The following is a 70,836-nucleotide window of genomic DNA, read 5'->3' as shown; positions in this document are numbered from 1 at the left end:
CCTCAGTCTTCGACTGGTTGATCTTGAAACCTGAGATCTGGTTGAACCGCCCCAAGAGCGCAAACAGGTTGGGGAGGGAGGTGAGCGGTTTAGTAATTGTCAGGATAATGTCGTCTGCATATAACGCTAACTTGTTCTCCTGTGAATGAATTTGGACCCCCGTTATGTCTCTATTACTACAGTACGTATGTGTGCTGCTAATGGTTCGATGCATAAGGCAAAGAGCAAGGGCGAAAGCGGGCACCCCTGCCTCGTCCCACTTTTGATTGGAAACAACTAGGAGGGGAAGCCCTGGTGGAGGACCCTCGCTGCTGGAGCTGTGTATAATGCTTTTATCACCCTTAGGATCTTTTCCCCGAATCCAAATGCCCCAAGCGTGGTCTCCAAGTATGGCCAGTCTATCCTGTCAAAGGCTTTCTCCGCGTCCAGGCTTAACACCAAGCTCCCAACCTTGCTGGCATTGACAAAGTCAATTATATCTATTACCCTTCTGGTATTATCGGCCGCTTGTCTATCTCTAATAAAGCCAACCTGGTCCGGATGGATCAGCCTAGGCAGGACAACACTTAATCGATTGGCCAGTAATTTAGAATAAATTTTAACATCCGAATTTATTAACGATATCGGCCTATAACTTTGGCAATTTGTGGGATCTTTGTCCTTCTTGTGAATCAAGGAGATTGACGCCTAGAGCATCTGATCTGAGAAGGGCTCTCCCGCCAGGACCCCGTTAAATAACCGGAGCATGTGTGGGGCTAGTATACCTATACATTTTTTATAGTACAGATTAGAGAACCCGTCTGGGCCCGGGGCCTTGGAAGACTTTACATTTTTGACTACCGCTGTCAATTCCTCCCGTGTGAAATCCCCCTGTATCGCCTCCCGCTCCAACCTGCCTAACTGTGGCAGTGCAGCATCTGCTAGAAACTCCTGCAGTCTGCCCCTTGTATTTACATTATGAACCACCTGTTCCTGTTGTACAACTGAGCATAATATTGTTTAAACTCCTCCACTATAACTTTGAGGTTATAGGATATCTCCCCTGACTTAGTTCTAATTGCTTGTATATTGTAATTTGGTTGCCTATTGCGGAGTCGGTTGGCTAACATTGTGTCCGGCTTGTTGGCTTTCTCATAAAATTTTCTATGTGTCCAACTCAAGTTCCTCTCGGCCCTGGAAGTGAGGAGGAGGTTAAGCTCAGTCCTTACATCCTTCAACTCCTTTAGGGTATCCCCTGTACCTGATCGGCTATGTAGTGCAGAGAGCTCATGTAACCTCCGGTATAATTGTACCAATTTGGCATCCCTCTGTTTTTTCCTTTTCGCTGCTATGCTTATCAGCACCCCCCTCATCGTGGCTTTGTGAGCCTCCCACAGAATTGTGTGGGACTCCACACTGCCTAGGTTAGTCTGGAAAAATTGCCTAATCTCCTCCTTGACCACTTTCTCTAGTTCTGGTATCTTAATCAGTGATTCATTAAGTTTCCAGTTTGCTCCCGGGCTAGTAGGCCTAACTTGTGTGCGTCTCAGCTCTATTGATGCATGGTCCGACCACGTAATGTCGTGTATTTTGGAATTGGATATCTGTGGGACCATTCTACTGGACACAAAAAAGTGGTCGATCCTGCTGTAGCTGTCATGGGGGTGTGAGTAAAAAGTATAGCTCCGCTCGCCGGGGTGCTGTTCCCTCCAGATGTCAAGCAGGCTCCCTCGCCTGAGGCCCTCCAGCAATGGCCCATTTCCTGCCTGTCTGGATTTTTGCTGCTGTGGAGATCTATCTAGCCGGGGGTCTATCGCTTTGTTAAAATCCCCTGCCAGGATTATATTCCCCTCTGCCCATCTTTGCAATGTCTGGAAAAACTCGTCAAAAAAAACTGCGGCTCGTTCTCGCAGGGCGCGTATACGCAGGCTAACGTTACTCTACACTGCTGTAGGAGTCCTACCAAGATGAGATATCTCCCCTTGCTGTCCCGTTTTACTCTCTCCATCTGGAAAGGGAATTTGTTGTTGAATACGATAGCTACTCCTTTCTTTTTTTCTTTGGCGGTTGCCAGAAAAAACTGCCTATAACTTTTGTCTAAGAATCTGGGGCTGCTGTGCGTGCTAAAGTGCGTCTCCTGGAGGAAAACCACGTCGGCGTCCCTCCGTCTGAATTCGGAGAAGGCAACCTTACGCTTCTTTGGGCTGTTAAACCCTTTAACATTTTGGGAAATAAGTGTTACTACCATACTTGTGTGTTATGTGGGTAGCTGTACAAGAAGTGGAGCAGGTTCTTACCTGAGGGGTGTAGCTCTCGCTGGTGATGATGTCCTTGTTGGTGACGCACACTAGGATTCACTCCTTCTCTGAGGGGGTCTGATACATGGAGGAAAGGAAACACGAGGGAAAAGCAAGGGAAACAACAAACATATATACACACAAACAGAACCTCGGTGGTCACTAGGGACCCCAGGGTTAATGCCCGGAAGTAACTCCTCGCCTCTGGACCCTCCTCCATCCCAGTCCAGATCCATGGTCTCTCCTGCTGACCATGAGTTTCCGGGACTTTTACAGGGGTGCGGGCTGTGCCTACATCCCTGTCACAGAAGCGCATGCCTGCGGGCAGGATCGGTGGTAGTCTCCTGGCCACCCGCCGGCTTTTAGTGTCCATCCTCGGGCAACCTCCCCCCCACCCAGCGGATTCTAACTTCAGATAAACCTTAGTGTGCCCAACCTACACGTCCCAGGGAGTGCAACGATTTCCTGAACTAACTACCGTATTCTCACTCCTGTTTTGGTAACTAATTTGGGACCTGTGGTGCTGCTCTCCCCCCGTGCCGTCGGACCTCCTCCCCCCCATTAATGACCCCCCTGTGACCTCTGTTAGCCCGTCCTCCCCCTTCCTTTACCTTGTTTATATGGCCGCCGGCCCCTCTCCCCCTCTAGTGAGCCCCAGGCCCCCTCTCTTTAATCCCTCTCTGCACTCGCTTTCGGACCAAAACCTTCCCTGTGCCGCTCCCCTCCCTCATCTCTCGGGTGCTGTCATGGATTGCAATCTCCTCCCGTCCCCTTCCTTCCTAAACCGCCGCTCACTGGTGCTTGCTGGTCTTCATCTTTCCTCCCCGGCAGCGCAGTTCGCGTACCCCTGCCGGGGGGTGCCGGGACACTTCCGGTGCCGCACTTCCGGTGGGCCGTCATCTCCGTGGGACATCCGGGTCTCTGCTGCTCCTCGAGATCTCGTCTGCTGACGCGGCTGCAGCTCATCAGTCGGGGGCTGGACGGGGGTGGAGACGGATGCAACTGGGGGTGGGCTCGTTCTGCTTACCAGTCGGTCCCGCCGAAACTGCTGCCGCCATGAATTCTGCCGCGCTTTCCCTTCTTCTCAAGGTAAGTCCTGCGTCGCCATTTTGGGGGATTTTCGACTCGACTTTGGGCACTTGATGCAGGGGGACTAATCCACCACCGCGGACCCCGCTGATCCCCATTTGAAGTTCGGGTGGGCCTGCGATCAACTCTCCACAAGGCGGCCACTGACACCAACTTAAAAGGCAACTTTTAGAACCATAACTTTAATTTTAGACGGCTTTTAAACGCAGCTGTCGCTTGAAGGGTTACTGTGTGGCTGCATCAGCCCTGTCCTTTCGCCTCTCCGCCGACGTGGGCACTGTTTCCCATTCATCTGGGCGTGGGGGACGTGCCTCTGGGCTCCCCGGGCCGGTGACTGTAGCGGTAATTCCCAATTTTTTAGGAGAGCTGTCCCCTCTGCAAGATGTTTTAGGGCGTGGGAGCGGCCGTTCCTCACTATCACGTGGGCAAAAGGAAAAGCCCATCTACATCGGACGTCTTTGTCCCGCAAAACCCTCGTAATAGGCTGCAAAGCCCTCCGTCTCGCCAGCGTTATAGGGGATAAGTCCTGGAATACCGCCATGGTTATTCCTTCATAGGTCACTGTAGGGGTTGCACGCGTGATTTTGCAGATCTCCTCTTTGGTTTTGTAGTGGTGCAGCCGGAGGATCACATCCCTGGGTGGATTATTGGGCATTGGGCGCGACCGCAGGGCGCGATGGCAGCGGTCCATTAGCAGTTCGGCCTCTGTCTTGCCTGGCATAATGGTGCTCATCCACCTATTTATCAGGACCTCTGGATCTAGGATCTCTTCGGGGATCCCCCTTATGCGTAAGTTATTGCGCCTGTCCCTATTTTCGCCGTCCTCCTGCCGGTCTTCTAGCTCCGCCACTCTAGCTTCCAGTTCCCCCATCCGTTTGTTGGTTTCCAGATGGCATCTTGAGCTTTCCTCCATTTTCTCCTCCAACTCATTGGTACGCGTGCCTATCTGGAGGATGTCTTTCCGGAGGCTCTCCACTTCTCCTCTGAAGAAAGTCTTGAGATCGGTTAGTAAAAGGGCCATCTCTTTTTTGATTATCTCTGACTGCTCCGCCTCCATCTCCGGGGCCGAGTCTGAGTCTGAGTCAGAGACCGCCAGGTTCTCTTCTGGCCTTGCCTTGCCTCCCCCCGTAAAGTAGGAGCGCACGTCGGTTTTGCATTTATTTTTCTGTCTAGTTGTGGCCATGGCCCCTTGTGTGCGGTATGTTGCTGATCAGCGGAGGTTCACAACCTCAGTGCTGTGCTTGGGTCTACGGTAGCCACATCAAAAATGCCTATAATTAGCTAATTATTGCCGGTGGGTATCGGAGCTTCTGAACTACACCTCCATCACCATACCCGCTGCGCATGCGCCTCCCCCCCTATCGTTGTTCTTAACGGCATGGCAATATTTCTGCACCTATGCAGAATTTAGATTCGGGGTGTTACTCATTCACCCCAGGCAGCTACAGCTTGTGACAATCTACTCATACCCTTATCTGTTACAAAAGGCTATAACAGAAGTGCATACAGTATATCCCCTATAACATTGGCAATAGTCATTATCAAACATGGTGAAAACATAGATCAGTGCATCATTATCAATACAATATATTTATTGCATACCCCTTCGGCCCGGCCTCCATGCGAGTCAGACCAACTTCCGGCACCATCCGGCAGACAATCCCTCCTTACTCCTGGGCACCCTTGGCGATGCCTCAACAGGACCTAGAGTTTCCAGACGGCTGTTACAACCCGGCTGCATGGCAGCCACTGGGCGTTTCCCTGATCAAAGGAAAGGAGAGACTCCACTCACAAACCCTTCTGGAGATGCACAATCTCCAGATAAGACTGGACAATCTGTACTGGACGGCCTTCAGGCTACGCGAGATGTGGAACCTCTGGTGTATTCTCAGTCACCTCCTGGCCGGCGTTGTCCTTCCGGTGATACCGCCGGGAGAGTCTCCAGTGGCATCTAGCAACCGTAGGGGTGGGTACAGCATCACCGCTTTCCACTGCAGGGGCAATCAAGGCTTCACTTTCTTCTGCCAATCGTGGTCAACTGGTGTATGGGGGAGGTGCTTCCAGCTCCAAGGGGAGTCTGGTAATGGAGCCATTTGTCTCAATCGTGTCTCCGCTTCCCTGTGCAGAGTTTGCCAGCACCACCATGGTTTGGTGAATGTGGGGTTGCATATAGAGTAGACCGTATTCCAGGCAGCTTGCAGTGCTGGATAGAGCCCCACCAGGATGTTTACACCCAAAGCATGCAGCGTGCACAAATCTTACTTCCCCCCATGGTAATGACAAAAACCCAGCCGGGGATGTCAAAATGTACAATCTTCAGGACACTGGCAGCAGAAGACATTTTAGCAACGCTAAAGTACAGTAACATAGTTTAGTACACGCTGTCACTAGAGTGAGTGTTATGGTCACCCTCAGCTGCATGTACTTCCTTCTTTTAGCAACAATAATTCCCTCCCCTAACAAGTCCGCAGGAGCAGGACCGTGGTTTCCCGTTTCTCCAGACTGTCGCTGGAGAGTCTGAGGAGGGCGTGGCTTTACTTTGAATTAGCAATTGTAATATTCTGAGCGGGAGACTTGCTGCACTTCAGCACTTATGCTGGCATCTGTAGCTCATCCAGTGTACATCACTACTAAATAGCCTCATGTATTTGCAGTAGGTGGCACGATCTCAGTAGCGGGAACCACATTCGCTCTTTGGCCCATGTAGACCTTCTTCAGTGGGATTTTGGAGCCCACAATAGTCTAACACTGTTCCACTGTTAGGTGCAGCACAGTTGACTCACAGTCATTGATATACGTATGTGGCGTGCATCTAACATTTCCTTTCAAGGGATGACATTTTGTTTATCCGGTGAGGCCGGCATTTGGCCGTTGACCTCCACTAGAATTTCAACCTACCTCTGGGATTTAGGCAATGATAGTTTTCGGGTATCGAGAAAACTTTGCACATCACGCTTCAATCTTTACCAGCAGCTCCGTTATCACGGCAAGTTACACACACATTTGGCAAAGTTCACAAAAACAGACTCTTCCCTCTAAAAGATCCTAAATGAGCAAACACCCAAAAATTATTACTCCTTTTTATTTTTCTTGCCTAGCCCCGTGTTGGGAGCCAAATGTAACCCTCCCTGCCCTGCTCGTAGGGAGTTTACAGCATTGGCTGCTCAGGAGGCATTACATTATTCAGGGTGCTGGATTCGTGTGGCTAGGCGATGAGGTAGCAAAGATGGGAATAATGGGCACCAGGAACTTTTGTAGTACAAACAGCATTCTGCATAATGTCCCTTATGCTCTGTCACTATGGGCCTGTTTTGGGCCCTGGACGACACAATAAATTTAACAGATCTACACCCCATTCCTGTCTCTGAACTGCCATTTCTAGGTAGACTAGGACTTGAGGCATGTGTGGATCTGCCTGTAGGGCTGATCCTATGGCACCCGTGGCCCTCCTCATAGAGACCTGTGGGGTGACGACCTCATCTTCTGTGAACCATTGGGTTCATCTTGGCCATATCTCGGGAGCCTATCTGAAGGGGCACTGTCCCTAACTAGAACATAATAAACGGTGACTGGTCTATCCTATACACTCAGACATACTAAATCATTATTTACACTGACGCTCCTCTCCTCCTACAGGAACCTCCCCTCTAGAACTAACAAATCTACGTAAGTACCAGCACTCACTGTCTAATAGCTAAATGATGAAAACAGTTGTAATGCAGAATAAACATTTAATAATAAAATGAACCAGAAATAAATCAAATGTGTTTGCAGAAACCAGTATCACAAATGGGCATGTCACAAAGTGAGGGGCGGGGGGTGGGGGGGAAAAGGGGAAAAACATGAAACACAAGGAATATACACAAAAAAACGGAGAACTGAAAGTATGCCAGGGGGGCGACGTTTCGAGGGACTACCTCTTCATCTGGCCCATTCCCCCTGGTCCAAAAGGGCCGAGAGGTACTTCCCTAAGCCTCCCTTCCCCTATACCTGGTCAAATCAGACAACCCTGAAAATAGCTAGTAAACATATAGTGTAAGCTAAATACAGCTAAACAGCTAATAGCAGGGCAGCAAGAATCCACTAATGGTACAGTTAAAGCTGAACACAGCTTGCAAGAAAGCAGCTTGCAAATGAGCACCAAGAGTCCACAGTCAGTGAAAGGTTAATGAGAAAAATAAATGAAGTGATCAAACCCTCAGTGGCTCTGCTCCTTCAGCTGCTCGTGTGGAGTGCTCCTCGAAACGTCGCCCCCCTAGCATACTTTCCGTTCTCCGTTTTTTTGTGTATATTCCTTGTGTTTCATGTTTTTTCCCCTTTTCCTTCCCCCCCCCCCCCCTCACTTTGTGACATGCCCATTTGTGATACTGGTTTCTGCAAACACATTTGATTTATTTCTGGTTCATTTTATTATTAAATGTTTATTCTGCATTACAACTGTTTTCATCATTTAGCTATTAGACAGTGAGTGCTGGTACTTACGTAGATTTGTTAGTACTATACAGGGGAATAAGGGTGCCCTTTTGTTCCGTGCACCCTGCAATTGCATATATTTAACACCATCAGAGTGCTGTCTATCGTCCCCTTCTCCCCTCTAGAACCTTCTCACTAACATATATACCCCCTGTGACGTCCTTGTCTCCTGGCAACACAGGGCGAGGCTTAACATCTCTCGACTCACCACCAATCCTGTGCAATGTGGAAAGTATCACTTTCTCGGTGGGTCTGCACCATTAACCAAGGCCATGGTAACACGGTCACCCCATAGGGAATTACACTCTCCCGTAACAAAACCCAATGTCCTCCCCAACATTTTGAGAACATAATCATTAAACATTAGAATATTCAATTATATACACATCCTAATACATACAGCCTAGGAGAGGATGAAAAAAAATCAAAGTGAATCACTTATAGCTCCAAGTATAACCTGGGAATTGTAGACTTGAAAGTCCTGTGTCTCGTTGTAGTAGATCATATAAGTAGTACTGTGGTCTGGGTATATTCAGTGGTTCTATGAGCAGGTGTGGTAAGCAAATAAACCGGTGTTTAGTCAGGCTTAATGGAGATAGGGAAATACGGGATCAGCCACGGGGTATTGTTGGACCACTGGTAGGAGAGGATTATACATTTCCCACGATACAGTACATATATACTGGTATTCCCATAGGGGCGGAGGGGTTACATATGTGTGTGTGTGTATAGCTGTACCTGCTGTGAGTATATATGTGACAAAGTTGAGACATTAGGGGGTCTGGCTTTAACATATGTGTGCATATCTGTACCTGCTGTGTATACGTGTGTATATCTGTACCTGCCGTGTGTACATCTGTACCTTCTGTATATGCTGATGCAGCCACGAGTATCCGAACACTTGCCTTTGGAAATCTGGGGCAATCTCCCAGTAATGCTGCAACATTTCTGTGACATTTCTGCAGACAGACTAATGGCCCATCGGATTAACACAGCGGGGGTCCCTGGCAGTCCCATTCATGTGTGTAAATCTGTACTTGATGTGCGTATGTGTGTGTATATCTGTACCTGCTGTGTGTTTACAGTATGTGTGAGTATGTGTGAGTATGTGTATGTGTGAGTGTGTGAATGTTTTATATATGTATATGTATATATATATACATATATACAGTGAGTGGTGGGGGGGGAGAATAACCGTTACACATATATATATATATATATCTGTACTTACTGTGTATACAGTATGTGTGAGTATGTGTTTGTATATCTATATCTGCTATGTGTATATGGGTGTGTATATCTGTACCCGCTGTGTGTTTGCAGTATGTGTGAGTATATGTGTGTGTATATCTGTACCTGCTGTGTGTATACAGTATGTGTAAGTATGTGTGTGTATACAGTATGTGTGAGTATGTGTGTGTATAGCGTTACGGGAGGAGTGTCTCAGTGAGCAAAGACACTGACTGGCACTGAATTTGAAGCAGGGAACCTGGTTCAATTCCCGGTGTCGGCTCGTGACCTTGGGCAAGTCACTTTATCTCCCTCGGCACCAAAAACATAGATTGTAAGCTCTGCGGGGAAGGGACCTGTGTCTGCAAAATGTCTCTGTAAAGCGTAACGTAAAACTAGCAGTGCTATACAAGAACATGCTATTATTTTTACCTGCTGGGGGTATACAGTGAGTGGGTGTGAGTGTGTATCTGCAGCGTCCACACACACACACACACACAACTCAGAGCCTTAAGCGACCGAGTGGCATAACCACAATGCCTACGATCCACTGTGGTAAAAGCACGTGCTGGGGGCAGTAAATCGTTCCGCACCCCTCACCTCACTCGAGGATGTCGAGGGCCCTGACCATTAGGCCTTCTGCTGCCCCCTTTAAGTCGCTCCCAGGCAATTAAGGGAGGGTGTGAGCTAGCCTCTTAGGTGGGGAGGAGCTATCCTTTGTAGGGTTAGCGCATTGGGGGGGGGGGGGGCTATTGGCCATTTTCCATAGGTTATGGTTCATGCGGGCCGTGTAGTTGTGGGATTACCTTCTGTAGCCGGGGGCAGGAGGGGGATGGAGCCACTTGGGAGTAGGCCCTGCTCAGAGCGTACTGGCAGCACTGGAGAGTCAGGTGGGCACAGAGGTCCAGGGGGTTTGTCATTGCTTGTAACTACTCCTGGGGTTTCGTCTTGCGGCATGACAGCCGCATTGGGGGGGGGACAACGCAGAAGCCGGCTTCCTATCTCGGGGCATCTGACAGTGAGTTGTCGTCCGGCCTGGCGGCCAGCAGTAGGATGGGTCATTGCTGGGCATTTCATGAAGACCAATGCAATTGTAGCAGATGAAGATTCCGGCATAAATGGTTACCATGTGATGGCACTCGCACCGCAAGCGAATATTTCCGCGACGGCAGGAGGCCAGGGGGCAGGTCATTTCAGCAATCTGTTACGGAAAGCAGTTACGCCAGTGAGCGTAGAAAGGATAGCGTCCTGGATGGATCTTTACCTCAATATATAGCCCTGTTGGTGACGGCTGGTTCGAGGGTAGGCAGTGGTACAGTAATGCTTGGTGGTGGCATTCATTGACGAGTGGGCGGAGATGGTTGTGCGTTGGGTATCTGGGGTCCATCTCGCAGCTGACGATGAGTGATCTGAGCGAGTGTGCCTGTACGGTGCCTGACCAGAGGGGTTTGTGGGTGGGGGGAGCGCTTTGGCAGGGTGGGCACTTTTTCTGTATTTAATAAAAGCTGTGGCCACTGAACCTCCAGACCGTGGCGTGTGTGTGTGTACTTATACGCGGGCAAGGGGGGACAGCATTGGAGGTTCTAAGGTTATGTATATCCCCCTCCCCCCCAAAAAAACTCTCACCCACCTCATTTTACCTGCTCGCAAGTGTTACTGGTGGCGTGGTGCGTCGTCTCCCGGCATTCTCCTGATTCTTCCCCAGCAACGTCCGTGTCTCCGCTGCAGCTCCCGTAAAGATGGCTGCGCTGCGTCAAATGATGCTGCATTGCCATGACAACGAGACGCTAAGTGACGTGACACAGTGTCAAGTTGCCATGAGAACACACTCGCGAGCAGGTAAAATGCTCTCGCCCCAGACGAGGGCATTTGTCGAGCCCTGTATCTATACTATACTATATATATATATAAAACTGAAAATCTTGGTTGTGGTCTGTAGACAATTTCATTGGTCCGGCCTCCCACGGCTCTCATTGGCCGGTGTGTCTCGCCCCCTCCCCCTGCCCCGCCCTCTCAGCTCTCATTGGCCGGTGCGCTCTAGCGGGTAAGCGGGGGAGCGGGCGACCGGGGGGGCAGCCATGATTCAATAAAATAATGTCCCCCCTCCCGTCAGCCCTTACACCACCAATTTCAGCCCCGCCGCCTCCCGCCTCACCTGCCGCCTCCCGCACCAGGCCAGGAGCACACATGGCGCTTCCTGCCGCCGCATACATGCGCCTCCGTCTGGGGGGGGGGAAAGCGGGTTGGCGGCCGAGCCATCGGGGGACCAAGCGGGGGAAAATTATGTCACAATACATATGCCCCCCAACCCCTCCTGCCCACCCGCCCCTGCCCGCCCCCTCTGCCTTTCACCCACCCGCTGCCCACCCTCCTGCCTCTGCCTTTCACCCACCTGCCCTCCCGTCTCTTCCTTTCCCCCACCCGCCGCACTCCCGCCGCCGCCGTTCACCTGCCCATCGCCTCACACCCCTGCGCCCCACAGCCGCCGCCCGCATTCAACAGACACCCGCCGCCTCTCACCCACTCGACACACACCTGCCGCCTCCCACCCCTACGCACCGACATCACTGACCAGCCGCCGCACCCACTCACTCGGCGCCTCCCGCCTCACACACACCCGCCGCACTCACACACCGACATCACTGACCAGCTGCTGCCCGCACTCACCAGACACCCGCCGCCTCACACCCTAGTGGGACCCCCACCCACAGCCAGCACTCACTACCCACCCGCCACCCGTACAGAACACCCACCCGCCGCCTCACACCCGCTCACACCCTAGCGGGACACCCCACCCACGGCCAGCACTCACTACCCACTCGCCACCCGCCGCCTCACACCCACCTCACATTTTTACATCACTTATGTCACCAAAATATACATTGTACTGTGGTGTATTTACAATAAACCATTTTTAAACAACATCGTATTACATTTTCTTCCATCTTTCTTTTCAACATTATTATCCAACCTTTCCAACAAATAGTCAACCTATTGTTCCACGATTTATAAATAATACTACCTATTACGGATTTACATCCCGGGCAACGCCGGGTATATCAGCTAGTATATATATATAAATATATATATGTGTGTGTGTCTGTACCTGCTCTGTGTATATATTTGTACCCATGTGTATATCTGTTCCTGATGTGTGTATATCTGTACCTGTTGTCTGTATACTGTATGTGTGTGTATATCTGTACCCCTGTGTTTATCTGTTCCTGCTGTGTGTATATCTGTACCTGTTTTGTGTATATGTACATATGCATACACAAGTAGTATATATATTGTTTCACCCTCTCCTCTCTCTGTCTCTCTCCCCTTTCTCCCTCTCTTTTTTTCCTCCCTTTCCCACACGTTCTCTCTCTTCTACCTCTCCCCCTTTCTCTCCCTCTCATTCTCTCACCTCCTCTCTCAGCTTCCCCCAAGGGAATATCTCAGTAGTTAAGAAGACGGTGGACAAGTTGTTGAAGGGATATGACATCCGTCTGAGGCCTGACTTCGGAGGTGAGTTATAGGGAGCGGTTATATGGGGTAATAGGAGGAGTCATAGGGAGCAGCTATATGAGATAATAGGAGGAGTTATAGTGAGTGATTATATGGGGTAATAGGAGGAGTTATAGTGAGTGATTATATGGGGTAATAGGAGGAGTTATAGTGAGTGATTATATGGGGTAATAGAAGGAGTTATAGGGAGCGGTTATATGGGGCAAATGGAGGAGTTATAGGGAGCGGTTATATGGGGCAAATGGAGGAGTTATAGGGAGCGGTTATACAGTATGGGGGAATAGAAGAAGTTAAAGGGAGGAGTTATATGGAGCTAAATATGTAGTAATAGGGAGTGGTTATATGGGGCAATAGGAGTTTTTGTGACCGGTTACATAGGATAATAGCAGCAGTAATAGGAAGAGATTACAGTTATATGGAGCAATAGGAGGAGTTATAAGGAGCGGTTATATGGGGTAATAGGAGGAGTTATAAGGAGCGGCTATATGGGGTAATAGGAGGAGTTATAGGGAGCGGTTATATGGGGTAATAGGAGGAGTTATAGGGAGCGGTTATATGGGGTAATAGGAGGAGTTATAAGGAGCGGTTATATGGGGTAATAGGAGGAGTTATAGGGAGCGGTTATATGGGGTAATAGGAGGAGTTATAGGGAGCGGTTATATGGGGTAATAGGAGTAGTTATCCAGAGATGTTGAATCGGGAAATAGGAGGATTTATAGAAAGCAGTTATAGGGAAGAGAGAACAGTGAAACGGAGTTATTTTGGGAGGTTGTTAGCTCTCTCGCACACACGTGAAATTTATGAACTAACAAACCAATGGAAACTCCTATTTAATGACCCAAAGGAAAGCAGACATTACAATGTGAGCCAAGCTGCCCCTGTGAACTGTAAGTGAATGGAACATTCCAAGAGCTATGGGCGCGGGGACAGGATCACTGTGTGCGTGAAAACAGCCCGAGCCAATCGGAGCGCTCCGTCCCTTAAAGTCCCATGCAAACACCTATCATGTGGAACAGGAAAGGTTCCGGGCGACCTGATTGGTTGAGTTATGCCCTACCCACTGGCAACCACTGGGCTGTTCTCTTTCAGGTCCTCCAGTCACAGTGGGCATGAGTATACATATCTCCAGCATCGATCAGATATCCGAGGTCAACATGGTGAGTTACTGAGTGGGGCGAGAGTCAGCTCTTGGGCTGAGGCTGGGGGCGGGGTGTAATAATGTGTGCAAATCTGTATCTAATGGGAGGGTTCCAGTAATGTTTACGGGGTCTGCATTCTCTAATAGAAGGGAGAGCTGGAGTAATACTCTAACTGCTATGTAATGCCAGCACATAGGAATAAATTGCAGTTACATAAAGGTTTGAAAGTGTGACAGTCTGAGATTAGATTATAAACTCTGTATATTACTGTATATCTCTGTGCGGGCTGTTAGATCACATCTCTGCATTTTATGATATCACTCTACAGTATGTGTTATTATATCTCTGAGTGTTATATTACATCTCTGCCTGTTATTATATCTGATTGTTATATTACATCTCTGCCTGTTATTATATCGCTCTGCGTGTTCTTATATCGCTCTGCGTGTTATTATATTGCTCTGTGTGTTCTTATAGAACTCGGTATCTCTGCCTGTTCTTATATCATTCTGCCTGTTCTTATATCGCTCTGCGTGTTCTTATATCGCTCTGCGTGTTCTTATATCGCTCTGCGTGTTATTATATCATTCTGCCTGTTCTTATATCGCTCTGCGTGTTCTTATATCGCTCTGCGTGTTCTTATATCGCTCTGCGTGTTCTTATATCGCTCTGCGTGTTCTTATATGGCTCTGCATGTTATTATTTCAGTCTCACCCCTGAGTCCTGACTTTTCTCTCTCACCTCCTCTGTCTTATCCTCTTTCCCCCCTGTCTATCACTTTCCTGACACTCATCTCCTCCTCTCTCGTTCACTTTCTCTCCCTCCTGTCATTCTCTCCCCCCACCCCTCTTTCGGCTCTTTGACCCCCTCCTCTCTCTCTATCCCCCATTTTTCTTTTGTCTTGACCTCCCCTCTCGCTCTCCCTTTCTCTGCTTCCCCTGCACCTCCCTGACCCCTCCCCTCTTCATCCCCTCATCATCTCCTCTTCACTCTCTCGTCCTCTCCCCCTCTATCCTCACCCCTCTCTCCTCCTCCTCCCCTTCTCTCTTCTGACACCTCACTCCTTCTCCCCTCCTCTCTCCCTCTCCCTTGACCCCACTTCTCTTTCCTGATCCCCTTTTTTGCTCCTCTCTTTCTTGTAGGATTACACCATCACCATGTATTTCCAGCAGAGTTGGCGTGATAAACGCCTCGCATACACCGCCCTCCAGCTCAACCTTACCCTGGATAACCGCGTCGCTGACCAGCTCTGGCTGCCGGACACGTACTTCCTAAACGATAAGAAATCCTTCCTACATGGAGTGACTGTCAAGAACCGCATGATACGTCTGCACCCAGATGGGACCGTCCTATACGGACTTAGGTCAGACACAAGGAACCCCAGGGGTCTCTACAGGGAAACTTACTAACACGAGTGTGTTATAACTCCTCCTAGTGCCTCATATAACTGTTCCCTAGAACTCCTCCTATTACGCCATATAACTGCTCCCTAAAACTCCTCCTATTACCCCATATAACTGCTCCCTAAAACTTTTCCTCCACCCCCCCAACTCCTTCTCTCCCCCACCCCTCCTCTCACCCCTCTCCCCCTCCACCATCTCCACCCTCCCCCCACCCCTCCCTTCTCCCTTCCACCTCCCCCTCTCCCCACCACCAACACTCACCACTCCCCCAACAACCACTCACCACTCCCCCCATCACTAATCCCCCGCCCTCCCCCCACCCCTCCCCTGACCCCCCACCCCTCCCCTGACCCCCCACAACCACTCCCCCCCCCCACGTCTCCCCCATCCACCCTTCCTCCCCTCCCCTTCCCTCTCCCACTCCTTCCACCCCCTTCTCTCCCCCCACCCCTCCTCTCCCTCCATCTCCTTCCTCCTCTCCCCCTCTCACTCCCTTCACTCCACTCCTTCCCCCCTTCTTCTTACCTCCTTCCCCCTCATCTCCCCCCTCCTCTCCCCTACCCCCTCTCCCTTCCCCCCTCCCCACCAATGAGTGACACTGTCTTCTCACTGTGATACCGCTCCCCTCATTCACTCTGTTTCTCCCCCAGAATTACCACCACAGCCGCCTGCATGATGGATCTGCGCAGATACCCCCTGGACCAGCAGAACTGTACCCTGGAGATCGAGAGTTGTGAGTATCAGAGAGCTGGGTTAATGTCAAAAGATGTTACAGGGGCAATAAGGCACCCAGGAGCTAGGTTACTGCAATAACATGTTACTGTGGCAATAATGGACTCAGTAGCTGGGTTACTGCACTATAATGTTACAGGGGAAATAAGGTACTCAGGAGCTTGGTTACTGCAATGAGACGTTACGGGGCAATAAGGCACTCGGAAGCTGGGTTACTGTATTAAGATGTAACAGGGGCAATAAGACACTCAGGAGCTGGGTTACTGCAATGAGATGGTACAGGGGCAATAAGGCACTCAGGAGCTGGGTTACTGCAATCGGATGTTACAGGGGCAATAATTCGCTCAAGGACTGGGTTACTGTAAGAAGATGTTACAGGGGCAATAAGGCACTCAGGAGCTGGGTTACTGCAATGAGTTGTTACAGGGGCAATAAGGCACTCAGGAGCTTGGTTACTGCAATGAGGTGGTACAGGGGCAATAAGGCACTCAGGAGCTGGGTTACTGCAATCGGATGTTACAGGGATAATAAGGCACTCAGGAGCTGGGTTACTGCAATGAGGTGGTACAGGGGCAATAAGGCACTCAGGACAGGGATACTGCAATGAGGTGGCACAGGGGCAATAAGGCACTAAGGAGCTGCGTTACTGCAAAGAGGTGGTACAGGGGCAATAAGGCACTCAGGAGTTGGGTTACCACAATGAAGTGGTCAGTGGGCAATAAGGTACAGTGGGCAATAAGGCACTCAGGAGCTGTATGGAGGGGAGATGAGGTGTTACACCCCAGAGAGGTCACCTGTGGATACTCTCTTTTGCAGATGGATACACCACAGACGACATTGAGTTTTTCTGGCAGGGTGGTGAGGAAGTGGCCGTGACGGGGGTATCTGCACTGGAGCTGCCCCAGTTTACAATCATCGAGACCAGACTGGTGTCCAAGAAAGTGGTGTTCACCACTGGTGAGAAGCAGTGACAGGGTGACACAGTGACAAAGAGATGGGGACATAGTGACAGGGAGAGAGGGACACAGTGACGAAGAGAGGGGGACAGTGAGACAGAGAGAGGGGGACACAGTGACAGAGAGAGGGGGACACAATGACAGAGAGAGGGGGACACAGTGACAGAGAAAGGGAGACAGTGAGACAGAGAGAGGGGACACAGTGACACAGAAAGAGGGGGACACAGTGACACAGAGAAAGGGGGACAGTGACAGCCAGAGGTGGGCACAATGACACAGAGAGGAGAATTCAAGGACACAAATGGAGATGGGATACAGTGACAGTGAGGGGGACACCGTGCACAGAGTAAGGGGACATAGTGAGAAAGAGGGAAAGAGGAGGGCCTCACCCTCCCTGTCCCCCGCAGGATGACAGTGTCACACCGGGGTCTCTGTCCCCTCACCCTCCCTGTCCCCCGCAGGATGACACACTGACACACCGGGGTCTCTGTCCCCTCACCCTCCCTGTCCCCCACAGGATGACAGTGTCACACCGGGGTCTCTGTTCCCTCACCCTCCCTGTCCCCCGCAGGATGACACACTGACACACCGGGGTCTCTGTCCCCTCACCCTCCCTGTCCCCCACAGGATGACACAGTGACACACCGGGGTCTCTGTCCCCTCACCCTCCCTGTCCCCCACAGGATGACACAGTGTCACACCGGGGTCTCTGTCCCTCACCCTCCCTGTCCCCCGCAGAATGACACAGTGACACACCGGGGTCTCTGACCCCTCACCCTCCCTGTCCCCAGCAGAATGACACACTGACACACCAGGGTCTCTGTCCCTCACCCTCCCTGTCCCCCGCAGGATGACACAGTGACACCCCGGGGTCTCTGTCCCCTCACCCTCCCTGTCCCCCACAGGATGACACAGTGACACACCGGGGTCTCTGTCCCTTCACCCTCCCTGTCCCCCACAGGATGACACAGTGACACACCGGGGTCTCTGTCCCCTCACCCTCCCTGTCCTCCACAGGATGACACAGTGACACACCGGGGTCTCTGTCCCCTCACCCTCCCTGTCCCCCACAGGATGACACAGTGACACACCGGGGTCTCTGTCCCCTCGCCCTCCCTGTCCCCCACAGGATGACACAGTGAAACACCGGGGTCTCTGTCCCCTCACCCTCCCTGTCCCCCACAGGATGACACAGTGACACACCGGGGTCTCTGTCCCCTCACCCTCCCTGTCCCCCACAGGATGACACAGTGACACACCGGGGTCTCTGTCCCCTCACCCTCCCTGTCCCCCACAGGATGACACAGTGACACACCGGGGTCTCTGTCCCCTCACCCTCCCTGTCCTCCACAGGTTCTTACCCTCGACTGTCGCTGAGTTTCCGGATCAAGAGGAACATCGGATACTTCATACTGCAGACGTACATGCCGTCCATCCTCATCACCATCCTGTCCTGGGTTTCATTCTGGATCAACTACGACGCGTCCGCAGCTAGAGTTGCACTGGGTATGTACTAGCCTGTGGGAACACCCTGTTATAAAGGTATATGGAGCAGTCATATGGGGTAATAAGAGAAGTTATAGGGAGTAGCTATACGGGGCAATTGGAGGAGTTATAGGGAGCGGTTACAGGGAGAAGAAGTGGCTCAGTGAGTAAAGACACTGACTGGCACGGAGTTGGAAGCAGTGGAACCTGGTTCAATTCCCGGTGTCAGCGCATTGTGACCTTGGGCAAGTCACCCTATCTCCCTGTGCCTCAGGTGCCAAAATTATAGATTGTAAGCTCTACGGGGCAGGGACCTGTGCCTGCAAAATGTTTCTGTAAAGCTCTACGTAAAACTACCAGCGCTATACTAGAACATGCTATTATTATATGGAGCAATAGGAGCAGTTATAGGGTGAGGTTATATGGGGTAATAGGGAGAGGTTATATGATGCAATAGAATGAGTTAATTGAAGTGGTTATATGTACTGTACTAATAAGAGGAGTAATTGGGAGTGGTTATATGTACTAATAAGAGGAGTAATTGGGAGTGGTTATATGTACTGTACTAATAAGAGGAGTAATTGGGAGTGGTTATATGTACTAATAAGAGGAGTAGTTGGGAGTGGTTATATGTACTAATAAGAGGAGTAATTGAGGTGGTTATATGTACTGTACTAATAAGAGGAGTAATTGGGAGTGGTTATATGTACTAATAAGAGGAGTAGTTGGGAGTGGTTATATGTACTAATAAGAGAAGTAGTTGTGAGTGGTTATATGTACTAATAAGAGGAAGTAGTTGGGAGTGGTTATATGTACTAATAAGAGGAGTAGTTGGGAGTGGTTATGTCACGCCCTCTTATTTGACGCAGACTAACACATATTGCTGAGTTCTCCTTCTCTATGTGATGTTCCACACGTGGCTTTCGGTCAGATAAAAGGAAGCAGGCTATAGTATAACAGTATTAAAAAAGTACATAGCAATAGACTCTCTGGTACCTTATGATACTTAACAGAAGGATTATCACAGGCATCCACGTAACATAACTCTCCCCACTAAACGCTGCGGCGCGGGTGGATGTCAGTGTCTGTAGCCGAGGCCACAATCCTGGGTACTAAGGCCTGTGTGATGGTGCCTGCACACCGTTGGAGCTCTTAACTATGTATTTGTGTAGCAGGCCTGTACTTGCAAAATTCTTTAGTACCACTTTATATTGAGGGTCCTCTCTGCCGGTGTGCGTTCCTCCTGCTGCTCTCACTTGGATGCTCTGCTGGGCTTCCTCGCGAGGTGACCTGCTCTCCCTCCAGCCAGCATCGGCTAACACGGGCAGAACGTTACCAAGTTACCGACAGTCAGTCCTGAGATCTCTCAGGCTCTCGCAGATCTGACCCTGCGTGCTCTGCCAGGGACTCTTCCAGGTCTCCTCACTTAGTTGCGCCTCTCCAAAGTCCAGTCTCATTGGCTGAGGCCCTGTCCCTTACAAGTTACATCCTCCTGTACCGGAAGTGGCGCCTTGATGCAGCACAGCATGCTGGGAGTTGTTGTTTCCTATTGCAGGCAGGAGGCAGTGTATGTGAGTCAGCTGCATACATCTTACATGGGGTTACTGTGATTTTGGGTAATAGGAGTTATATGTTCATTCTCCTGTATTTTAGGGGTCACTACGGTGCTCACCATGACAACCATTAACACACACCTACGGGAGACGCTGCCCAAGATCCCGTATGTAAAAGCCATTGACGTATACTTGATGGGTTGCTTCGTCTTTGTGTTCCTGGCGCTGCTGGAATACGCTTTTGTTAACTATGTCTTCTTCGGGCGAGGGCCCCAACAGCAGAAGAAGCTTAATGAGCGGATGAACAAAGCCAATAACGAGCGTCATCGTTATGAAGAGAGGAGGGTGAGGGAACAGGTCAGTGGGAGACCCCCTGATCACCCCCACAGGGTGACACAGTGACACAAAATAAAGGGAGCTATGGGATATGGAGTCTGTCCCTCTCCCCGGAGAGTGACACAGTGACACAGACAGAAGGGAGCTTTGGTACATGGAGTCTGTCTCCCCCCCCCGCAGGGTGACACAGTGATAGACAGAGGGGAGCTTTGGGACATGGAGTCTGTCTCCCCCCCCCCCCCGCAGGGTGACACAGTGATAGACAGAGGGGAGCTTGGGACATGGAGTCTGTCTCTCCCCCCGCAGGGTGACATAGTGACAGACAGAGGGGAGCTTTGGGACATGGAGTCTGTCCCTCCCTCTGCAGGGTGACACAGACAGAGGGGAGCTTTGGGTCATGTAGTCTGTCCCTGTCCCTGCAGGGTGACACAGCAACACCGACAGAAGGGAGTTATGCAACATGGGGTCCTGTCCCTCCCCCTGCAGGGTGATGCAGAGACACAAACAAAAGACATCCATGGGCCTTGAAGTTTTCACTCCGACCGCATGGCGACATAGAAAAAGGGGACATGGAATCTGTCCTCCCTCCTAGTGATATCTCTATCTTTCCCAGGTTGACCCTTATGGGAACATCCTCCTCAGCACTCTGGACATGAGCAGTGAGCTGATGTCGGCCGAGATGGGCAGCAGCAGTGTCGGTGACTCCCGCAACTCCGTCCTGTCTTACGACAACTCAGGGATCCAGTTCCGCAAGCCACCGACGTCCAGGGGAGATGGCTTTGGCCACACACCACTGGACCGCCACATGCCCCTGACGACCGCCCGCGGACGTGCCAATTGCCGCCTCCGCCGCCGGTCCTCTAAGTTAAAGCTGAAGATCCCGGATTTGACAGACGTCAGCACTATTGACAAATGGTCCCGGATCATTTTCCCCATCACCTTTGGATTTTTTAACCTGGTTTACTGGATGTATTACATCAACTGAGATCCCACGCCTCCCCCCCACCACGCACATCCTGCTCCTGCCGCAGGCGCAATCTTCACTGGAGATCCTGCTTGGCGTTTTTATTTTCGCTCCGTGGGTGGGAGAAGGATTCACAGTATTCTACAAGGAGGGGTAAAGGAACTTGCTCTTTTTCATGTTTTTCCACCAAATTCCCACTTTTTTGTGTTCTGGAAATGGAGAGAAGGTTTTCTAAGATGTTCTGGATCCCGGAGGCCCGAGATGAGGCTACTGCTTCCTTTTGAGACTTTATCATTGTGATGGGGTCAAAGGGGGCGAACACATGCAGGAAATTACAGGTGGGAATATCCCCAGGAATTTCATTGTAGAAGTCTCTAGAGCACTGTTTTTTTTAGCCTTTTTTTGGTTAAGGAACCCTATAAATATAATGTGAAATTCCGAGTTACCCCAACCCTCTCTAATAGCGTGTATGAGATCTGACACATTGTAAGGAACCCCCAACCCTTTCTAATAGTGCGTCTGAGATCAGATGCATTGTAAGGAACCCCAACCCTCTCTAATAGTGCGTCGATCAGATGCAATGTAAGGAACCCCAACCCTCTCTACTAGCGAGTCTGAGATCAAATGCATTGTAAATTCTTCTGTATTTGGTACAATTTTCAAATGACCCGAAAATTGCAAGGAACCACTTACGGATGCCCAGGGAACCCAAGGATGCCTAGGAACCCCTGTCGAAAAAACACTGCTCTAGAGGAAGGGAAGGAGGGAGTTTTGTATTGTTAGATTAGTGGACACTTGCTGTAACGTCACACTTTCACTTCTAGATGGGAGAGAGCTGATCTGTATGTAGAGCAATGGACGTATCTGTAGGGCAACAGACTGCAGAGCACTCTAGATGAGTGTGCAGAAAAAAGCACAGCAAAATCTGTATCTTTCTGGAGGAAATGACATGACTTGCCAAACCTAATTTAGAACGGTTTCATAAAAAGTTAAGTGCCAAATCTAGAAGAAGAAAAACTTTAAGTAGAACTGGTTCAGGTGCCAAATCTAGAACTGTTTCGGTTCCACGTCTAAAACAAAATCTTGAAATTATCAAGAAATCACAATAACATCAATCAAAAATCAAATTGTTTCTGGAAAAGGAAAGACCAGCAAAGTCTAAAGCAAAACCGGACCTAGAAGTGTATAATAAGGTGCCAACAGTAAACCTTTGGACATTAGAATGTGTACTATAACATCAAAGATAAAGTTAGGTTTCTGAGACAGAAGAACCTTTGCCAAATCTAAAAAATACTGGACCTAGAAGTCTCAGAGAATAAAATAAAGAGTCGAAATCTAAAACTTGAATTAGAACAGCACCAGAAAACAGAATGATGTGTCAAAACTACAGCTGGAAATAAAATAATGAAACAAGTCTAAAACTAGACCTTTTCCAGAAAAGAGAACACAGTGCCAAAATAAATACCAGAGCAGGTTCCTAAACAAAAATGATGCCAAAACAGAATGATCATTTACTGTATGAGTTTCTGAAACCTGCCAGCAGTGCCAAATCTTGAAAAGAGCTAGAACTAGACCCAGGAACATGAGTGAGGTTCCAAATCTAAAAAAAAAACAGAAGTAAAAATCAGAAGACTTTATGAAAATAAAATATCTTTTCTACACATTATTGTTCTGGAAAAAAAATAGATAGCAAAAATTAAACAATAACTGAACTAAACCTGTCAGAAAATAAAAGTGTGCCAAATCGAAAACAAAACAACTGGATTGGTTTCAAGAAATGAGACCCCAAAAATGTAAGGATCAAAATCTAAAACAGGACACAAATAAGTGGCAAGTCAACAAAAAAAATGTGTATTAAAACAGGATCAGGAATATGGCAGGTGTCAAAGCTAGGATAGAACTAGAATAAGTCTAATCTAGAACTGTCTCAGAATGTTCAATGTGTCAAGTTTAAAACAATATGTGAATTAGAACGGTTTCATAAACCAGAATAATGTGCCAAAACTGGAATAGTATCCCAAACTAAAATACCAAGACAAGTCTAGATCCACAAGAGAAATTGAGGTGCCAAAATACTCAGAAAGTAAAATGAGATAAAAACAGAAGTAAAGTGAACACGTTTCTGAAACACAAGAGGAAGGACCAATCTAGAACAGAGCTAGAAGTAAACCAGTCTTAGAATCCACAGTGTCGTAACTGGAATTGTTTCAGAAAATCAAGTGCCAGGTATAAAACAAAGCAAGTTAAAATGGTGTCCAGAACCTAAATAATGTTGGAACAAAGACAGACCGAAAGTATTTTCAAGACCTGGATCCAGAGAAGTTTCAAAAACCAGATTGACTGGTGAAACTAGAGCAGTTTAAAAAAATAAAATCAGAACCAGCACTTCAATTAGAGCTAAAATCGTGTGTCTGGTGTAAACAGAGATGCACAAAATCCAGATCAAAACTAGAACCAGTTTGAAATCTGAAGGAGGTGTGAAAATAGATCTAACACTGAATTACAATAGGGTATGCATATCTGAATTAAAATAACAGGGTCAGGGCTGAGATGCGAAGAGACTGGAAATGGTTTCCCAACTGTGTGTGGTCATGTGCAGGAGAGCCACGAGAAGGGAAGCGACAGTGTATTTAAGGGTAGCGGCACGATTGATATGTCCAGAAAGATTGATCATTGCTTTGCAGTGTGGTGCAGGCTCTTCTGGCAGTGAAAGGGTGAAGACAGCAAATATTCCAGCCACCTCATTGTAAAAACATACCAGCAACCCTATACCTGACCCCATTATATCATGTGGTTAAGGGGAGTCTTAAACCTCACTGCAAAATGTATAGTGGCTGGTTGCACCCCTAATACACAGGATTCCTATAAGTTAATAGGGTCAGTGACACCTCCCTCGGATGGGGTTAGAGGGCGTCTCACATACAGAGGTTCCTATAAGTTAATAAGGTCCGTGACACCTCTCTCTGATGGGATAAGAGGGCGTCTCAGGATTGTCTCAGAAGGATGGAGTATAGCAAACATATTACAATAAAAATTCAGTGTGAGACGTCCTCCCATCAGAGGGAGGTGTCACTAACCCTATTAATTAATAGGAATTCCGTGTGAGACGCCCTCGTATCCCATAAGCGGGAGCTGTCACAGACCCGCTTAACTTTTTACAAATCAGGGATTCTATTTTGTTAAGTATATAGTGGTTTGGATAAAGTGTATAGTGTGGTTTTCTCTTCACAGGTAGATGATCTGAACAGTGCCCAAGTTTGTGTATTAAGGCCAAGAAACGTTTCCATCACTGCAGTTTCTTAGGTTTTATTTCTTGCGTCTCCGTCTGTTGTAAGAATTTTGGTAATGAAACTTATCTAGGGAGGTTTACACACCTCACACCTGATATACTGCAAATTAATATAGTCCTCTTAACTTCTCCCTCTGTGCCATAAAACCACTCACTATAACTCCTATTGCCCCATATAACCTCTCCCTATAACTCCTGTTTTCACTCCCTGGATCACATTACCTTCATAAATTGGTACAGACAGACGCAGAATGACAATATATCTTCTCTATATTTCTTTTCTTTCTTTGCCTTAATACACAGACCCCACAGATCAACACTTTTAGCTATGAGGTTTCTATGAAAATGGCCATTCAGATTTTGCCATGTCTTAAAGTTCTGCGCGTCTTAAGCGCTGAGTTCACGTTGCCAAAACTAGTGCCAAATCACACCGCTCAGGACATCAAAACACGGGAACAAAGACCAGAGGCGTTGATGGATCCCTACAAGGAGATGACATTATGGGTTATAACCCTTTATTTACACACTGCTTGGGGGTTTATAGGGACTAGGGCTGAGGCAAAACCTATAAGGATGGGGATAACCCAACTCCTGCACTGCTCTTCACCGTCTTGAAAAGGAAACAATTTTGGTGAAATAATGGAGGGGTTCCAAATTCACCGTTTTGACCTGGGCCGGTCGGAGTGTACTTGAGAGGAATCAAATTCAAGCTCAGGTCGGGTCAGAAATTCAGAAGATGAATGCATGGCTTCAGACTCCTCGTGTTTGAAGTGATAATTGCGGACGATTTTTTTTGGGGGGGGGGGGGGGGGGTGGAGGGCAAAAATAACCAGTTTCTGGCAAAAACGACCCAGCAACTTTTATGTTTTGGACCTGAGGGGTCAGGGGTAAGTTACTTTCTGAGATCTAGAGGGTTTTTGTTTACAAAATTAGTGTGAAGGTTTTACAATTTTCTGGTGAAATTCAGATAAATCACAAGAGTTGCATGGTTTGTGCAATGATCACATTTCCATATCTGGATGAATTTGGGATTCCATTTGTGAATTTCTGAACATATTTACTCACCAGCAAATGTCTCTCATGTTGAGAATTCAAGCTTGATCTGTTGAATATCAACGACTTCAGAAAAAACATCACCACCGATTTATCCCTTCAAACACGTTGAATTTGGAACAGATCACTGTTAGGCTGCGCTTATAGTGCTGACAACGCGACGTAGCGTCAAAACAAATGCATTGCCGCCGTCACGGGCGCTTATAGCAAGCGCGACGCGACAGCACGACAGAGCGATAGTTTGGTCGCGATCGCTGGAAGTCATCTCAATTTGATTTTTCCAGCAACCGCAGCCTGACGTCACCATCACTAGAAGCGCGGCCTTACACTCGAATGAGGAAAACCTGCCACTATGTTGGTAGTTTAGCTTTGAAGCGTTCACACCCAACTGTAGAATGAGCAGGAAACTCCTCTTTGCCTCTCCTTTTGGGTGTTGAGTTTTTTGGGTAGCCAACTCTCCACCTTAGTTTAGACTGGGGGAAGTTCTGAGTTAAGGTCTTCAGTTCTTGAAGATGGTACACAGACATTTGTCAAAATCCATGACGCGGTTCTAGGGTAAAATCCTCATTACAGACCCGTCGGAGTCTCCTTTTGTTGTCTTAAAAGGGTTTTCTGTGCCAAAAGATGAGCGGTCAACAAAAAAAACCCATCCCCCTCCCATGCTGTGTCTACAAACAAAGAGCTCAGTTGACCATAGATGTGAAAGATGACATCTCGGCTTTCCGTCAATTTTGCTTTTTGAATGGTAGTTTTGTTTTTCTACACCTTAAATTAACTGATTTCTGGACACTACAAGAATTCCATTCTTTGCCTCAAAAAAACAAATAAAAAAAACATGAATGGACGTAGGACACACCATGTCCGTCAACATGTGGACAGAATCGAAGGTCCTAACCTGCTTGGACTTCAAGATAAGAGGCAGCTCATGCTCTTCAAACCTTACCCACCTGTCTGTTGCATCCTCGATGGTCACAAAAAAGACAACGCAGTGAGAACACAAGGCACCTGGGAAGAGGCAGGGAGCACCAGTACGGGTTCAGATCGGTTGAAGGTTTTGGCTGTGACTCCATCAGAATGGTGGTACGGAACTTTCTAAGCCGTTGTTGAATTCTTATGGGGTGTTTGTCGGGACATAACTGTGACAAGTCAGTTGTTAACTGTGCCCGCGTGTGAATGGGTGGGTGGAACCAAATTATCTTAACCCCTCTGGCAGTGCAATGGGTTACCAGTAGATTCCCCCAACCCAATTTTAAGATGCCTCAAAGTGTTAAGAAAAAAAAAAATGTATATACACACCCTGCAAAAATGAAACCATCTTGAATTTGTGATGTCGTCAGGGACACCGAGACAAAGGGAGAGTGCCATTGAGATTCCCTCTGGAACCGTTTTATTCAGGTTTTTTTCCCTCCCACAAAGAGCACCACTATTTTGAGTTTTACACCCCCCTCCAAAAGTATGTAAATCTAAATACAGATAATACAACCTGCCCCAAACCACCTCAGCTTCAACCCTTACTACATTTTTTTTTTAAAGAAGGTCCGAAAAATAAAGGGTATTTTTCTTGATTGGTTTAACCAGTGCCATAACAATTAACCACAGATGCTCCAAAGAACATTATTCTTTATGGGGCCCCATAAAAATGCTCAACCCATTTTATTCCCCAATGACTGCTTTTATACACGCTGTACTTTATAGCATGTTGATGAGGATAATGAACGTGGTATATTTAAGGGTGTTGTTGGCCAGTGTGGGGGAATTTGTGAATTCAACATCAGCCCTTAAACAAGAACCAGAAACAGAACAAGGGGTAACGGGGGCATCCATTTCTAGGCCAGGAGACGCCTCCACGTTTTAATGGAAATTATTTAAAAATATCAGCTTTTTAAAAACAAAACGGTGACTTGCGGTCTCGGGTGTATCGTGTACAGAGGAGGAGGGGGTCCAGGATTTATTTTAAAGAAATACATTTTCATCCTTCATTGAATTTTCTTTTCCAGCTTGAATTCACACCCTCCTTCCCCTGGCCCCCGACTTTTTACAGCAAGCGGACGTTGCTAATTAAATTAACACAAAAAAAAACAAACCATTGTCTAATTTCTAAGAAAAACGATTTCCACGTAAAGACGTTGGTGTAGGGAAAAAAAACGGCTAAAATAAAATATAGAAAAATAACTTTAAAAAGAGACATCTTTTTGTGTATCCACTAAAAGAGGGGAAGGGTGTGAATTCTTGGTGGGCACTTCCTGCTATAACCAGGCAGGAAGTACGACAAGAAGTCAGCTCAGCAACCACTTGCTGTAATTAAATGGCTCCAGGGGCCTTTGACATACACTACAGGGGGGGGGGGATGCTAATATTTAATCGCTAGGGATTCTGGGAGTTGAAGTCATGCTTTTTCTCAGGGCAGTTAAGGCAGTGTTTCCTAGGATGCCACAGGGGTGACTGGGCAGAAGGATATAACCCCATATTTTCCTCAAGTGGTAAGGAGGTTGTTAAAGGTGCACTAGCCCGTAATAAAATATACATTTCCTATTGAAATCCACCCCAAGTAAAAGCAGTGTGGATTTTTCTGCGGGTCAAATTAAAGATGGTTTCCTGATGTGCTCTGCCAACTCCAAATTGAAAACACGCAGCCACGCAACCCTTTCCCTGCCATGTGCTATGTCTGTCTCATGGTATGTTTTATAGGATTTCCCAACAGGGACCCACCCTACAGATTATATACAACACAATACAGCTCATGAAGAGATCAGCCCTAGATGGACTTAGAACGCAAAGTTATAGGGTGTTGTATATAGGGTATCCCACCATCGGCCATAATGCACGAATCCATGCTACAATTATAGGATATGGATATTTTTTGGGGGGGGTTAGAAACAGTTTGGGGTTACAGTCCTGTCAAGAAGGGGTTATAGGAGGACTTAGAACAGGTAAACGGACCTTTTAAACAAGCAAGTGATCCATTTTATGTTTCGACAGCCCCCAAACCCCCTCCACTGGCCCATCCGATAACAACACCGCGCTACCTTCCATCGACTGCCTTCTTGACACGTACCCAACAAGGTTGTGTTTTTTCGAGACGAAAACAAAACAATCCCACACAGGAAACAAATAAAAAAAACAAAAAAAAGGAAATGAAAACTTGAAAATAGTTTACAGTTTTGTACAAACCGTCATGAATATTTAAAAAAAAAATTAAAATATAATAAAAAAGACAAAAAAAATTAAAATACTTTTTAAAAAAGAAAAAAAAAAAAAAAAAAAGGAAATCGATTTCATGCCAGTGCCAAACTCGTATCGTGCCCCGTGCATCGATTTCTCGCTCATTTTGGTTTTACGATCGCATTTTCACGTGGAATTTGAACGGGGAAAGTCAACGGGACGGGCGGGGGAAATGGTTGTGTGGGATTTTTTGTTTCAATTATTTTGACGCTGTACGTTGGTATAAATGTATTTGCAAATTGTTAATGGGTTCTCAATGTTTCCTGTTATTTATTTTTTTTCCCCTCAAATTTGAATTTACGTTCCTTTTTTTAATTTTATTTTCTGAACATCGAAATCAAAAAAAAAAAACAATTAATTTAAAGAATAAATGTTTGATTTTGTTTTTTTTTTTCCCTATGTCTACGTCGTGGGCTGGCTGATCGTGGGTTTTGAAATAAGATTTGGGGACGCAGAGGTGTGATCGAATGACTGACGTGTTCAATGGGTTGAAAGTCAGTCCCATGTAGGAGCAAAATGACCTAATGACAGTGGCGTGTTCAATGGGTGAAAGGGCCAGCCCTACATAAGAGCAAAGTGACCTAAAGACTGACATACAGTAGGGCCCCGCTTCTCAGCGATCTGCCCTGGATATCACGTCACTCGGTTATATTTTAATTATTATTCTGTGATGTTTGAGTGCATCATTATGGGGATCCTTTTTGTAAATAATGTCCAATGTTACCAGGTCTCAGATAGCACCCCTCCAGTACCAATTATTAGTACCCATCTTTGCAGGCAAATTCTCCATACTTTACAGCAGATCAAGTCCCCAATACCAAACTGACTTGACACAGATTATACATGCAAAGCAGGACTGATTATTACAGCAAATGACACCTTGTCGTCACAGAATGTCATCAATATAACTGCTCTCGATTATACAGGGAGGACCCGGCTAATCTCAGTCACCCAGCTTTCTGGTAATGAACAATACGGGAGAAAGAATCCTATTAAACGGTTTATTTCACTGATGTCCTCACTGTCCAGGGAGGTAGAAATGTACTGCAAGGAAGCGTGACGCAGGGGGGATTCTGGGAAAGATAAAAGAAGCCACAGAGGTAGATCCACCAAGCTCTGTTACAACCGGGCTCGTGACGTGACTTAAAACGGGATTGAACATTATGTTCCCTGAGGTTAAAGTGTATCCTAATTGTTTTTCCATACAATGTCCATTCTACATCACACTAGCATAGGGTTACCGTCACGTTATTGTAGCATAATGTTGGATAATCTTCCAGTAACATGACAGTAATTATGTCTCAGTGTTACTCCCATCCAGACCCTGGTATAAGTGTTTAACTCAAGCTCATTAAAGATAGGAGAGGGAAATAACAATGGGATTCAACTTTACGTTCGTTAAATTATATACAGCATTACTCCCATCCAGATCCTATAAAAGCCCTATTTCAGGGTCTGGATATAACACCAAGTTTAGGTATGACTTAACATTACATTAGTTAAGTCCCTGCATTAACTTTATCACGCTTCATTGGATATGTGATGTTATGATTGCACCTCATTTGCATATTCTCTTTATGGGAGAAACCGCTTCGTCAAGTGGTCATTGTCCATTGAAGATACACTGTTAGTGTTAACATGATTAAGATTCGTTATAGCATAAAGTCACTTAACAGAGTTCTGTGGGCCTGGGCCTCGGGGGATTCATGATAAAGCAGCGACCCATTGACTACTTAGGTTTGAGTAGAATCAGAGATCCCTTCGAGTAAATCCATTATAGGACATGGTGAGCTCGGGGTGGTAGAGGGGGCCGGGGGAAAGAGACATTTTGCACCTTAAAATCTAGACCGGGGGTAGCCAACTGCAGTGCTCAAGAGCTACCAACAGGTCAGATTTTCAGGATATCCCTGCACAGGTGGATCAATACCAATGCTGAAGCAGGGATATCCTGTTAACCTGACCTGTTGGTAGCTCGAGGACTGGTGTTGGCTACCACTGGTCTAGACAACGCTCCAGACTAGGTAGGTTCGTATGTCACATTTCGATTAGCAAAGATTCTGGAGAAGGCGAAGAAAAGGTGCAACTTATTTGTATGGTTTATTTTCAGCTTCTTGTAGCAGATATGATAACAGGCAGATTGATTATCCAACACGCAGGGCCATGTAATAATAAGAACACACAGATGGTGTTGGTAACAATGAAAGGTTTCATGTCGACCTCGGCACCGATGCCGGCACCTCTTGCTCTTTAACCACTGCACGAACAGGAACACGTGGCAGGCACCACAGCAATAACACAGTACACAGACACACATGCGGTTGTATACAGTGGCGAGAACGTTTGTGAACTCCTTATAATTTTCACACCTTAAATATCATTAGATCTTAATCTAAGTCTAATAATAGAGGCAGGTAACCTGAACAAATGACACAAAAACATGATACTTTTTCAACATTTATTTATCCACAAATGATTCAACATTCATTATCCGTGTGTGAGAAAGTATGTGACCCTTTAGATTCAGTACCTGGTGGAGCCCCCTTGAGCAGCAATGGCTGCAACCAAGCGTTTCCTGTAACTTCTGGTCAGTCTCTCACATTGGTTTTCAGGAATTTCGGCCCATTCCTCCTTACAGAACTGCTTCAACGCTGTGACATTTGAGGGCTTCATGGCAGGGACAGCTCGCTTCAGCTCCTGCCACAATATTGTTGGGATTTAGGTCAGGACTTTGACCAGGCCATTCTAAAATGCAGAATTTCTTCTTTTGCAGCCATTCTTTTCTGGATCTGATTGTATGTTTAGGATCATTGTCTCGCTGCATGACCCATTTTGGTTCAGCTTCAGCTCACAGACAGATGGTCTGACACTCCTCTAGAATCTTCTGATACATTGCAGAATTTATGGTTGTGTTAATGATGGGAAGCCAGGTCCAGGTCCTGAGTGTAAGGAAATCAGGGAACACTTCCTCTGCGACATGTTCCCTCCTTACCTGTTGTCTCGCAGTTCTCTACTCTGGCACCAGCGCGTGCGCTCACCCCCGCTCTGCTTACAGAGCGCACACGCAGCTCTTCTAGAGTGCCACAGAGCTTAGCTCCGCCCCCTCAGACGCCCCGCGCACGTGACGTCGTGCACCGATCCCCAGCTGCGTGACAAGTACTCACAGCCCACTGGTCTCCTGCAGCCAATCCTTGCCACCATAGAGGCGGTGCCTCCGTTCCGCCTCCCTTGTGACTGGTTCCTGTGTGCTATAAAGATCCTGCAGTTCCTGTCTTACGTTGCTGAGCATAACTAGTTGTATTGTATTGTATGTCTTTATTTATATAGCGCTTCACAGTAGTAATACATACCATATAAATAACAAATAACAGATCATGGGAATAAGTGCTTCAGACATATTGTAAAAGTAACATTAAGGAAGGAGTCCCTGCTCCGAGGAGCTTACAATCTAATTGGTAGGTAGGGAGAACGTAGAGACAGTAGGAGGGAATACTAGTAAGTGCGTCTGCAGGGGGCCAAGCTTTATGTATCATGTGTCCATGATTATCCAGTGCTACTCATATGCTTCTTTAAGCAGATGTGTCTTAAGGTGAGTCTTAAAGGTGGATAGCGAGGGGGCTAGTCGGGTATTGAGGGGAAGGGCATTCCAGAGGTGTGGGGCAGAAAGTGAGAAAGGTTTAAGGCGGGAGAGAGCTTTAGATACAAAGGGGGTAGAAAGAAGACATCCTTGAGAAGAACGCAAGAGTCGGGATGGTGCATAGCGAGAAATTAGGGCTGAGATGTAAGGAGGGGCAGAAGAGTGTAAAGCTTTAAAAGTGAGCAGGAAAATTGAGTGTGAGATACGCGATTTAATCGGAAGCCAGGAGAGGGATTTCAGGAGGGGAGATGCGGAGACAGATTTAGGAAAGAGTAGAGTGATTCTGGCACGTTGTAGCCTTGTGCTTCCACATCTGTTGTGCCTTGCTCCCTGTCTTGTGCTTCTCTCTACAGTTAACCCTTTGTGTACCGACCCAGCTTGTACTTGGAAACTCCTGTGGATACTAACCCCGGCTTACCCTCGACTCTGCTGATTTCTCCAACCCTGACCACGGCTACACAGACTACTACAATTCTGATCTCTCCAACCCCAGACGACGGCTATACGGACTTTGACCATTCAAATCTCTCCAATCCAAGACCGTGGCAAGTATCTGGACTAACCCACTCTCTCCAACCTAGGCCCGGCTGCGTTGACAATCCGCTGCCAGGCACGTTTCCGCTGCTGTGGGTGCGTGGTTTAATACTTTCCCACCTCAGTACCGTGGTCCTGTCTTGCTCGTGGGCAGCGCAAGCGCTACACTGAGGCAGCAAAGCAGCCCCAAACCATCACACTCCCACCACAATGCATGACGGTTGGGATGAGGTTCTTCTGTTCGAACGCAGTTTTGGTTTTCGCCAAACAATGTTTCTTATTGAGGCCAAAAAGTTCTACCTTTGACCCGTCTGTCCAGAGAACATTGTTCCAGAATTGTTCTTGTGGATCATCTATGTGCTCTTTGGCGTACTTCAGACAGGAGCAATGTTCTTTCTAGAGAGAAGTGGTTTCCTCCTGGTTATCCTTCTATGAACACTATTCTTGGTCAGTCTTTTTCTGACTGTTGAGTCATGAACACTCACATTAGCCAATGCAAGAGTGGACTGAATATCCTTGGATGTTACTCTGGGGTTCTTTGTGACTTCCTGGATGATTTGCCTGTTTGTTCTTGGAGAGATTTTGGTAAGACGCCGCTTCTGGGTAGAGTGACTATGGCCGACAGTGGATTGGTGGAGCACCAAATCCTTAGAAATTGTTTTGTACCCCTTTCTAGACTGATGAGCATCAATAACTGCTTTTCTGAGGTCCTCAGATTTATTTTCATTGTGGCAGCAAGGGGTCAGGAGCGTACTCACATCCAGGAGTATATAAAAAGAAGAGAGAGTATACATAGATAGTGCAAGAGAGTATAGAATATGTGTGACTGAAAATAAATGGTAAACAATATCACACATTCTCCGTGAGTAAATTCAGACTTTTCGGTTATTTAGAAGTTACCACCTCAGTTGTTAGTCAGTTGTTCGTCTCAGCAGCACACAATCGTACAGTGACAGAGAGAGAAGATTCCCATATGTGGAGATGAAGGAAACAGAAAAACAGTGCAAAATTGCTTTATAAACACAATAAAAATATAAAAGTTTACACTCTCAGACAAATATAGGACTCAGGACCACCAAGGGTCAGACAATAGCAAAGAAACGGCACCCCCTCCCTCTCAGGTATTCCACCCGTGGCGGCCGTCCACAGTGGAAATAGGCAGGAAGGGACTTTTTCTTAGCAGAATATCACCAGCATATACCAGAGCCAAGTGTCTTTCTATTGTCCGTGCTGTCCACCCTACGCGTTTCACTCAGGGCTAGAGCTTCATCAGGAGTTATTTTTATCGTGCCATGATGTTTTTCCTACACACCTGTATGGTGAAGACCAAACTCAAAGTTTCTGATCTATATACAGGATGGGGCCTCCAGACTCACCCCTGAAGATCTACCTAATTATTTAAACACCCAATTCTAATGATCCCCTTTAATTTAGCTGATAAAACCAGGGTTTAATTTACTTTTGCACCTACCACGACTCTTACTCATTGTCTATTTCATACATCATTTTGTTTCAAAAGATATGGAATTGGTTAATATAAACCCTATTGGATATTTAAGAAAAGACTGGTTTTGATTGAATAAGGTTATCATGGAAAAACCAGGGAATTTCCGTAACCATTATTGGGATTCACAAACGTTTTCTCGTCACTGTATACTGCTCACAAAGCGTGGGTTTCATACAGGAGCTAATATGGGCGTCACAGACTCGCTTGGTGCAAGCATGTGTACAGGATATAACAAGTGAGAGTGGCCTGTAGTATGTAATTAGGTCACTTTCCTCCTACATGGGACTGACCCTTTAACCACGTCACTGTCTTTAGGTCACATAGGGATGGCCTCATCCTACTCCCCACCACATTAGAATGTCAGCTCCTGGAAACAGATCAATAAATCACTGCAGGATGGAGATCACGTGTGTGCAGTTTAGAAAAAGTTTATTTAAACAAAAGAAAAGTGACAAAAACAACCAAAGTAACCCAAATACTAATCAAACGCGATGGGAAACCCCCTGTCCTGCTCCTTCCGCCGACTCTCGCACACCTTCGCCACTTCTTCCACTTTCCTCTGCAACAGAGCTGAGGGGCAGAGAGCAGCCAGTCACGAGGGGACAACACGGGCAGCAGCACCACCAGCCAACCCCACACATAGCAGCAGCAGCAGCAACACACAACACACACCTACCAGCCCCCCCACACACACACTCCGGTAGTGCCGGCCTCCCCCTCATATGCGCACACACAGCAGCGCCAGCCTCGCCCCCTCCCATTTAGGTCTGTGACACCTCACCTGAGTTCTGATCGACCCACTGCAGCGAGTCCATGTGAGCGTTTAATATCTTACAGATTTGTTGGAGCTGGAGAGAGAAAATAGTTTTACAAAAACAATTTCGACACCACACACACACACACACACACACACACACACACACACACACACACACACACACACACACACACACACACATATATTTAAAGACTTAAAAATAAATGCAGGGATTTATACCATAAATATTTACATTATCTTAACCTACAAGTGAGTTTCAGTGTGAAAAACTGCACTTCGCTGCCCAACAAACTAGTAAGACATTAGCAGGAGTACATGTAGTCCACGGAACACATCAGGGCCCCTCCTGGGCCACATTTGGTTTGTGGGCCACCGTCCTGCCCTCGGGGAAGCAGTGACTGCTGTACGGTGAAGTGAAAAAGAAAAGGGGAGCGCAAACAGATTAAATGACAAGCCAGTGATGTGAGATTTCTAAAGAGAGTACAAACCTCTAACTCAATGCAAAGTGTAACCTGTTACACTGCGAGTGCGCATGCGTTTGTGCCTTTTATGTCCATATAAAATACATTTGCCTATACTACCTGCACCATCAGTTTGCCTGATCTTTCCTGAGGTGGATTCCTGTTATAAAGCTGGATATACAGATGGACACCAGAGAGGATCCTTAGGCTGCTGCCTGTGTCACAGACTGTGTTTATTGAGTATACCGTGTGATATTTCTGCCGTTCCAGTGATCTATTCTCTTTCTGAAGAGATCTTTACTTGGTACTTTTTCTATTGCACTGGCTTGTCATTTAATCTGGTTGCGCTCCCCTTCTCTTTTTTTCCCCACCTCATTTACTTTTGTCTATACTTTTGGAAAGAATAGAAAACGTTCTTTTCTATTTGGGTTTTTGAGCTGCAATACCCATTTATTTATATGCATATATATTATTTATCCCATTAATATTGTTTTTTTTAGTCTGTTCTAGACCAGGGGTGCGCAAACTGGGGGGCACGCACCCCAGGGGGGGGCGCTGCGTTGGCAGAGGCCCCGCGCTCTTCTCCAAGGCATTTAAATTAAATGCCAGAGGAGCGTGAGACCTCTGCAACTGAACTGACCGAGGTTCAGCCGGCTTCAGATGATGTGTTGACATGGCAACGCGATGTCAAGTGACGTCACATGACCCTACGTTGACGGCCATCACCATGGCAACATGTCACGTGACGTCACATGACCCCACTGACGCCGACAGGCAGGTAAGGGGGGCACGAGTACCGGGGGAGTGGATGCAGGGGGGCGCTGCAACAGAAGTTTGCGCATCGCTGTTCTAGACTATACACTATGTTTTTTAAAGATTTACATTCACGTTAAGATCTCATTGGTCTTTTTCACATTTTAGAGCACTTCTTACTTTTTCATGTCTCTGCTGTACAGTGACAGATTTGGACATCCTAACAACGGACCCCGTGTACTTCTGGGTGCGCTCAGGTTTAATGGTGTAGAAAGCGACAATAACCATGGACACCTCAAACCCCCTCAGACACACACCCACACCCACACACACACGTATAGGGACTGGGGGTGTGCATGTCAAAAGGGCTCCCGCTCAAATTCCAACAATGGTGGCCCAAATAAACCAACAAAGGTTAACTCGTAGGTCACCGGTATCACCAAGGCTCTACTAACCAATGTATAATCTGTGATCACCAAAGCCCAGGTACTCCACAAACTCATTGCAGACTCTAGACCAGGACAGGATTGGCTGAGAGACACTGATTGTCCCATCATCCATGGAGTTCCCCTAGACTGTGAGATATTCATCCAAAATAGACAAAATGACATGGGTGGAGACCTGGTCCACAAGGAGAACGGCGGTGCACAGCAGGAAAAAGGATTCCGGGACGGATTTCAGGCGAATATAAAACTTAGTTTTATTGGTACATGGCAAATTCAAAGGAGGGTCAAAAACACTGAAGCGTTTCGCGTACTGCGTTTTGTCAAAAAGTTAAAAACAAAACAAAAAAAACTATGTATCATTCTGACTGAGGAAGGACTTTTTTGTTTAAATACAATAACCAAACAAAGCCGATTCAAGAATCTTTAAAGAATCAATCCACAAAGGTTTTTCTAATGCACTGAAATGTAGGTTTCCCTCTTTTCTGCTTTCACATAGTGCAGCATAGATCCCCAAGATGTCCACATCACCCGTAGCCACCTTTGAGTATCTCCTGGTCAGGCTCAATGCAACCAGAGCTCGCACCACCATTCTACCCGCGTACTGACCTCCAGTACCTCTCCACAACTTCACCGCAGATCACTGGGTCAGCAGCCTCAATATCATTTTAGGGGATTTCAACCTCGACATTGATGATCCAGGAGATCCACAAGCCACACAAACGTTTGATTCTATGATATTGTTCGGATATAGACCACTAGTTTAAGGTATGGTCTAGGACCGAGGTGGGCAACCCTGTCGCCAATCGCCACAAGTGGCAAAATGGCCATGACAGCATGGCGAATGTTAGCCAGCTCCCACAGTAAAATAAACTTTTATTACGTGTGCTGGTTTCCGCTTTCTGAATGAGTCATTGACGCAACACAGCCATCCAATACTCCCCTCTGCTTTCAGTTGGAGTCTAGACCCGACCGTGAACTGTTATTTTTTTTATGAGAGCTACAATTTGCAATGATGCAAGTAAACGAAAGCCATGGTGTGGTGATTTTCACTTCTCATTCACGACACCTGTGGCTACATTGAAAAATAGGTTGTCCACCTCTGGTCTAGGACATTTGGTCGCGGATGTTTTGCCGCAACCAAATCTCTGCTGGCGGTTAGCCGTCACGTACCTCACCGCTGGGACATTTCTCCACCACCACAGACAAGCTTCTAACTTTACCTCTTGCCCTAAAAAAACTCAAAATACAAATGCTACCCCCAACCCTACAAGCCTAACCCCTTACCCTAAAAGCCCTAACCCCACCCCCCCTTAAAATTAACGGCGAAGCGTCAGAGAGACAGCCACGACCAAATGTCTGATTAAGTTCATGGTGCCACTCAGGGTCGCACTAGGACCTCATATTTACAAATGGTAATTACTTAGACAATCACCGCCCAGTACCCTGGTCTGACCGCACCATCTTTGAAGCTTCTGTCTCAACTTGGAAACATCAACTGAACCAGTGGTCGACAACCTTTGTTACACTGTGTACCCCAATAGAAATTATTCGTTCCGCGAACCCCTAAATAATAAATCGTAGTGCCTCATCAGTCTATTGCTAACAAAACTAACTGACCTCGGGCAGTATAGTGTCCTGAGCCCGTTGTTGGATCTCGAACCCCCTGTTAGGAGTCAATGAACTAAACCAAAGAGGATAACCCAGAGAGCCTGGACATCATCCTCACAAACACAGCCTACGATCTAGCAGCAATCAATTACATTTCCTCCCTTTCTAAACACAGAAGCTGCAGATAACCGCTCCCAAGACAATTTGTAATACACAGGGGTAGTAGCCACACTGACCCATCCCAGCTGTCTCAGGCATGAACCAGAACCAACCAAGAAGCTCTGAACAGTTCAATCAACATTTCCCCTCAAACATCCAGAATAACCAGGGGGTCCCAGAAGATGATCACTTGGAACAGCCCAAGCCCCACCCAGCAACGAGGTTTCCTGCATTCTCCAACATCTACCGCAAGGAACAAGATGACACCGGCCTCAGACCAATGACCTAGACCCCTTTCCATCCTGGAGGAGTGTCTTACCGGGTCACTGGTGTCAGAGGGTCCCGCTGACGTATTGAGGTGTTCGATGACGTCCTTCAGATCTTGAGCCATACGCTTCAGTTGAGCGTCAATGTTCTCTGCGAGTTTGTACCTGTGGGACAGAACGGGGTTAACACAGCCATCTTTATTCTTGTTTAAAGATACCACTCATCCGACTCACCCTTGCATCTTCTCGCACACTTCGTCCTCATGGTGCAGGTAGATGCAACCGAGTCTCTCTCTCCCCCCCACCCCCCCTCTTCCTCCCTATGCCCCCCCCCCCCTCCCTTACGTCTTCTCGCGCTCCTCGTCTGCGTGCTGCAGGTAGATGGTGCCGCTTTGCTCTTTCACAGACTCCTCCAGGGGGCTCAGCAGGTCCTCCAGCTCCTTCTGCTGCGACAGTATAAAATCCAGCTCCTGATCCAGCCTGACAGGGGAGGAGCGTGCGTGAGCGCACAATTATGGCGAGTACTGCACTGCCAGGTCATAACAAGGACACTCTACACCATAGAGCTTACAATATAACACGTGTACAGTACTGCCACAGCGTGCAATACAGGCACATATGAAAATCCCTATATAACTGAATATAGACAGAAAAATATTTTTGTCTGTGTAGAGATTCCCCCACCTTCACCGCTGTGCCCCCCCCCCCTTAACGACTGTGACCCACTTCCCCCAGTTTCCCCACTGACACCCTTCTCAGCTGGGACCACCCTTCCCCCCCACCTGGGCTGTCACCCACTCCCCATCTACCTCTTCTGGTCCAGTTTCACTTTCTCCATCTCTCTGTGTAACGTGGTAATCTGTAAACATACACAGGAGACAGCATGAGTGACAGCAGCAGTCCGCGACACACACACACACAACTGCGCAAGCCCGCCCCCCCACAAATAGACTGCACCAGCCCACCCCCCCAATAAACAGCAACCATGCCAGACCGCCCCCACCACAGCGACCGTGCCAGCCCACCCCCACCACAAATACAGACTGCGCCAGCCCACCCCCACCACACAGCTACCTTCTCTCCATTGTGGATTAGCGTCCTGTCCCAGGCGTTGACCTGCGTGGCCTGCTGCAGAAACTGCTTCTCCTGATCCTCCAGCTCCAGGCTCCACTTGTTAATGAGGCTCTCAAGCTGGACATAAGTCATTACTGGCGGGGCGCTGGGAGGAGACGGGGGGCAAACACAGGGGAGGCCATAAATAAATAAAACATACATATACATTGGATTGAATTGTAAGCTATTTGGGGTAGGGACTGCAAAATTCTGTATGAATATTTACAAGACATTTAAAAAAATAAATAATACACAGCAACATTTTAATCAATATGAACGCACACTGCAGTGGCTGTAACACACATATACATACACACAAAGGATGCCGGTATTACAAGCACTCATACACAGAACCCCAGCCGCCCTGGCAGGGGCACCATGTCACACTCACCTGACGGCCATGCCCACTGTTGAGCCGGCAATCCCCACTGTGCCCACGATGCTGGCCATGCTCAAGCCGGGCTTCTGAGCCTGCAATGTCAGGGCTGAGAGACAGAGAGCGATCGGGCGAGGTGAAATATTTATTGGGAGGAGTTTGATTTCCTGTTGCTCCTCCCTTTTGTGTGATGTCACTGATCAGCATGTGCTTATACAACCAGAGGTCCCCCCCCCCCCCCCCCACCCCACCCAATATCTTTATTACTGTAGGTTTCTGATAAAGGGAAAGAAAACACTTGATTGACAAACACTTCCTCATTCAGAGGCCCTTAAGAAATTCAACTGCCTGACAATGTGTGGGGCTGCACCTTTAACAGTGGTTTTACAATAGCAGTGACACTGAGCCCCATTTCAAAAGATAGATGGACATTTGCACATTACTTATGCTAGGAAACAGAAAATAGGGGCTTCTTCAGCAAATCCCCTTCTAAAGAATAGAGTGCAGATAAGGTGGCATGTTCAGACGGCGTGCATAGATTAGTGGCACGTTGGCACAGCCCCACTCCCCCCCCCCCCCTCCTTACCGCTGCTGGTGACTGTGCCCGAGGGAGCGACGCTGCCCACAGGAGCGACGCTGCCCACAGGACCTTTCTGCAGCCCGAAGCCCAGGCTTGCAGCATGGGTGCTCACTGGAACAGAGGGGACTTGGAGGGGGAACAAAGAAAACATCAGGTTCTAGATTCATGGCTAAGATCACATATTTAACAGTGCTGATAAATGTGGGACGCTCTGCTTCCCGGAGGCAGCCATATTTAACTCACACCGCAAAAATGATCCGACTATAAAACCTTTGGATTGAAGATTTTAGTTTTTCTAAGGGGGTCACTTGCTTCTGGGACCTAAGTTACATTGCAGACGTTGCTGCGAAAAGACATATGTCCATCGAGTTCAACCTATGTTGCATTTAGACAGCAGATACATATCTTGTATTTACAGTATATTGATCCAGAGGGAGGCAAACAAAACCCCAGTGAAACATCCTCCAATGTCGTCTCATAAGGGGAAAAATAAATTCCTTCCTGATAAATAATGGCAATCAGATTTCTCCCTGGATCAACATCCTTCCCATGTTTACTTATGTAGTATATCCCCTATATACACCTTTCTTCACAGATGTCCAACCTTTTTTTGAACATATCTATTGCATCTACTATCACAAACTCCATGGGTAATGAATTCCACATTGTAACTGCCCTTACTGTAAAGATCCCTTTCCTTTGTTGCTGGTGAAAGCTCCTTTCCTCCAACCTTAAGGGATGGCCCCGAGTCCTTAGTACTGCCCTTGGGATGAATAGTTCTTTTGAAAGCTCCTTGTATTGTTCCCAGAATATATTTGTATATAGTTATCATATCCCCTCTTAGACGCCTCTTTTCTAATGTAAACAAATCTAAACTAGCTAGCTTCTCATAAATCAGATTATCCTTCACCTGTATTAATTTAATTATTTTTGGGGGAGAAGAGGTGCCCAAAACTGTACTCTATATTCAAGGTGTGGTTTTACTAATCCTTTACACAGTAGCATAATTATGTTTACCTCCTTTCCATCCAATCACTGTTTAATGCAAAATAAGATCTTGTTTTCCTTTGCATCTACTGCCTGGCACTGAGCACTATTGCTAAGCCTGTTGTCTACAAGCACTCCTAAATCCTTCTCCTTCGAGGGTTATCCTAATTTTGCCTCAATTAACTTGTAAATCACATGCTTATTCTTGTTTCCCAAATGCATATCCTTACATTTATCTGTATTAAACCTCAGCCGCCATTTACCTGCCCATGTTTCCAGTCTCTCCAAGTACTTCTGGAGAGAAATTACATCCTGCTCCGATTCTACTACCTTACACAATTTAGTGTCGTCAGCAAAGATGGAGACTTTGCTCTCTATGCCAACATCAAGGTCATTAATAAACAAGTTAAAAAGTATACTAATGGCAGGGACATGTTTAAGGGGTCAGTCCTTAGTAGGACCAGTGTGTTTACACAGGCAAAGGCCACTATCCCCGTATCTATATTTTCTCTCTGATGACAAGGGGAAAGAAAATGCTTGATTGACAAAGACTTCCCATCCAGAGGCCCCACAAGACATCCAGCACCTCCGTAGAAGTCCGTGCATCACTTACGTGTCATCGCTGCGGACGCAGTGCTTGCGGTTACTTGGGTGGGGGTACTGGCCACCGCGAAGAGGGAGGCGAAAGACGGGGTGGCGGAGGCAGGAACTGCCATGGATTGCGGGGCTGCGCAGAGCGGAAACAGATTCAGAAGGGAGGCATATACAGCACGTCCCTCATATATACATATGGGGGGTGCGGTCACTTTACCAACCAGTATACCTTTCCCAGTCCTTACACTTTTAAAGAAGGCTGTGAGTGCCTTCCTATTTTGACATTTAAACTTCGAAGAGCACCTCTTAGTTTAAGCGATTTAAGAGAATTTCTCCACCTTTCTCCTGGGTGGAAACAACCAACAAATGCTGCAGCAATAAGCTTGGGAGGTGTCTATCTACGTATACAGCACACACAATATTATACATACATATTTATATTTTATTATTTAGATTTGTCGTCTGTATTTATCAGGAATCTTCTAGTTTTGTAACTTATAGCACATACAGAGCTTCTAAAGTTTAACCTTGTTAAGCGTGTACCCCCATAAGTGGAGGACACTATACTGCCTGAGTTCGGTCACACAAGATTGTTAGCGATAGTCTGATGGGTCGGTGGAACAAATATCTTCTATCAAGAGGTGCTCAGTGTAAAAAATGTTGGGGACCCCATGACTATATCATTGTTTTGTTTCCCCTTTTATCCATGTACTGGAGGAAATACAAAGGACACAGTATAATATCAGGAGTGGAGGAACCTTGACGGGATTGTAGGCGGAACATTTGTTGTCCAAAAGACAGCTAAGAGCCCCTTAGTTATGAGAAGTAAACAAACATAGAAATGAACTATAATATATAATATAAGAATTCCGATGTGTATTGGGGCTTGTGTGTGGCCACGGCCCCGTGATGTCACAAAGTGGGAGGGGCTACGCAGCCATATTAATTGTCGCTATTGGCGGCTCATTATTTTTTGGAAACAAATGAGGAAAGAGGGGAAGTCGGACCCCTACAGAACGGTAAAGGAAACCGCACCATTAGTTACACTACCCTGAAGCATGTGGGCAGGCACTTACGTGGGAGATGCGTGAGCGCCTCTGCTTATCCCTTTACCCAGTGCATACCATACCAACCCCATCCCTGCTGGAAGGGGGGTAGCAACGCACTCCCTCACGAGTGGCGGGCCAATGGAACATCCCAATTAGGGAGGGACTGGGTTAGTGAATCTATGACAAAAGGCTGAGCCAATCAGAGTGCTCAGGGCCCGAATGTCCCTCTATAGAGGCAGAGCCCGAGCAGGATGGAGTATGCCGATTGGTAGATGGGCCGTCACCTGATACAGAATCAGCCGGCTTAGCACCGAAGTTCTGGCCCAATCCTGACATGGATCCCACAGGCTGAGTGGGTACCGGAGCCGGAGTGGGGGCCGAGGAGACTGCTGGCAAGCCAAACGCTAAACTGGGAGCTGGGGAGAGAAAAGGGGAAACCATTAGTTGCACGGAAAGGGCAAGAGGTGTGTGTGTGGGGAGGGTGGGAGGGGGAAGAGGGGGAAGGGAGGGCAGGGCAGTGGGGGAAAGAGAGAGGTATGGATACACAAGTCGAGAGAAAGAGCAGTTCGCAGAGAGGTGTAGAACGAGGGATGGGGATTGTGAAGCACGTACTTCTCAGAGCGCAGCAAAGCCAGATGTCACACAAACACTGTTGCTGTCACTTTCAGTACAGTAATTGGGTCACCTTCCTCCCTTTCACTGGCGTCATTAACACCAGAAACCCGTCCCATACATTAGCCTTTCAATAATTAGGGGAGACAGACACACCAACTGCATGTGACACGTGTGTGTACACACACACACACACACACACGAGTACAGGGGTCTCCCACCTGCCAATGTACCCCTCCTTAGACCCACACCTGCTGTTTGCCCTCCTAGGCTGAAGGTAGTTGCAGGCTGTGTGCCAGTGCCCACTGGTGCTGTTGCAATGGAGGCCGGGACCCCAAATGTGAGCCCCGTGGAGGCAGCCGACTGCCCGAAGGGGTTGCTGGTGACAGCCCCCCCTGCCCCGGGGAAGAAGCCCATGCTGGGGGCTGGCTGCAGGGCCTGAGGAGCGGCTGCTCCAAACCCGAAGCCCCCCGCCTGCTGGACTGGCTGTGCGATGCCGGTCAGGCTGAAACCCCCTGCGGCTTGCTGTGACCCTGCGCCCGTTCCTGAGCTCATCTTGGGGGTGATCAGCCTGCGGGGGGAGAGAAGTGTCAGAGGTTAGTGCCACGTAGCAGCAAAGTGACATAATGACAGTGACATGTTAAAGGGTCAGTCCCATGTAAGAGCAAAGTGACCCAATGACCATGACACTTAAATACAAGTCTTTAAAACTTAAATAATAATCTTGGCGCGTTTTCAGACTTTACCTAATCTCGGACAGTCTGTAAATTCTTCCATTACTACTCTGAAACGAATTACGCTTGCTGGCCAAACAGATAAGGGGGTTGTACAATACTCACCCCAAAAATATAAGGGGTTAAAAAATGTTACGTGGAGCTTTATTTTTATTTTTTTATGGTAACAGCTCATGTTTTGTCCCTTTAACCCTTCCTACCCTCACCCTACTCACCCCAAAGTGAGCCCTCCTGCAGCAGGGGCTTGGGTAGATGATGCCTGAGCCCCAAAGCTGAATCCAGAGGGTGGAGCGGCGGAGGCGGTCGGGGTAGAGAAAGAGAAGAGACCCGATGCCTGCTGCACTGCGGGGGCAGAGGCGATGGGGGCGGCTGGGGTCTGGGCAGCCCCCCCAAAGCTGAAGCCCCCGGTTGACGCCGCCCCAAAGGAGAAGCCGGAGGTGGCCGCCGGAGGGGCCGTGGTTTTCTGGGTCCCGAAGGCGAAGCCCCCCGGGGCGGCCCCTGAGTTGAAGTTAAAACTGCTCATGATGACAGAGCCTGAAGAAGGAAGGAGGAGGTGGTTATATAGATATATAGGGCAGTGTACACAGCGATGATTAGGATAAATACAATATACAGGACACAAGGGGATATGAGAGACTCTCTTGAGCAGTATACACAGTAATGTATAGGATAAATATAATATATAGGATATGAGGGGATATGTGGGATCAGCAGGAGGTGGTTATAGGGTTATGGTTGTAGGGTTATATATGTTATGCCCTTCACAGGTCAACTGTAACCGGTAAACACTACAGCTTCAGAGTAATTACTTCAGCCATCTCAAAGCTTTGGACTACCGTTACTCCACATACTCTCACTTGCCCTTTTGACTATCCCTTGTGCCCACATTTTCACCCCTAAACCCTCCTTCCTAATTTCCCATTTCCTACTGTCATCTCCCTCATTCTACAGCCGTCATCTCCCTCATTCTACAGCCATCAACTCCATCTACTTCTAACATCATAGCCCCATCACCAAAAATAAAAACCAGTAACTCCCTCTTCTTACTAATACACCTACTCTGTGGCGACATGTCCCATAATCCTGGCCCTATCCACATACAGTACCAAGCCTTTCATGCCCCACACCCTATCCCAAAAAGTTTCAGTTTCAGAAGCAACGACAGCCAATCACTCCAACCTCATCCCCATTTCACCTCTCCCTTCCCTTCTCCTGTGCCCTATGGAATACACAATCTGTCTGCAACACATGACATTCATTTTCAACTAGCTCAACCTTCTAGTCATTGCAGAAACCTGACTTTACCCCCTCAGACACCGCCTCTCCTGCTGCACTCAGCCAGTTCAGGGAATTGTAACTGGTTAGAATGGATGCACTTCACATGATCGGTGTTTGGTACACCACGCGTGTACAAAGATACGCCCTCGACAGGGAGGCAATATCGACGTAGAAAAGCTTCCAAATAGAAAGGATAAGCACTCCAGAGGCCTTTTGCAAAAAAATGTATCTTTTATTGTTGGTGGTTCGACGTTTCAATCTATACCTACCCTCACCTTTGTCAAAACCAAGGAATAGACAGGGCGTAGGAGTAAGCATACTACTTTCCCCACATGGCACATTTCATGTCATACTGTCCTTTCCATACCTCTCCAAGTCCACATTGTCCATATCTTTTCCCCTCTTTCTCTCTGTGTCGCTGTCACCCATCATTACCCCATGGCCTACATTTCAATTTCTTGACAACTTTGTCACCTGGCTTCCTCTCTTCTGACACACTTACTGTCACCCTGGGAGACTTGAACATACCTATTGACAATCCCACTGTCGCTTCAGCTACCCATCTTATCTCTCTAACCTCCTCTACCTTACCTCTACCCTCACTCTACACTATGAACCCTCCCCCAACAACTACTTCCACAAGCACATACAGACTCCTACATGCTCTAGATCTGAAGTGGGCAACCCTGTCGCCAATCGCCACAAGTGGCGAATTGGCCATAAAAGTGTGGCGAATTTGAGTTTGCCAGCGTGTCCGAATTAAAATTTGTCTTGGTGGGAAGTAGTGAGAAGGTGAATGCCGAGTGGTGGAGAGGATGACCAATTAGAGAACGGCAGGGACGGAGCCCAGACCCCGGCGGCGCCAGAGACTGATATTGGGATACTGATATTAGGTTGCCCATATATGCTCTAGATCCGCCCAAATTTTCAACCTATCCTCTCCCATCTCTACCCTTTCCTACCTTAGCAACCTATACACAAAAGCACACTCAGCCTTCGACAAGACTGCCCCTGCCACCACATCGCCATATCGCCAGACAATATAAGCCACAACCGTGGCACACACACACTTGACTCGCTACCTCCAAAAGTGCTCCTGCACAGCAAAACGTTACAGGAGGAAATACCACTCTAAGGCAGACTTCCTCCATTATAAAAATTCATACTCCTCCTCCTATAACACTGTCCTCTCCCTTGCCAAGCAAACCTACTTTCTTCACTTATACAAACTCTGTCATCTAACCCTCAATGCCTATTCGCCACATTTAACTCCCTTATCCGCCCAACTACACCTGCGTCCCATTATACCCTCATGAACAAGACCTCTCCACCTACTTCAAAGACAAGATTAAGTCAGACATGACAACTCTTCATGGTCAAGATCCACACGCAACACCTACTTCTCCCCTCACACACCCAAAATTCATTTTCCCGGGTGACAGAGGAGGATGTCTCTGCGCTCATCTCACCCTACAACCTGCCTGCTTGATCCTATTCCATCACATCTCCTCCGTACCCTCTTTAGCACACTAAGCCCCACTCCAACTCATCTTTTTTAACTCCGGCACATTCCCGTCTTCTTTAAAACATGCACTCATCACGCTCATTTTCAAGAAACCCTCTTGACCTAGTCTCCCTCTCTTCTCCCCCTTTGCCTCCAAGCTAGTTGAGCGACTTGCATACAACCGCCTGACTCTCTCCCCAACTGCCTCCTTGACTATGCAATCTGGTTTCCATTCTCTACACTCCACCGAGACAGCACTAACAAAAATGGGCAGTTACCTACTCTCAGCCAATGCTAAGGGTCACTTCTTCGTAATAATTCTCTTGGATCTCTCTGCTGCCTTTGACACAGTTTATCACCTCCTTCTCCTTATAACATCTCTAGGGTTCAAATATCACCTCTATGCTGATGACGCACAAATTTACCTTTCAAACCATGACCTTACACTTGCTATACAGACCAAAGTCTCTGAATGTCTTTCTGCTATACCAAGCTGGATAGCCCTCCGCAGACTCAAACTTAACATGACGGAGATACTCATACTTCCTCCCAAGCCTGCCCCTTCTACATTACTATAGGTAGTACTATCATACACCCAGTATCACAAGCATGCTGCCCATGGGTCACACTTGACTCCTCCATTACATTCTCTCACATTCACAATGTATTTAAAACCTGTTGTTTTTTTCTCCATAACATTGCAAAGATACGTCCTTTCCTCTGTGCCTCAATTGCAGGCCCACATTCTCTCCCATCTCAACTATTGTAACCTCCTGCTGTCCTGCCTTTCTGCCTCTCACCTGTCTCCCCTACAATCTATCACAAATGCTACTGCTAGAATCACTTTACTGTCTCAAATGTGTCTCAGAATCTCTCCTGGCTGCCTATCAAATCCCATATTATTTACAAAATTCTCTTTTAAGGTTATACACTCTTCTGTCCCGCCTTACTTCTCAGCCTAGTTTCTCGATCTACAGTACATCTGCCCGACCCTTGCGTTCTGCTAAATTATGTCTTCTGTCTACCCCTTTTGTATCTAAAGCCCTCTCCTACCTAAAACCTCTCCCTCACACCTCTGGAATGTCCTTCCACTCAATATTCAACTTGCACCCTCTCTCTCTACCTATAAGACCCACCTTAAAAACACACCTCTATCGAAGCAGATGGGCAGCTCCGCCAGCTGATACTATACATCTCAGATACACAGACCCCTTGCAGACACTAAACAGAACACCCTCCTACTGTCTCCAGGTTCTCCCTAATTACCACTTCGACTGTAAGCTCTTCAGGGCAGGGACTCCCTTTCCTATTGTTACTCATATTCGAAGCGTTTATTCCCATTATGTGTTATATTATTATATGTACATTAAATGGCGCTATATAAAAGATATACATAAATATACACTCCATTGACATTCATAATGCAGCCTTTTCCTGGTTCATGTCCTAGCTATCCAGCCTTGACAACAGCAACTTTCTCCTAGTTGGCAATCCCCTTATCCACCTATCCCAACTCCAATCCATCCAAAATGCTGCTGAAAGAATCTTCTACCTCACACACCGGCTTCCCATAGCTTACAGAACCAGATTTCAAATTCTAGCACTGACTTACAAAGCTCTCAACAACGCCGCCCCCCTCCCCTTACATCTAAACCCTCATTACCAAATATATACCTAAACGCCTCCTACGTTCTACACACAACATCCTCCTCTCACTCCAGCCTACAAGAATTCTCCCGTGTTGCCCCCTCAGACTCTTCCTTGGCTTTCAGACATTTAAAAACTCACCCTTTTTCAAGGAACCCTATCTGGCATACCCACCCAATATACAACTCCCCAGCCTCCAACATCCATATGAACTGTCTTTCTACATATAGCCATGGCTGGTCCAGACTATCTTTCTGCCCTCCTGTCACGCAAGTCCTAGTAGTTACAGGCAGTGAAAGGCTATCCTGTGGGGTTTAGCCCCTCACACAACCCTCCCTGGGTGGCAGGAGAGGTGGTGACACTGGGTCTGTGTTGCATTAGGAAGGATGCCTTCCAAATAATAGAGAGTCGGTGTCTTCCCACCTGGGGAAGGGAGAGGAGTTCAGCCCCTCCTGGGGCTGAGTGAACCAACATTATCTGCTGGCCAGCACCATCCAAGGGCCTGAAACCCATTCTCCACTATACGCAACGCTGTTATACCATCTGCAGTGGCTGCATCAAATAAAGGCCCCTTGTATATACTTCTGGCTAAGTCGCAGTCTATTGGACAGAAGTATTGGAGAAAGAACTGTCATGGTAGGGACTGCCTGCAGCTCTGCTGTAGCCTGCTATGACTGGAGGCCCTGTCAATGAATGAGAACCCGAGGACCACCACAGCCAGTCCTGTTACCCACAATATCGCAGAAGCTCATCTCTCCTGGACCCTCACAGGTAACCAGCACCACACGTACCTGTAGCCTAGGCAAAATCTCCCAGAGGGGAAGCAGTATACATACATACATAATGTATGTACCTGTTCACTTAATGTAACCGTATTTTTGTCATCATAACTCTGTGTCCAGGACATACTTGAAAACAAGAGGTAACTCACTGTATTACTGCTAAAACATTTTTATAAATACATAACCTCAGCAGTGTGGTTTACCAATCTCCACACTATGCAACACCCCTCAATATCCCCACCCTCAAACCGTAACAGGATCAGCAGTCTGGCTGGACCATACTCCAACCCGATGTATACTCTGTCCCACATGAGCAGACACTTAAGGCCACGCTTATAGTGCCGGCGACGTCAGGCTGCTGTCAATGGAAAAATCAAAGAGATGACTTCCAGCGATCGCGACCAATCCGACGGCGGCAATGCATTTGTTTTGACGTGACATTGCATCGCTGTCACTATAAGGGCGGCCTTACCTTTTGTTTCAACATTGTCCCTCACTCCCTCTAGACTGTAAGCTCTCAGGGCCCCCATTACCTTCTGTACCCGTGTGTCCTTATTTGTATGTCACTATGTAATTATCACACCTCTGTACCCCATTGTACCGCGCTGCGGAATATGTTGGCACTTCACAAATACATGATAATAATATAGGACCTACATGAGGTTATGGTGATATACAGGGCAGTGTACGCAGCGATGTATAGAATTATGGGGGAGGGGAATAGATATATAATCCGCTTGTCTCACCGGAGCCGTTTCTTCCTTCTGTCCCGGGAAACAGGCAGCGCGCGAGGAGTCACTTGCTGCACATATGCGCAGGGAGCCGGGAGGCACTTACTACGCATGTGCGGTGGAGCCGGGAGGCACTTACTGGGCATGCGCAGGTAGCCGGAACGCAGGGCGTCAGGACGTCAAATTTACTTGGAGTCGGAACTTGCGTGCTCGGAAAGGACCACGTTTCCGTGAGACATAGGTGCCTATTCAAAAGCCTGCAGCGCCTTTAACGAGTTGGCGGTCGGGCTACAGCACGTTATCCATCTTCCATTGCGTGTGACAGTCAGACTGCGCGGCTGGGGATAATTAACCGAGTCTCTGCTGTGTCCTCACAGAGCAGGCAGCATCTCAGGCTGCGCTCTGATTGGCTGGGATACCTGCTGAGGCCCTGTCAGTCACCTGGAAGGGGAGGAGCCTCGTGGGTTTCTATGGAGACCAAGAGCGCGTCATTACAAACACAGAAAGGTGAGTGAGAATATATTGTGTGTATGTAAATATATATATATATATATATATTTATATATATATATATATATATATATATACACACACATATACGTACATATGAGTGTGTATATGTTTATAATATGTATATATAAAATATAATGTGTGTGTGTGTGTGTATATATATATATATATATATATGTATACAGGTCCTATATTATTATCTATTATTCGTAAAGTGTCAATATATTTCCACAGCGTGGTACAAATATATATATATTTTTTTTTATATATATATAAATATACATTTATAGAGAAAAAAAGAAGCGAATCGCGTGCCAAATAGCTTAATTCAGTATATAAAAAGCTAATAATCCAGGTTAAAACCTCTAGATAGGCACACTCACACGTGTAGTGCCGAGAAATGCGTTTGAGAGAGAAATCTCGCAATGGAATTGCACTGGTTGGTAACGGTAGTAGTATCTCGTAGTATAGGAGGCAGTAGTACCCTGTTGGATTTCTCTCGAATGCATTTTTCCGCACTACACTTGTGAGTGTGCCGATCTAGAGATTTTAACCTGTATAATTCAATTGTTATATACTTAATTATGCTGCGTGGCACGCGCGTCTCTTCTTTTTACAGATCTACCTTGGATGTGGTTTTATCTGTCTAGATACTGTCCCTGCTCTTATCCACCAATTAGATTTTATATTTTGGACGCCTTTCATCACAAGGACATCTACATTGGTTTGATTTTTTAAATATAATTTTCTTTATATTTTTTTTGTAACACCATTGAATGTCTGTGTGCTGACAACACCCACACATTCAATCCATTTGAATAGTACACTTTTAAAATATGTTTTAATCACTTTGTATATGGGTATATCTGATTAGCACTATTATATTTGTTTGTGTGAAAAAATATATATATACACACATACACACACACACACACACACACACACACACACACACACACACACACACACACACACACAATATGTGTGCGTATACTATACTGTGTGTATATCCAATGTTCACTCACCAATTGCCGCAGGTCAGACATGGAGCTGGCTGATTTCTCCCCCGTGGGGACCCTGGAAGCTCTGAGTCAACTGCTGAACCCCCCTGAGGAGGAGGAGGAGGAGAGTAACCAGGAGGTGAGTATCCGGACTGAGGGGGAGACAGTGACCAGGGGGCGAGTATTCTGACCAAGATGGGAGACAGTGACCAGGGTGTATCTAAACAATGGAGAGTGAGAATTACCATGGGGTGCGTATCTAGACCGAGGTGGGAGAAGGAGAGTGACCACGGGGTAAGTAACCAAAGCAGAGGAGGGAGAGTGACCAGAGGGTGAATATGTAGAACAAGGAGGAGGAGAGTGTTCCATCTGCGTGACACCCCCATGTGACGTGACCCCCGCCCCCGTGTGACGTATTCCGTGTGTGACATGGTGTCCCACATCTCGCAGATTTCGTCCTGTGCTGCATCGATCGGTCCCGGGCACATTGCACCCATGAGGAGGCCAGAACCTGCAGGTAACTGGGGATATCAAAGTCAGGGGAGGATAGTAACCTAATCTCTAAAGTGTTTATTATGTCTGTTATTGTGACATGTCATAAAACAGAACACCGCAGGGTGACAGACACAGGGAGCTATGGGACATGGAGTCTGTCCCTCCTCCCGCAGGGTGACATTAATCTGTCCCATTTTCCCAAGTGACAGCTCCAGACAAAAGCAAGGACAGGAAGGAAATATGGGACGAGCAGGAGGTACCTGAGGGGTCCGAATTCGATGATACGTGGGACCCCCGAGAGCAGCCTGAGTAAGTCCTTCTTACCCCATGTTAGAGAGCTGGGTTAGAGGTCTCTCCTGCTGACCTGACCCTTTTGACCCGTGCAGGTACAACATCCTTTATAAGCAAAGGGTGGGAACAGAGGACGTCTTCCTGGGGATGAGCCGGAGGGACCCGTCCACGGCCTGCTGTGAGGACATGGTGGTAAGGAGATACAGCCCCTCAAAAATCAGCAAGTGGGGAGCAGGTTCCTGCGCTTTAAACCCCTATGTTTTGATTCGTTTGAGTTTGGGACATCACAGGTCTCTTCTTCACATGTACAGAGTGATTCAAACCTCACAGGTCTCTTCTTCACATATACAGAGCGTTCCAAACCTCACAGGTCTATTCTACATGTGTACACAGATGCAAAGATTGGAGCGCAACGTCCAGGAAGCACATGCAGGGTAGAAAAGACACAAATAGTGCTATTCTGTGTATTAAAGGGTGTATTCTGAGGTAGAAGGGTAATAGATGCACCCACAGGTTAGCTGGATAAAGCAGGCATGAAGCTGTTTAACTGTGAAACTAACTGCTGTGACCCCCCTGTGTGCTGCTCCCCCTCTTCCTTTGGAGGCCGGCGCTGCTAGCATAGAATATCTGCCATTGTGGAGGGGGAATCCCGATCGGAGCATTGGCGGAGGTGTGCGGCAGCGTCCTCGCTGTGACCCTGGGTGCTCTCAATGCCTATTTGTTACCTGTAGCATGTGAGTTTAACCCTATGTTTACTCTTTTTAATTGTTAATAAAAGTAATACTTGCACTATGTCCATTTTCCTTTTCTCCCTATAAACCACTGGAGAGGATTTCTGATATACCCACAAGCCTGAAGTGAGCCTGGACACCCTTTCAACACCATTGGGTATAGTATATCCATTCTAACCTCAGGCTTGATATATTCCCAAAGTCTAACTGCTGATTGCCCAGTTAAGTGCAATACATGCCTGCTTTATCCAGCTAACCTGTGAGTGCATCTCTTACCCTTCTACCTCCGAATACACACTTTAATACACAGAATTGCACTATTTGTGTTTTTTCTACCCCGCTTGTACTTCCTGGGAGTTGCGCTCCAATCTTTGCATCTGTGTTCCTGCGAGACCTTGTGGGGGGTCTTTTCCTTGGAGAAGCACCTCAGAAACTGCCAATGGGGTTATATTTGATATATTTATTTATATTTTTGTTACTTACATCACTGTTTTTCACGTATATATTTTACTTATGCATCCTATTGATTGGTGCGCTTTGTATTTGTTTGTTTGTTTGCTATTCTTCATGTGTACAGAGCTTTCCTAACCTCACATGTCTCTTCTTCATGTGTACAGAGCTTGGTTTCAGATGCTGTGTCTCTGGGCACCTCTGGTGACAGATACATTAAGCATTAACTCTGCCCTCAGGTCAGGATCCAGCTGGCCGACACGAAGGCTGCAGAAGTCTCGCTCAGTTTGAGGAACACATTTCTAGACCTCCGAGCTCCCAAATAGTAAGTGACACAGTTACATCAGTCCCTCCCCCACAGGGTAACACAGAGGGAAGCTATGTTACATGGAGTCTGTCCCTCCAACCTCAGGGTGACACAGGCAGAAGGGAGCTATGGGAGATGGAGTCTGTCACTCCCCCCCGCAGGGTGACAGACATGAGGGAGCTATGGAGAATCTCCCTCCCCTGCAGAGTGATACAGAGGGGACCTCTCTCCCATGCTTCCTGTGCACCCTCCTCTCTCCTCAGTAAGTTGGGGTTACACCTCCCACACCCTGTGGACAGCAAGAATGGAAAAGCCCAATTCCTGTCCGACAGAGAGGCGCTGGAGGTGACTCTCCCCATGATGCGAGACTTCGACTTCATCAACTTCCTGTGACATCACAAGAAGTGAGGAGCACATCATCCCTGTGTCCATCAGAAGTCCACCGTCCAACCTTTTATCCACTACGCCACTTAACAAGACCGCATTGAATAACAAACGGCATACAAAGCTTTTCAGAGCCGGAACAGCGTGTCATTGAACTTTTTAATGCAATAATAATTTATACAAAGCTTTTCCCAACGGGACGTTATTTTGTCTTTAATATACCAGTTTATTGCACAATGTTGTTTTATAGCAGAACATCTAAAATAAAGGAGTTTAATACGATTATTATTGAAATCTCTCGACATTTCAAAGGCAGGCAGAAGCGGCGCCAAGAAATTAAGTATACATTTATTAAAAAATAAAATAGAGATGCATTTATTAATGTAAATAAACACAGAACGGGTTAAGTAAAAGCATGAAAGAATGCTGGGAATCAGCCTATTAAAGGAGCAATCCACCCTAACTGCCCCCATTTATACAGGGTAGGAACTTGGGGGCTTCCCCCCCAAACCAAACGCCACTATTTTCAGTTCTGTGGGCCCATAAGTTCCTGAGATTCTTACCGGTACTACTTCCTGGGCATTTTAATGACTGTCCAATAGGAGCCGCTTCCAATGTTTTTGCAGATTCCTATTCACATGAGATTTGGCAGCCATTTTGTTTACCCTGAGGGAGACATCACTGTGAGCGGAAAATAGCAGCGTTTGGCTTATGCTTTCCCACCCTGTAAAAGAAGGGGAATGCAGTGTCGAGGGCATGGAGCATGTCCCACTCTCCACCCCGTGCGTTTTTTATCTCTGGATTTAAGGTGGATATCAAATGTTTTTTTTTTTTTTTTTACTTTTTTTTTTTTTCGTTTGTGCAGTGTACAGTATATGGATGTGCAGAGCAGTGTGTATCTGTGTGCATTGTCTATGGATATGCAGAGTACTGTATGTCTGTGTGCAGTGTATATGGATATGCAGAGCAATGGATATCTGTGTGCAGTGCATTGTATCTAGATATGCAGAGCAGTGTATGTCTGTGCAGTGCAGATATGTACAGAGTAGTGTATATTGCTATGTGTGCAATGCTTTATGTTTGTATGGTTGCTGGGGCTGGTACCCAAGGTAACAAAGTCTTGTTAAGACACTGTGTGCTGAGCTAATTAGCAATCGGTCGGGGGCTCTGATTCCTCCAGGTGCAATTATCCGTTAGTTGACGAGGGCATAGCTATCTCAGGAGAACACACCAGGAATGTTCTGTTCAGCACCTCCGTATATGCAGAGCTGGCTGCAGAGCTGACAATCTAACGTGCAGGGAGTGGTTAACCGTTAAGGGATTATCCAGTTCACTGTCACGAGCCAGCAAAACATTTAGGGTGCAATAAGGCAGCGAAAGAGTTAAATCAGCAATGCTCTGCAGCTTGTGTTAATGAGAGGACCATATAAAGAGGTCTATGGGGGGACAAACCATCTCTTGGTGGGGGGGGGGGTCCAATAAAGGTCTGTAGAAGGAACCATTTCTTGTAGAGGTTGAGCCCATGAAAGATTATGGGGGTGGGATTCATTTCTCGTAGAGGTCGATCCCATGAAATATTATGATGGAGAATCATTTGATGTAGAGGGGAATCCCATGGGAGTTTATGAGGGTAAACACTTCTTGTAGAGGGGTATCCCATAATGGGGAACTCATTTCTTGTAGAGGGGTATCCCATAATGGGGAACTAATTTCTTGTAGAGGGGTATCCCATAATGGGGAACTCATTTCTTGTAGAGGGGTATCCCATAATGGGGAACTCATTTCTTGTAGAGGGGTATCCCATAATGAGGAACTCATTTCTTGTAGAGGGGTATCCCATAATGGGGAACTCATTTCTTGTAGAGGTCGATCCCATTAAAGTCTTGGTGGGGGGTGGGACATTCCTTATGGAGGGGGATCGCAAGATAAGTTACTGTTGTCCTCTCACCTCTTCTCACCCTCCTCCCCGCTCTCTAGACCATCTGAGGAGACGTCACCCCCATGTAGGTTCCTCACTCTCCCCTCAAGCATTGTGACCCTCTGTTTCAGCCCCTGCTGTGCCGTGTTGTACTCGCGCAGCAAGCGGGCGAAGCGGGTGTGCAGCAAGTCCAGGTTGGACTCCAAGACCTCCAGCTTCTCCTCGTTGGTCTTGCCCTTCATGGAATCCCTCTGTTTTGTCTCGTCTAGGAGACCCTCCTTGACCAGGATCTCCTTCCCCCGCTCCTCCAGGATATTCTTAGCTTCGGGGTACTCCACCAGTGCCTCCATCAGGTCGTCCTTGGAAAGGCAGAAGAGGTCAGAGTAGCCGATGCTCCGGATGTTAGCAGTCCTGTGGTTGCCCATCTTGCTGCCCTCGATGTTGAGGATACTGATCTCACCGAAACAACTTCCTGAAGTTAGGATGGCAAACTGGGTGACCCCATCCTCTCCTACCACGGCCAGCTTCCCCTCCTTGATGATGTACATCTCCCGGCCAATGTCCCCCTTTCTGCATATGTAGTCCCCGGGGCTGAAGACCTGAGGGCGCAGCTTCAGGACCAACTCCACCAAAAGACCAGCCTCACAGTTCTGGAATATCCGAACCTGAGGAGGTAGAGAGAGGAAGGGAGAGAGATGGACCTGGGAGGACACTAACACAGAACGGGTATATGGAGTAATAGGAGGAGTTATAGGGAGCGGTAATATTGAACAATGGGAGGAGTTATAGGGAGCAGTAATATAGAGCAATAGGAGTAGTTATCTGAGACAATAGGTAGAGTTAAGAGGCAGAAGCCCATATTTACCCATCTGGAATTGGCAGGAATGCATCCCTTAGTAACTATGGGCCATAATGGGATATATGATATTCTGCGTTTGCAGCACATAAGCTGCACCAGATCTGAGGTGGCGGACTAATGTGACTACAGGTCGATGTTTGAGGAGGCAAATAGTTGATTATTTACTAAAGTCTCCTGGCTGCAAAATGTGGGAACTAAACCAGCTCAAAAAGACAGCAACAGATATATTTCTGGGATTCCTCTCTGATAAATCTGGGGCAGTGACTCTTCCAGTGACCCCACCACCCTTATACTATTTTTGAACTATACATTTTAGCTTCATCAGAGAGAGAGAGGTCATGCTCTGCACCTTCTTGAGTGTCTCCAGATGGACGTTGATGGCGATCTCAGCCCTCAGCTTATCCGGCAGGTTTTTCAGAACCTCCCTCTCATCCACCGTCTTCTTGTTGGTCCACAGGTAATCGAACCAGCGGATGACCTTAGCCTCCAGGTCCTTGCTGACCCGGCGGAACTGCATGTAGTGCTTCATGGCGTCGATCTTGGCCTGGAAATCGGCCCGAGTGGCATTCATGTTGGAGATCATTGAGCCCACGTTTCCCACAATAGTGGCGAAAATGAGGACACCAACCAGGAAATCGAAGATGACGAAGAGGTACTCTGTGTCAGTGACAGGCGGTGGAGTCTCACCAATGGTGGTGAGGGTTAGCGTGGACCAGTAGAGGCAGTAGACATATTCTCTGGTCAGGTAGCCGTAGCTGGGGTCGGTCACGTTGGGGTACACCCAGGAGTCCATCCCAAAGCCAATGGCCTTGGAGATAGCGTAGTAGATGCAGGCGTTCCAGTGAATGATGAGTAGGATGTAGAGCACCAGGTTGAAAATGCGGAAGATGTTGGGATAGCTGGTCCGGGTCTCCGTCTGGTCGAAGCATTCAAACATACGTGGGAAGTGTAGCAGGCGGTTGAAGCGCAGCTCTGGCCGGTGAAGTCCCAGGGCCAGGTAACCCAGGTCAGTGGGAAGGACGGAAAGCACATCCAGCTTGAACTGCAGGGTGCGGACATAACTGTCACGGAGCTTCTTGGGGTCCCTGACGAGGAGGCCCTGTTCCAGGAAACCTAAAATGGAGAGAGACAGATAGGGAGAAGGATTGTGATGTTAATACAGCCGCCTGTGGGGTGGGATCCTGAAATGAGTGCAGCCGCCACTGATGTGGGTCCTGAGAGCGCAGCTGCCACTGGGGAGGGATCCTGACATTAGTGCAGCTGCCTCTGGGGTGGGATCCTAAAATGAGTGCAGCCGCCTCTGGGGTGTAATCCTGACAGCGCAGCTGCCTCTGGGGTTGGATCTTTACATAATTGCAGCCACCTCTGGGGTGCAATTCTGACATTAATGCAGCCGCCTCTGGAGTGGAATCCCGAAATGAATGCAGCCGCCTCTCGGGTAGGATCCTGACAGCACAGCCACCTCTGGGGTGGGATCTTGACATTGGCGCAGCCGCCACTGGGGTGCGAATCTGACAGTGCAGCCACCTCTGCGGTGAGATTACCTGTGCGCAGACGGATTATAATGTCAGCGATGTAGATGAAGTCACAGATATAATCCAGTGTGAGCCACACGATGGTGTAACCAGTCTGTAGATCATTAAAGCAAGCCCTGGAGGAAGTGAGAGAGATTAAGTGAGGAGCTCCTCACTAAACCCTGTGCCATCAAACAACTTATCCTCTCACTCTAAGAACAAAACCCCACATAGATCAATAGCCTGCTGAAAAAAACAAATCAACAAATCAAATCGCCAGCGAAATGAAGGAGCAGTATGTGACTATGTGGGAAAATGATATCCAGCACTCAAAGAAGCTGGAAACCTACCACAGCCTACAGAGAGATACACAGTGGAACCCTACCTAATGAAGGTGCAAGATCCAAAGCAGAGACAGACCTTGTGCCAATACAGAATGAGTGCCCACAGCCTGGAAATAGAAACAGGCAGACAGACAGAACTGGAAGCCCCGGGAGATGAGACTGTGTCAGTGATGTGAGCTAGGAGAGGTAGAAGATGAAACACACATCCTGCTGCATTGCACTCAATACTCCTGAAGTGTTTCTCCCACTTGGAGAAACTCACAGCTCTTATCCAGAACTTTAATTATATAGAAGAGAACCAAAAAATATCGATCCTCCTGGGAGAAGATGAAACCACAGCCGAACTGGCTGCACTCTATATCAGCACCTGCACAGGCTGAGAGACGCCCAAAAAGGCTGTGCTTATAGTGCCGGCGACAGCGACGTGATGTCGCGTCAAAACAAATGCATTGCCGCCATCGCGTGCGCTTATAGTAAGCGCGGCGCGACGGTGCGACGGCTTGGTCGCGATCGTTGGAAGTTATCTCAATTTGATTTTTCCAGCGACCGCAGCCTGACGTCGCTGTCCCCTGCACTATAAGCGTAGCCTAACCCCCACATCCATGTATGTAACTGTTACCCATGTACTGTGTAACCAGTATACCCTACTCCGTGTTATTCATGTACTGTGTAATCATTATACCTTACCCCCTGTTATTCATGTACTGGGTAATCATTATACCCTACCCCCTGTTATTCCTGTACTGGGTAATCATTATACCCTACCCCTTGTTATGCATGCTTTGGCAATACTAAAATGTTCTTTCGTCATGCCAATAAAGCTTATTTGATTTGATTTGAAGAGAGGGAGAGAGAGAGGGGGACAGCGGGGAAGTTGGAGGGGGAGGAGGAGAGAAGGTGGGAGAGTGAGGAGGAGGGGGGAGAGGGAGAGAAGAGGGAAGTGTGAGGATGGGAAGAGGGAGGGAGCGGGAGAGGGAGGGAGAGGGAGGGAGGGACAGAGAGGGTGTAGGGGGGGGAGAGAGTGAGGGGGGAAGGGGAGGATGGGATGGAGGGGAGTGACAATGTAAGTGACAAGCTGCAGACTCACCTTGCTACCAATAAGCACCAGTTATAGAGGACGGGCAGAGCGATGACCAGCAGCCAGCGGTAATACCACTTCCCAGAGGGGTCTACCACAAACAGCTCCCAGATCCTCCTGCACGGGTCAGAGATGGGACCAGGGTGTGTGAAAGACTTATATACACCCCACAGTACTAGTGATTTTACTGACAAACTTACAGTTCCACTTCCTATTTTTTTTAAACAGAGAATTATATTGTCAGAAACCGCGTCACTACCTTTTTTTCTAAGCCATTTTGAGCACTGTTAACGGATTAAGGGCTCATGTGAGACATGGAGCAGCCCATGGACTTAGGCATGGACCGACTCACAGACCAAACCATGGACTGAACCTCAAACCAACCTACAGACTGACCCTCAAGCCAGCCCACAGACCAACCCACGGATCCACCCTCAAACTAGCCAACGAACCTACCCTCGATCAAGCCCATGAACAGACTTTCAAACCAGCCCACAGGCCAACCCACTGACTGACCTTCAAAGCAGCCCACAGACAAAGCTATAGACCGACCTTCAAACCAGCCCACAGGCCAACCAATGGACCAACCTACAGAATAAACCCTAGACAGACAGCCAGTAACCTGCGCTATACCAGCGACTAATTTACCAACCCACTGCTCCCATTAAGGACAAACTGACCAGTTACCCCAGTCCTATAAACCATTCAACGCAGCTATGCCCCAAAATGTAACCTTCACTTCTCGGTCTTTATATTGATATCCCACTCCTTTCTAACACTCATTCAACCTGGTGTCACCAAATGGTCCCTGTGACAGAGCCATAGACGACATCACAGGAGGTGATAGTGGAACACATAGATCCAGATTAAAGGTTAGATGAATCGTTTAGGGCTGCCATTTAAAATAAACTTTCAATAAGTAATTGGGTCAATGGAATGCCCATTGATGATGATTAACCATTTCCGTGCCCCTCTGGCAGTGTTCGAATTAATCCCTGACATAACCAATTTCTCAGCTCCCCCCTCCTCTCCCATGAATTGTGTGTGAATGGAACATTCCAATGGCGGGGCTAGGTCAAGGTTTGAGTGACAGCAGCCTGAGTCAATCACAGCTCTCCGTTTCAGAAAGTGCCAGTGCTAGCAGTACAGAGAGCTATGATTCGTCACCTCTCCCATAGCCTTACTTCTGGTTCGTCTTGTCATGGCCGCTGTCACCGGCCGGCTCCTGACGCGCCTTGCCACTCTGTCGTTCTGCGGTTTGCAGCTCTGGCCCCCGGAACCGGTCCAGGAAGGAGTCAGGTCTCTGCTCTGGGTCACGCATGCTCTTATGAGCCCACTCCCGGAGAACCACCACCAAGCGCACAATTCTGAGGGGGACAGTGACACGGTGACACAGGATAACAGGAGCTATGGGACATGGAGTCTGTCTCTCCCCCGCAGGGTGACACAGTGACAGTTGTCCCTCTGCAGTTGGTCAGTGTATCTACCCCACATACCTGGACAGAGCTCCCCTTCCTCGGAAGGATGCGTGGGACACGACATCCCCATTATCTTGTGATACGACCCTCTGCAGCTCCGAACAGGTGTCATCACATACAGACAGAGCCCTGGGGATACCAGAAAGGGACAGTGCAGTGACACAGAGAGAGTGGACACAAAAGAGTGACAGCACAGTGAGAGAGAGACAGTCATAGCATAGTGAACAGAGTCAAGGGACACAGCGAGAGTGAAAGTGTAGTGACAGAGCTTGAGCACGAGAGAGTGACAGTGCAGTGACACAGCGAGAGTGACAGGGAGCGGAGACATGAGAGAGGGTGGACAAGAGGGTGACAATGCAGTGACAGAGAGCATGGGGACACGACAGAGTGAGTGAGGGGACGAGAGTGAATGTGCAGTGACACAGAGAGAGGGGACACGAGAATGACTGCACAGTGACAGTTACAATTATTAATGCCCACACCTGACTCGTACTCACTGCACTTGGTCAGATACACCCACTCATACCTCACTGCATACACTCACATTCACTGCTTAATATCACACTCACGGTCTCTACTCAATCTCAGTGAATACCACACACACTTACTACATACACTCACACTCAGTGCATACCTCACTCACATTCCCTGCATACACTCACCTGCTGCCGCAGATCTCGGCAGAGTCCAGCTCGGCTTCGCTGGGGGTCTTGACAGCCAGACGTGGCTGTGAGGGGAGCGAGGGGGAGGGCGGTGAACTTTTCTGAACATTTATCTGACCCGTCATCCTCCATGAGAGCACTGAGCTGAAAACAGCAAAGTTGGGACCCGTTTAATGGGCTAAAGGGTCAGTCCCACGTAGGAGCAAAGTGACCTAATGACAGGGACGTGTTTAATGGGTTAAAGGGTCAGTCCCACGTAGGGGCAAAGTGACCTAATGACAGTGACATGTTTAATGGGTTAAAGGGTCAGTTCCACGTAGGAGCAAAGTGACCTAATGACAGTAATGGGTTAAAGGGTCAGTCCTAGTAGGGCAAAGTGACCTAATGACAGTGACATGTTTAATGGGTTAAGGGTCAGTCCCACGTAGGAGAAAAGTGACCTAATGACAGTAATGGGTTAAAGGGTCAGTCCTAGTAGGGCAAAGTGACCTAATGACAGTGTTGTTTTTAATGGGTTAGGGTTAGTCCCACGTAGGGGCAAAGTGACCTAATGGCAGAGAGGTGTTTAATGGGTTAAAGGGTCAGTCCCACGTAGGGGCAAAGTGACCTAATGATAGTGACGTCTTTAATGGGATGAAAGCAGCAGATGAATGGATTTTAAATGATGTTTTTGGACATTAAAGTGACAATTTGTCCCCAAAGCCTCATTTACATATTATAATTAATGGGATCGGACCCTTTCATGTGACAATAGGTAATGGGATCAAACATTAGGAACGCATATTTCAAAGTATATTTAACACCTTCTGTGCTGAAGGGAGATGTATATATAACACCCTGCCTATTTAACCCTCAACCCCCTATAGTGTCTGGCCCTACACCTCGCTCCTGTCCTATTAATGTTCCTACCCCGCATGTCCCCAAAACAAGCAACTAAGAAACAGCCTGAAGTGGGAGACTGAGCGCCTGCCTCCCCCATTTCTTTTTATAAAACAAGATGTATTGCCCATATAACTCCAAGGCAGTAGGGTTACCTCTCTGACGTCCTCCGGACAGGGCTCGCCCGTTTCCAGCGATGGCACCCTCGATGGGAAATGCACAGGAACCCACGCTGTGTCTGGAAATCTCACTTTTATAAGGATTGGATGCCTAGGGAAGCCTAGCACCAGACATTTTTTTCTCTGCCTTCAAAAATGGATATTTATATATAGACGTAAGCAGATATCTCACAGCATAAAGCAGGCGGGAATCCCTGCGGATAGCGTCAAAATGGAATTATTTCTTTGCTATAAGACTTCTAGAAGAAGCGGAGCCTCCAGGAACCAGTTGGGCGCGATTCAACGGCAGCGAACTCGGTGTCTGCTCGGCAGCCATTTTACTCTATCCCGAAAAAATCAAACATGGTTTAAGCCGAAGTTTACTCTGCGAATGGTGAGAGTGTCTGTGATAGGCGTCGTATGGGTGAGGGCTTTCAGAAGGTCACTTATAAGCCTGTATACGATCAGACAGCTATGACTGACGGCCCCTTCACTCCGACCTGCGGCTCCCGCCTCGCTGCTCCACACTGTGTGCTCAGAATCTCCCAGGTAATGTCAGAGGGAGGAGGAGCACGAGATGCTTCTCTCACCCCCCCCCCCCCTGCTCTTTCCTCTCTCCCCTTCTATCTCTATTTCACTCACACCCTTTTGTGCTTCTCTTCCCCCCCCTCGTTCTCTTCCTCTCCCCCGTCATTCTCCCCATCTCTCGTCCGCTCCTCTCTCCCCCCTCACTCTCCCCATCTCTCTCTGCCCTCTCTTCCTTTCTCATTCTGTCCATCTCTCTCATCCCCGCTCACTCTCCCCATCTCTCCTGCCCCCTCTCCCTCTCTCATTCTCTCCCCCGCTCACTCTCCCCATCTCTCTCACTCCCACCCCCTCACCCTCTCATTCTCTCCCTCCCTGTCCCCTCTCACTCTCCCCATCCCTCTCATTCTCTCCCTCTCTATCCCCCCTCTTACTCTCCCCCCCTCCCTCTCATTCCCTCCCTCATGTTTGTTTTCATGTTAATGAAACAGACTAATTATCCCCCAGGGTCTGTAATCACACACACACACACACACACACACACACACACACACACACACGTAACCTTCCTCGCCCGGCTCCTAAGGAGTTTACATTGTGTGTCTATTCAGAGAGTATTACTGTACCTTGTCAGGGTGCTGGATCCGTGCAGGCCGGGCGTTGGTTACCTTGTCAGGGTGCTGGATCCGTGCAGGCCGGGCGTTGGTTACCTTGTCAGGGTGCTGGATCCGTGCAGGCCGGGCGTTGGTTACCTTGTCAGGGTGCTGGATCCGTGCAGGCCGGGCGTTGGTTACCGTGTCAGGGTGCTGGAGCCGTGCAGGCCGGGCGTTGGTTACCTTGTCAGGGTGCTGGATCCGTGCAGGCCGGGCTTGGTTACCTTGTCAGGGTGCTGGATCCGTGCAGGCCGGGCGTTGGTTACCTTGTCAGGGTGCTGGATCCGTGCAGGCCGGGTGTTGGTTACCTTGTCAGGGTGCTGGAGCCGTGCAGGCCGGGCATTGGTTACCTTGTCAGGGTGCTGGATCTGTGCAGGCCGGGCGTTGGTTACCGTGTCAGGGTGCTGGATCCGTGCAGGCCGGGCGTTGGTTACTGTGTCAGGGTGCTGGATCCGTGCAGGCCGGGCTTGGTTACCTTGTCAGGGTGCTGGAGCCGTGCAGGCCGGGCGTTGGTTACCTTGTCAGGGTGCTGGAGCCGTGCAGGCCGGGCGTTGGTTACCTTGTCAGGGTGCTGGATCTGTGCAGGCCGGGCGTTGGTTACCTTGTCAGGGTGCTGGAGCCGTGCAGGCCGGGCGTTGGTTACCTTGTCAGGGTGCTGGATCTGTGCAGGCCGGGCGTTGGTTACCTTGTCTGGGTGCTGGAGCCGTGCAGGCCGGGCGTTGGTTACCGTGTCAGGGTGCTGGATCCGTGCAGGCCGGGCGTTGGTTACCTTGTCAGGGTGCTGGAGCCGTGCAGGCCGAGCGTTGGCTACCGTGTCAGGGTGCTGGAGCCGTGCAGGCCGAGCGTTGGTTACCTTGTCAGGGTGCTGGAGCCGTGCAGGCCGAGCGTTGGTTACCGTGTCAGGGTGCTGGGTCCGTGCAGGCCGAGCGTTGGTTACCGTGTCAGGGTGCTGGGTACGTGCAAGCCGGGCGTGGTTACCTTGTCAGGGTGCTGGATCTGTGCAGGCCGGGCGTTGGTTACCGTGTCAGGGTGCTGGATCTGTGCAGGCCGGGCGTGGTTACCTTGTCAGGGTGCTGGAGCCGTGCAGGCCGGGCGTTGGTTACCGTGTCAGGGTGCTGGATCTGTGCAGGCTGGGCGTTGGTTACCTTGTCAGGGTGTTGGATCTGTGCAAGCCGGGCGTGGTTACCTTGTCAGGGTGCTGGATCTGTGCAGGCCAGGCGTTGGTTACAGTGTCAGGGTGCTGGATCTGTGCAGGCCGGGCGTTGGTTACTGTGTCAGGGTGCTGGATCCGTGCAGGCCGGGCGTTGGTTACCGTGTCAGGGTGCTGGATCTGTGCAAGCCGGGCGTGGTTACCTTGTCAGGGTGCTGGATCTGTGCAGGCCAGGCGTTGGTTACCGTGTCAGGGTGCTGGATCTGTGCAGGCCGGGCGTTGGTTACCGTGTCAGGGTGCTGGATCCGTACAGGCCGGGCGTTGGTTACCTTGTCAGGGTGCTGGATCTGTGCAAGCCGGGCGTGGTTACCTTGTCAGGGTGCTGGATCTGTGCAAGCCGGGCGTGGTTACCTTGTCAGGGTGCTGGATCCGTGCAGGCCGGGCGTGGTTACCGTGTCAGGGTGCTGGATCCGTGCAGGCCGGGCGTTGGTTACCTTGTCAGGGTGCTGGATCCGTGCAGGCCGGGCGTGGTTACCGTGTCAGGGTGCTGGATCCGTGCAGGCCGGGCGTTGGTTACCGTGTCAGGGTGCTGGATCCGTGCAGGCCGGGCGTTGGTTACCGTGTCAGGGTGCTGGAGCCGTGCAGGCCGGGCGTTGGTTACCGTGTCAGGGTGCTGGATCCGTGCAGGCCGGGCGTTGGTTTCCTTGTCAGGGTGCTGGAGCCGTGCAGGCCGGGCGTTGGTTACCGTGTCAGGGTGCTGGATCCGTGCAGGCCGGGCGTTGGTTACAGTGTCAGGGTGCTGGATCCGTGCAGGCCGGGCGTTGGTTACAGTGTCAGGGTGCTGGATCCGTGCAGGCCGGGCGTTGGTTACCGTGTCAGGGTGCTGGAGCCGTGCAGGCCGGGCGTTGGTTACCGTGTCAGGGTGCTGGATCCGTGCAGGCCGGGCGTTGGTTACCGTGTCAGGGTGCTGGACTTGTGCAGGCTGGGCGTTGGTTACCGTGTCAGGGTGCTGGAGCCGTGCAGGCCGGGCGTTGGTTACCGTGTCAGGGTGCTGGATCCGTGCAGGCCGGGCGTTGGTTACCGTGTCAGGGTGCTGGATCCGTGCAGGCCGGGCGTTGGTTACCGTGTCAGGGTGCTGGATCCGTGCAGACCGGGCGTTGGTTACCTTGTCAGGGTGCTGGATCCGTGCAGGCCGGGCGTTGGTTACAGTGTCAGGGTGCTGGATCCGTGCAGGCCGGGCGTTGGTTACAGTGTCAGGGTGCTGGATCCGTGCAGGCCGGGTGTTGGTAATGCAATGATGGGCACCAGGAACTTTATTCATACAAACAGCAGCTTTATTATCCACCATCGATAAATGCGCAGTCTCAACATACACTTCACTTTATATACAGTCTCTGGTATAGTCACAGGTTGTACTGTCTGCATGCTCTTTCCAGCTGCCCCAATCTCGGCCCGCTATTAAGGTACTAAGGCTCGGCTCATAATGGGTTACCGTTAGCTAAATGATCCCTGTCCTAAATAGCATCTGTAGAGCTCTGCTGGGCCGTGTACTAGAACCCCTGGAGATGTCACCAGTATCCCCGTCTTGGGTACCGAATGCCACTTTATGGCCTTTTGGGTTAGAGTTTGCTAAGGACCCTCCAGTTGGGCTGACCCTGCACTGCCTCGAGGTCTCGGCTTGGGGAACCCCGTCAGGCAGAGGCTTACCCCATGAGAAACAGAAGAGTAGAGAGAAGCCATTCCTATGGACACTATGTACTCCGGACACGGCCCCTAACTACAAAACAAGGGGAAGGGGATCACTAGACTGTTATAGAGCCGCCTACCCACCAAATATATTCACACTATCTACAGGGAGGCGCTTCAATTATTGCTCCTCCAGGAATCTTAGTTCTAGCACCTTCACCCTTACTATATATACCCTGTGGTGACATCACTGTTACCAGGCAGAAGTGGGCGGGGCTTACCCTCTGCAAAGTTAGCTAGTACCTTGTGAGGGGAGCAGAGCATTATTCTACGACCTCACACAGTTAACCCTCTAAGGCCCTCGTAATCCCAAAGGTGGGTTACATACACAATCACAGTGATATATACACACACACACAGTGGCACACAGACACTCACAGTGATACATACACACTCACACTGATACATTCACACACACTGATACATTCACACTCAGTGAACCACACACGCACAGTGAAATTATTTTGATTCCATTTTTGTATATTATATTCATAGTGCACCCAGGTAAATTTGCCAGTTGTTACGTTAAGTTCTATACATATAGAAATTTAAAAAAAAAAAAAACTTTTATCAATGAATTGCGTTCCCGGCTAAAACCTAAACACGAAAAATGTCTACAACTAAAACCAATACACCAGTGAACTGTCTCTAGGTGCTGGAATAGGGCAGCTATGGGACTTTCCAGCGTACAGAGAGTTAATCTCCCTAGAGAAGCCAGCAGCAGCTGCAAACTAATTGAGCAGGCTGAACTCCTGATTGCACATGGAGTTTTAAAAGTCAGAAAGTGACTACACACAGAGAGAGACTGCTGTTCCCAGAGAAGGGGGACAGAGAAGAGTTCTTCCCAGCTGTGAAAGCAGGCCCAGTCTCCTAGGCTCGCTGGATGGGAGTCGCGGAGCCTGCTAGGACTGCATGGGTTGTTAATCCCAGGAAGGAAGGATGCGAGACCGTGCTGAAGCGGGGATGTCCTGTCCTTCACATTGTGTGAGTACTCGGGGGTCATGACGGTCGCAGCGTGACCTCCCCTCACCTCTTTCTGCTCCCACTGCTGTGCGGCTCCGTCCTCGCCGCTCCCGCCCGACCTCCATGGTGAGGGGGCTTCCCCGTCCTCTCCGTCGGGCTGCCGCTGCTCCGTGTGCGGCTGTTGCTCGGGCGCCTGCCATTGCCACTGCGCGCGCATCCCCCCCCCCTTACGGAGCTTGTGCCGGCACATGTTAATTTATTCACTGCTCTTGCAGTGAAGCCACGCCCCCCGCCCACGCGCTGGTTACCAGTTAACCCTAAACCTTACCACCTGGCGGCCTATTATGGGGACCAATCCTGGACAGCTCCTCGGGCTCCTCCAGGAGTGCCTCCACTACCCATTGGTCAGCCACAGTACTTAATACCTGTCCTACCTCTCTCACATCGCTCAACATAGTCTCTGCTACGGATGTCTATTCTGGCTCTCCCTTTGTCTTCGTGTATTCAGGTTGCGACCCGGCTTGGCGGGTGTTCCTATCTGGCTCTGGACCCCGGCTCCCTCTTGACCTTGCAGCTTCTATCATCCCTCGACCACAGCTTGGACCTTGACCTCCCGGATCTCTCTCTCTCCCCAACCTTGGCTAACGGCAACGACTTCGTCTCTTCTGTACCGGTACCGGCAAGTATTGCTACACCTTTTCACACCTGGCCTGGCAATGCCAAAACACCACACTCCGGACATGCTCCTTCTACTGCGGGTGCGTGCACATATACGTCCCCACCTCAGTATAAGGGACGAGTCTTGTCTGCGGGCAGTACCGGCGTAACACATTGTAATTACAGAGGAGAGATTCTCTGAGCTCTCGTGGGGCTGAGCTCCCCTAGGAAGGAAGGACGCGAGACCGTGCTGAAGCGGGGATGTCCCGTCCGTAACATTGGACTTACAGAGGAGAGATTCTCTGAGCTCTCGTGGGGCTGAGCTCCCCTAGGAATGAAGGGACGCGGGACTGTGCTGTAGCAGGGAATATCCGGTCCATAGTAATGGCACTACAGAGGAGATATTCTCTGAGCTCTCGTGGGGCTGAGCTCCCCTAGGAAGGAAGGACGCGAGACCGTGCTGAAGCAGGGACATCTGCTCCATAACGTTGGAGTAACAGATAAGAGAAACACTATATTGTTGTGTGCAGAGACTGTATATCTTCAGCTATAATAGTACCTGTTTTGGGGTGGTAACCAGCTTAGCTGTCCATCCACTTAGTAAGGGCTGAAGCTACATGTATAGTTAGTCTCCTAACAGGAGTAGGCATTTATTTTATGATTTGTTTTGACTTAAAGGGACAGCGGGCATGTTAGTGTATTATTTTAACCCTGTAAATAAACCCCATATAGAGAAATACTACTTTTCCTGCCTTAATCTGGGACATAAGATCCTACGCTGACGGAAACAGCACAATATTCACACACACATACACACGTGTGTGTGTGTGTGTGTGTGTGTGTGTGTGTGTGTGTGTGTGTGTGTGTGTGTGTGTGTGTGTGTGTATGTATATATATATATATATATATATATATAACATCACGGGTTAATGAATCATTATATTCTCCCAGGACACAATCTAACAGCCAGCATGTCCTGAACTCACAAGTATGTTTAATAGGGCCCTGGGGACACTTCATACACACAGCAACTGAATATGATGAGTATCAAACCCACAGACTGTCTGATCCTGTCCCTGATAATTTTCCGTCAGTAGGTCACCCTCGTAGGGAGAGGACGTGCTCTGCTGAGCTCCCACTAGGGTCTCAGTATGTCCTCTGATCCAGGAGGGTGAGGTTCTGACTGGGCAGACAGCACTGGGAAAGTTTGTGGATCTGGCCTAGGAATTAAACACATTTC

The 70,836-nt window shown here is 48.3% G+C and overlaps 4 protein-coding genes across 7 annotated transcripts in view; 2 read left to right on the top strand and 2 right to left on the bottom strand.

Annotated features, from left to right (window-relative positions):
- LOC142467422 (gamma-aminobutyric acid receptor subunit beta-4-like) overlaps positions 1-23,416 on the top strand; it is a 40,247-nt gene extending 16,831 nt beyond the window's left edge. Inside the window, exons 2-9 of one of the 2 annotated variants that reach the window (XM_075573085.1) lie at positions 12,490-12,578; positions 13,668-13,735; positions 14,860-15,080; positions 15,771-15,853; positions 16,669-16,809; positions 18,162-18,314; positions 19,947-20,191; positions 20,796-23,416. In XM_075573085.1, the coding sequence (XP_075429200.1) occupies positions 12,490-12,578; positions 13,668-13,735; positions 14,860-15,080; positions 15,771-15,853; positions 16,669-16,809; positions 18,162-18,314; positions 19,947-20,191; positions 20,796-21,167 (1,372 nt within the window). In that variant the 3' untranslated portion in view covers positions 21,168-23,416. Of the gene's footprint in view, positions 1-12,489; positions 12,579-13,667; positions 13,736-14,859; positions 15,081-15,770; positions 15,854-16,668; positions 16,810-18,161; positions 18,315-19,946; positions 20,204-20,795 lie in introns of both variants that reach the window. The other variant, XM_075573084.1, reaches the window with a different exon arrangement.
- An 11,381-nt stretch (positions 23,417-34,797) lies between these two features.
- Positions 34,798-51,166, bottom strand: NUP62CL (nucleoporin 62 C-terminal like). Of its 2 annotated transcripts, none has more exons than XM_075573078.1 (13): positions 50,983-51,166; positions 45,117-45,435; positions 44,419-44,738; positions 43,840-43,971; positions 42,526-42,639; positions 40,932-41,051; positions 40,361-40,454; positions 39,931-40,075; positions 39,666-39,715; positions 39,202-39,336; positions 38,910-39,021; positions 35,167-35,233; positions 34,798-34,955 (listed from the first exon to the last, which is right to left on the bottom strand). In XM_075573078.1, the coding sequence occupies exons 1-13, from the start codon at positions 50,987-50,989 to the stop codon at positions 34,864-34,866; spliced, it is 1,707 nt and encodes a 568-aa protein (XP_075429193.1). In that variant the 5' UTR covers positions 50,990-51,166; the 3' UTR covers positions 34,798-34,863. The 2 variants fall into 2 exon arrangements, with proteins under 2 accessions (XP_075429193.1, XP_075429194.1); XM_075573079.1 differs by lacking the exon at positions 50,983-51,166 and adding an exon at positions 50,859-50,976.
- DNAAF6 (dynein axonemal assembly factor 6) lies at positions 51,021-55,294 on the top strand. Of its 2 annotated transcripts, none has more exons than XM_075573082.1 (7): positions 51,021-51,350; positions 52,391-52,493; positions 52,805-52,871; positions 53,059-53,158; positions 53,236-53,332; positions 54,561-54,646; positions 54,892-55,294. In XM_075573082.1, exons 2-7 carry the CDS (start codon positions 52,398-52,400, stop codon positions 55,019-55,021), a joined length of 576 nt encoding a protein of 191 aa, XP_075429197.1. In that variant the 5' UTR covers positions 51,021-51,350; positions 52,391-52,397; the 3' UTR covers positions 55,022-55,294. The 2 variants fall into 2 exon arrangements, with proteins under 2 accessions (XP_075429197.1, XP_075429196.1); XM_075573081.1 differs by having other exon boundaries at positions 51,024-51,350; positions 53,053-53,158.
- On the bottom strand, positions 55,163-64,498 carry CNGA2 (cyclic nucleotide gated channel subunit alpha 2). The gene is made up of 8 exons (XM_075573077.1): positions 63,900-64,498; positions 62,866-63,009; positions 62,222-62,332; positions 61,910-62,092; positions 60,735-60,842; positions 59,334-59,440; positions 58,139-58,902; positions 55,163-57,595 (listed from the first exon to the last, which is right to left on the bottom strand). The coding sequence occupies exons 2-8, from the start codon at positions 62,988-62,990 to the stop codon at positions 56,957-56,959; spliced, it is 2,037 nt and encodes a 678-aa protein (XP_075429192.1). The 5' UTR covers positions 62,991-63,009; positions 63,900-64,498; the 3' UTR covers positions 55,163-56,956.
- Positions 64,499-70,836: the final 6,338 nt, after the last annotated feature.

Source organism: Ascaphus truei, chromosome 16, assembly GCF_040206685.1.
Source record: "Ascaphus truei isolate aAscTru1 chromosome 16, aAscTru1.hap1, whole genome shotgun sequence".
Lineage (NCBI taxonomy): Eukaryota > Metazoa > Chordata > Amphibia > Anura > Ascaphidae > Ascaphus > Ascaphus truei.
This window is presented reverse-complemented; position numbering and strand designations above follow the sequence as displayed.

Coding starts and splice junctions, on each gene's coding strand:
- NUP62CL (XM_075573078.1), bottom strand. Junction 42,640..43,839: donor GCCGGCTGATTCTGTATCAG/GTGACGGCCCAT, acceptor CGCTCTGCGCAG/CCCCGCAATCCATGGCAGTT. Junction 34,956..35,166: donor GTGGGTCGATCAGAACTCAG/GTGAGGTGTCAC, acceptor TCTGCCCCTCAG/CTCTGTTGCAGAGGAAAGTG.
- DNAAF6 (XM_075573081.1), top strand. CDS start 52,398: ATGGAGCTGGCTGATTTCTCCCCCGTGGGGACCCTGGAAGCTCTGAGT. Junction 52,494..52,804: donor AGGAGGAGAGTAACCAGGAG/GTGAGTATCCGG, acceptor CACATCTCGCAG/ATTTCGTCCTGTGCTGCATC. Junction 54,647..54,891: donor GACCTCCGAGCTCCCAAATA/GTAAGTGACACA, acceptor CTCTCTCCTCAG/TAAGTTGGGGTTACACCTCC.
- CNGA2 (XM_075573077.1), bottom strand. CDS start 62,990: ATGACGGGTCAGATAAATGTTCAGAAAAGTTCACCGCCCTCCCCCTCG. Junction 62,333..62,865: donor GCCGAGATCTGCGGCAGCAG/GTGAGTGTATGC, acceptor TGGTATCCCCAG/GGCTCTGTCTGTATGTGATG. Junction 59,441..60,734: donor TGGTGCTTATTGGTAGCAAG/GTGAGTCTGCAG, acceptor CACTTCCTCCAG/GGCTTGCTTTAATGATCTAC.